Source organism: Mobula birostris, unplaced genomic scaffold, assembly GCF_030028105.1.
Source record: "Mobula birostris isolate sMobBir1 unplaced genomic scaffold, sMobBir1.hap1 scaffold_2384, whole genome shotgun sequence".
In the NCBI taxonomy this organism is placed as follows: domain Eukaryota; kingdom Metazoa; phylum Chordata; class Chondrichthyes; order Myliobatiformes; family Myliobatidae; genus Mobula; species Mobula birostris.
The window spans coordinates 1-59,046 of NW_027275433.1; the positions used below are offsets into that span (position 1 = coordinate 1).

The window sequence follows — 59,046 nt, forward strand, 5'->3', positions numbered from 1 at the left end:
GACGACGCGCGGGTAATGACCTCACGTGTGTAATGGCTCAACAGTGGCCGTGACAGGGAATGAGGAAAGGTGCAGCTGATTCCTATCGCTTCCTCGCGGCCCGGTGGTTGGGGACCGCCGCTGTACCACTGCCATGCAAATCACTTTCAAACGTCAATCATCCCCCAGCACACGCAGTACGTTTTACCAAGTACACTTTACAGATATTACTAAGTCTGTGAAATTAATATAAGTTCAATACAGAAAAAGGGAATGGAAAAGGCGCCAGACTTCTATCACATATAGGATTAATTTAAGAATAATAACAAGATAGTTTATGTTTGGACATACGAGCCCTGTGCACTACTTTAAACTGTATCAACATATGTGATAGATGTCAGTGCGAGATAGCCGCGTTAACTCACATGTTTTGGTCATGTCCTTTGTTGGAAAAATACTGGAAAGATATTTTTGATATTATTTCAACGGTTTTGAATACAGACTTACAACCTCCTCCAATTACTTTTTAGATTACCAATGATAGACTCAAATCGTTTAACCTCTTCAGCACACCGGACGATTGCATTTCTTACTTTAATGGCTAGAAGATCTATTTTGCTGAATTGGAGAGAGATTAACCCTCCTCCTGTATTTCACTGGTTTACACAAACTATCGTTATGTACCCCGTAACTGGGTTGCCAAACCAGCAGAAACGGACCACTTAGTTGGAGACTGTTTTAACAGAAACTAATGAAGTTTTATTGAAGGAATAAGCAACACAGTACTCTAATCATAAGGATATAAATGCAACAGGTTAGCAATGATAAAACACACGTACACCGAACTAGGGTAATAGGAATCAAACAAGCTCTGTTGCAGTCTAGGGGTAAAATGATCCGTCTCAAGTGACGCAGAGTTCAGTTTAGTACAGTTCGCAGTAATCGCTGTTGTGCCATTGGAGAGAGAGAGAGAGATAGATATGCAAACCTGATTCAGACAGACCTTCGATGTTCTTCGCCGTTAGCTTTCAGGCGAACCCTTTTAATGTCTTCTGTGGTCACCGACCGTGACCCCTCCATTCCGGATACGACCGTTCTTCCGCAGTGAACCCGGCACCCAGGCAAGGGTGGACACACACACCAGGTTCCCGCCGATCGTACCCTTTTCACCCTGTGCATCTATGGCCGGTTCCCGCGATCATCCCTCCAAAACTCCCACCAATTCGTGGGGGCACACCGCTCTTCCAGGGTCTCATTATCTTGTGATGTCTGTCGTGCCTTAGCGAACCTGTTCCTTTTATCCCCCTGCTGGGGTATCGCCTGTCCATCAAACTTCAAACAGTGCAGGTTCAAAGCAACCGGTCTGTCAATACTCTTAATAGTGTTTCTTTTCCGTTATCTCTCTCTCCTCTCTCATTAACATTTTGAACGCTTCTCCATTGTCTCCCTTATCTCTCTCATCAGTATCAATCTTCTGATAACTTGGTTTGTCGTCACACTATGTTGTGTTTGAATTTGGAAAAAATTAGAAGAGCGGTTTATGACCCTTCCATTAAATTTGAAAAAAACTTGGAGGCCGTTCATTCAGCATTTTCATATGATGTAATTTGACCATTTCCAAACTTATTTTACTTCTCTGTACTGTTGGTTGAGAGGAATGGAGTCACCAACACTAAGGTTTTCTTCTTTTCCATTTTTACGTTGTTAGAATTGCCCAAGTCTTTTTAGTTTAGTTGACTAATTCTGTTCAGTTTAGTTTTTTTTCGGGATGGGGTTTGTTTTTTTTTTCCATTTTTTTTCTTTTTCATGATTTTTCTTCAGTTTTGTTTTTGTCCTGTATTATTCATTGTTATCCTACACAATTGGGAATTTTGTCGATTTATACTATTTGGTTTTATAATTACTCACTTTAAGTATAACAATGAATCATAGAAACTACAGCACAGGAACAGGCCTTTCGGCCCTTCTTGGCTGTGCCGAACTGTTTTCTGCCTCGTCCCACTGACCTGCACACGGACCATATCCCTCCATACACCTCCCATCAATGTATCTGTCCAATTTATTCTTAAATGTTAAAAAAGAACCCGCACTTACCACCTCGTCTGGCAGCTCATTCCATACTCCCACCACTCTCTGTGTGAAGAAGCCCCCCACCAATGTTCCCTTTAAACTTTTCCCCCCTCACCCTTAACCCATGTCCTCTGGTTTTTTTCTCCCCTTGCCTCAGTGGAAAAAGCCTGCTTGCATTCACTCTCTCTATACCCATCATAATTTTATATACCTCTATCAAATCTCCCCTCATTCTTCTACGCTCCAGGGAATAAAGTCCCAACCTATTCAACCTTTCTCTGTAACTGAGTTTCTCAAGTCCCGGCAACATCCTTGTAAACCTTCTCTGCACTCTTTCAACCTTATTTAAATCCTTCTTGTAATTTGGTGACCAAAACTGAACACAATACTCCAGATTCGGCCTCACCAATGCCTTATACAACCTCATCATAACATTCCAGCTCTTGTACTCAATACTTTGATTAATAAAGGCCAATGTACCAAAAGCTCTGTTTACGACCCTATCTACCTGTGACGCCACTTTTAGGGAATTTTGTATCTGTATTCCCAGATCCCTCTGTTCCACTGCACTCCTCAGTGCCTTACCATTAACCCTGTATGTTCTACCTTGGTATCGCTAACATGATCCAAACAAACTGCTAGCGGGAGGACTTTCTCAGCAGCTAACATAACAAAGAAGCCATTTTAATTAGACTACGCAGTAATATGAAAGAAGAAACCCCTTACACCCCTTTCAGGGTTCTTTCGAAGACTCTGACCTGGAGTTACACACTGACTTCGGTTCTCTGCGGGAACGGGGCCTCATAACCGGCCGCTTTTCGACGTGCCGAGGGCGTGGCCTGGGAAGACCTGGGGCGCCGGATTCTCGTGGCTTGGCAGGCGGGCCGGACCCGAGGCCGACACGTCGCGGGAGTACACGGGGAAGATCGACAGCCGCGAGCTGGCTGCTGGGCCGTGCACCCAGAGACCTGAGTTCTTTGGGCGCAGAGCCCGGGGAAAAAAAGCGACGCCGCGTAATTCTAACACCATAAATCGGCGGGCTCTTTTGTTGCGTCTCCACTCTCGCTGTGAAACGAGGGGCACCTCTCTCTCCCTTATGAGCGACAGAGAGCCTGTGGTATGTCGAATTACCGGCTGAACGGGTACTCCTTGTGGTACTGCGCGTCTGTGACTTTATTGACGCTTCGCTGCACGCCTGAGTGCCCGCTGGGAATGAATATCGCCAGTGGCTTTTTTTGCTGAGGGGGGTGGTCGTCTCTTTGGTGTTGCCTGACCGTGGGAGGGGGGAGCTGGGTGGGGCGGGGCTTTGGGGGTCCTAGCATTTAACCAGCATCCATTCTTTGGGGCACTCCCCCGTTTCCGTGGATGTTTGCGAAGGAAAAGAGGTACGGGATGTATGTTGAATCAGAATCAGGTTTATTGTCACTGGTGTGTGACGTGAAATTTGTTAACTTAGCAGCAACAGTTCAACGCGATACATAATTTAGCAGAGAGAGAAAAAAATAATAACAACAACAAATAAACCACAAATGGCCAAGGGGTATAGTCAGAGGGACAGAGGGAGAAAAAGGAAAAGGAGAGAACAAATGTGTGTATACAAATAAGTAACGGATGGGATACAAGGGGGAGGTGGGGCATTAACGGAAGTTAGAGAAGTCGATGTTCATGCCATCGGGTTGGAGGCTACCCAGACGGAATATAAGGTGTTGTTCCTCCAACCTGAGTGTGGCTTCATCTTTACAGTAGAGGAGGCCGTGGATAGACATGTCAGAATGGGAATGGGCCGTGAAATTAAAATGTGTGGCCACTGGGAGATCCTGCTTTCTCTCCCTTTTCTCCCTCTGTCCCTCTGACTATACCCCTTGCCCATCCTCTGGGTTTTCTTTCCCCCCCTCCCCCTTTTCCTTCTCCCCGGGCCTCCTGTCCCATGATCCTCTCATATCCCCTTTGCCAATCACCTGTCCAGCTCTTGGCTCCATCCCTTCCCCTCCTGTCTCCTCCTATCATTTCGGATCTCCCCCTCCCTCTCCCACTTCCAAATCTCTTACCAGCTCTTCCTTCCGTCAGTCCTGACGAAGGGTCTCGGTCCCGAAACGTCGACTGTACCTCTTCCTAGAGATGCTGCCTGGCCTGCTGCGTTCACCAGCAACTTTGATGAAATCGATTATGTATATTGAATAGATTATTAAAAAATGTGCAAAAACAAAAGAGTACTGTATATTAAAAAAAACGTGAGGCAGTATCCAAAGCTTCAAGGACCATTTAGGAATCGGATGGCAGATCCGATATGAGGATTGGTTGGTGTTCCTTCATCTTACCCACCCTGAAGTCCACAATCAGCTCTTTCGTCTTACTGACGTTGAGTGCCAGGTTGTTGCTGTGACTCCACTCCGCTGGTTGGCATATCTCACTCCTGTACGCCCTCTCATCACCATCTGAGGTTCCACGAAGAATGGTTGTACCGTCAGCAAATTTATAGATGGTGTTTGAGCTCTGCCCAGACACACAGTCATGTGTATACAGAGAGCAGAGCAGTGGGCTAAGCACACACCCCTGAGGTGCGCCAGTGTCGATCGCCAGCGATGGGGGAGACGTTATCACCAATCCACACAGACTGTGGTCTACCGGTTAGGAGGTCGAGCGTCCAATCGCAGAGGGAGGTACAGAGGCCCGGGTTCGGCAACTTGCATGCGTTTCTCTGATGTTAAGTGTGCCGACCGGCACCCATCGAAGAGGGCAAGTGGTGCAAGTGAGCATCGCGACAACCGGATGAAGGGTCGGGGGTTCAACTCCCGGTGAAAGGCTGCATGCACAATACAACTCTGAGATCTGCCTTCTCCAGTTAGTCACTGAAAAAACTCGCAGACCGCCAAAAGTCCCCCCCCAAATACTTCCCCTCCCCAGAGAATCTACCCTTCCAACATCTCTCTCCTGCCATCTCCTGTGTTTATCATATTGCGTGTGGGTGTGTGTATCGCTCAAGATTTCTGCAGAGCAACTATTGCCAATATCTCTTTAAAACTTCGCAACTACGTCAGGGGAGCGGCGGTGGGGCGGGACCTGTGTAGGGGGGCGTGGTCTCACCGCGGACGGGGTTGCGTGACAGGCGCACCGTCCAATTACAGAGCGGGAGCTGACAATGGAGGGCGGGGCGCTGCCCGGCGAAAACGTGGGGGGCGGGGGCGGCCCCGTCACGTGACGTCCATCTCCCGGTTTCATCTGTCCCCCGCCGACCTTCTTTAATCTAATCCCGATAGAGCCAGCTTCCGCTGAGAGGTAAAATTAAAGGAAAATAAAATTAAATCGCCAAAAGGCCGCAAAACAGCGATGACGTAGGCACGCCGGCACCGCCCCTCCTGCTGGCGCTGGACAACGGACTTGCCCCGCAATGACGTCATACGCGCAGGCGCGTAAGCCTGCCCCTCTATGACAGCGGGCGGCCGGGGACACCACTGCCCCGCAATGACGTTGGGCGGGCTGCCAGCAGCCATTTTAAGAGGAGGATTGAGGCCCCCTCGGGATGGGTGCTGTGTGGCATTCATTCGGCGATACTCCGCGATCCCCGGCGTCGGAGCCCGTAGATTCGGGCGGGGGCTGATGCAGCCCGGTGGGTTGCTGGACAGTGGTGGGCCAGTCGTAGCCACCGGCATTCAGGGCTTCATGGACGGCGAATTTGTTGGGAGATGGCGCCGGTGACGGGGTGGGGCCTGATTGGCTGGCGTGTGGGTTGATGCGGGCTCTCATTGGAGGGTGCGAACTGACTGCCGGCGTCACTGATTGGCCGTCGTGCGATGAGCCTGACAGTGATTGGGATAGCTGGCTGTCGGTATCTGTGATTGGCTAAAGTGGTGGAGTGATGGGGTGGGGCTCAGTGATGATTGGCAGCTGTCACTCAGCCCCAGAATGACGTTTTGCCTAATTAAATTTATAATTAAGATGCTAATTTAACTAAACCGCTTTCCAGTACATTTCTTGTGTTTATAATTTGCGTCCACATGACATTCAAGACCAAGGAGCTGAGTATCGATTTCAGGAAGAGGCAACCAGATTCAAAGTGCATTTATTATCAAAGCACTGTACAACCCTGAGATTTGCCTTCTCACGATAGCCGTGGTCAAAGCTCATGGAACTCGCTATGAGAAGACGTCAAACCTCCCCCTCCAGTCAACAACAAATCATGCAAACAGGACCGAATATCAAGTATCAAACCACAGCGTCACTGAAGCAGTCGAGGACAGCTCAGTTCACATCAAGCTAACGCTAGGTCGTAGCCTCAGTGCTCCCCGATCAAAATCGCTATTTAACAATTAAAAAATGACTGACCAGAAACAGGAAGCGCAGATACAATCTGCAAACGGCGTCAGTTAAACCTTGTCCAAGGCCTCGACAGCCCTAGGAGATAGAGATAGACACAGATAGAGTGGATGTGGAGAGGATGTTTCCTGTAGTGGGGGAGTCTGGGACCAGAGGACACAGCGACAGCGTAGGGGGATGTCCTTTTAGAACAGAGATGAGGAATTTCTTTCGCCAGAGAACGGTGAATCGGTGGAATTCATCGCCACAGACGGCTGTGGAGGCCGAGGCATTGGGTATGTTGAAGGCAGATATTGATAGATTCTTGATTGATCAGGGCACGAAGCGATATGTCAGGAGATTGGGGCCAAGGGGTTATTGGAGCACTGATGCCAGATGGACAATCTCTGAAGAGTATTGATAGTGGCTGGGGTCACCCGTCTTGTAAAGACACTGCCCAGAAGAAGGCAATAGCAAGCCACTTCTGCAGAAAAATTTGCCAAGAACGATGAGCGAACAATAAACTGTGCAAAAATGAAAAGAAAAATAATAGTAATTAATAAATACGCAGTAAATATCCAGAACACGAGGTGACAAGTCCTTGAAAGTGAGTCCATAGGTTGTGGGAACATTTCAGTGATGGGGTGTCTGATGGTTGAGGGGTGATAACTGTTCCTGAACCTGGTGGTGTGGGTCCTGAGGCTCCTGTACCTCCTTCCTGATGGTTGAGGGGTAATAACTGTTCCTGAACCTGGTGGTGTGGGTCCTGAGGCTCCTGTACCTCCTTCCTGATGGTTGAAAGGTGATAACTGTCCCTGAACGTGGTGGTGTGGGTCCTGAGGCTCCTGTACCTCCTTCCTGATGGTTGAAAGGCGATAAGTGTCCCTGAACCTGGTGGTGTGGGTCCTGAGGCTCCTGTACCTCCTTCCTGATGGTCGAGAGGTAATAACTATCCCTGAACCTGGTGGTGTGGGTCCTGAGGCTCCTGTACCTCCTTCCTGATGGTCGAGGGGTAATTACTGTCCCTGAACCTGGTGGTGTGGGTCCTGAGGCTCCTGTACCTCCTTCCTGATTGTTGAAGGGGTAATAACTGTTCCTGAACCTGGTGGTGTGGGTCCTGAGGCTCCTGTACCTTTTTTCTGATGGTCGAGGGGTAATAACTGTCCCTGAACCTGGTGGTGTGGGTCCTGAGGCTCTTGTCCCTCCTTCCTGATGGTTGAAAGGTGATAACTGTTCCTGAACCTGGTGGTGTGGGTCCTGAGGCTCCTGTACCTCCTTCCTGATGGTTGAGGGGTGATAATTGTCCCTGAACCTGGTGGTGTGGGTCCTGAGGCTCCTGTACCTCTTTCCTGATGGTTGAGGGGTGATAACTGTCCCTGAACCTGGTGGTGTGGGTCCTGAGGCTCCTGTCTCTGCTTCCTGACGGTTGAGGGGTAATAACTGTCCCTGAACCTGGTGGTGTGGGTCCTGAGGTTCCTGTACCTTCCTGATGGTTGAGAGGTTAATAACTGTCCCTGAACCTGGTGGTGTGGGTCCTGAGGTTCCTGTACCTTCCTGATGGTTGAGGGGTAATAACTGTCCCTGAACCCGGTGGTGTGGGTCCTGAGGCTCCTGTACCTCCTTCCTGATGGTTGAGGAGTGATAACTGTCCCTGAACCCGGTGGTGTGGGTCCTGAGGTTCCTGTACCTTCCTGATGGTCGAGGGGTGATAACTGTCCCTACTCCTGCGCCTGTTGTCTGTCCCGCTGTGTGGTGAAAAGAGCACAACAGCACCTCTTTCACCTCAGACGGTTGACGAAGTTTGGGATGCGGCCCCAAATCCTAAGAACTTTCCACAGGGACACAATTGAGAGCATCCTGACTGGCTGCATCACTGCCTGGTATGGGAACTGTACTTCCCTTAATCGCAGGAACCTGCAGAGAGTGGTGCAGACAGCCCAGCACATCTGTAGATGTGAACTTCCCACTATTCGAGACATTTACAAGGACAGGTGTGTAACAAGGGCCCGAAACGTAAAAGCCAGGACCAACAGGCTCTGGGACAGCTTCTTCCACCAGGCTCATCAGACTGATTAACTCGCACTGGTACAATTATATTTCTACGTTATATTGAGGGTCCCGTTGTACGTACTATTTGTTACAAGTGACTGTAAATCACACATTGCACATTTAGACAGGTACACGAAGATCTTTGCTCCTCAGGTACGTGAAGGATGCAGGAAAGTCAATTCAAATTCCGCCTTGTGGAGGGAAGTTGAAGACCAAGATAACGTTGGATGTCAGGAGAGAACTGGTGAGTTCAGTCAAGAAGGAAAAGGAAGAGGTTGGTGAGGTCTAATTTGGAGTGCTGTGTGGTCACCTACCCACAGGAAAGATGTAAACAAGGTTGAAAGAGTACAGAGAAAATTTACAAGGATGTTACAAGAACAGAAGGACCTGAGTTATCAGGAAAGATTGAATCAGTTAGGACTGCATTCCTTGGAACATAGAAACATAGAAAATAGGTGCAGGAGTAGGCCATTCGGCCCTTCGAGCCTGCACCACCATTCAGTATGATCATGGCTGATCGTCCAACTCAGAACCCCGCCCCAGCCTTCCCTCCATACCCCCGATCCCTTTAGCCACAAGGGCCATATCTAACTCCCTCCTAAATATAGCCAATGAACTGGCCTCAACTGTTTCCTGTGGCAGAGAATTCCACAGATTCACCACTCTCTGTGTGAAGAAGTTTTTCCTCATCTTGGTCCTAAAAGACTTCCCCTTTATCCTCAAACTGTGACCCCTCGTTCTGAACTTCCTCAACATTGGGAACACTCTTCCTGCATCTAACCTGTCCAATCCCTTTAGGATTTTATACGTTTCAATCAGATCCACCCTCAATCTTCTAAATTCCAATGAGTACAAGCCCAGTTCATCCAGTCTTTCCTCATATGAAAGTCCTGCCATCCCAGGAATCAATCTGGTGAACCTTCTTTGTACTCCCTCTATGGCAAGGATTTCTTTCCTCAGATTAGGGGACCAAAACTGCATGCAATACCCCAGGTGTGGTCTCACCAAGGCCTTGTACAACTGCAGTAGTACCTCCCTGCTCCTGTACTCGAATCCTCTCGCTATAAATGCCAGCATACCATTCGCCTTTTTCACCGCCTGCTGTACCTGCATGCCCACTTTCAATGACTGGTGTATAATGACACCCAGGTCTCGTCGCACCTCCCCTTTTCCTAATCGGCCACCATTCAGATAATAATCTGTTTTCCTGTTCTTGCCACCAAAGTGGATAACCTCACATTTATCCACATTAAATTGCATCTGCCATTAACTTGCCCACTCACCCAACCTATCCAAGGCACCCTGCATCCTCTTAGCATCCTCCTCACAGCTAACACTGCCGCCCAGCTTTGTGTCATCCGCAAACTTGGAGATGCTGCATTTAATTCCCTCATCCAAGTCATTAATATATATTGTAAACAACTGGGGTCCCAGCACAGCCTTGCGGTACCCCACTAGTCACTGCACTAGGAACGTAGAAGATTGAGGGGAGATTTTTCTTTTGTAATTTATTTTTTATTGAAGTTCATCATCAAACAAACATTTCCGTAAGATGTATTTCAGATACTGTACATATATATCATATAGTCATACTCCTCACAAATCTCCACGTAATATCTATCGGAGGTATACACTTATAGAAAGGAGAGGAAAGAAAGAACAATTGAAGGAAGAAAACTATGTACAGAGAAGGGAGTGATCTTTTTTTTTAACAACATATTCATTGACTTGTGAAAATAAAATCAGGCCTACGAGGTGTTATGTAGTTAAACCATTTTTCCCCAGTATGAATCAAATTGTTCCAACCTATGATTAACAGATGCAAACAACAGGAATTCTGCAGATGCTGGAAATTCAAGCAACACACATCAAAGTCGCTGGTGAACGCAGCAGGCCAGGCAGCATCTCTAGGTAGAGGTGCAGTCGACGTTAACAGATGCTGTTATCTTCTCCATTTTGTAAATGTCCCTTGTAATTTCCATCCATGCGTTTAAAGTTGGGCTCTCCTGTGATAATCATTTCTTGGTAAGGGTCTTTTTACCAGCCACCAGCAGTATATTCATTAAATATTTATCTCTTTTCAACCATTCCTGGGGTATATACCCAACAGACACCAACAGGATCAACAAACTCATCCGTAAGGCCAGTGATGTTGTGGAGACGGAACTGGACTCTCTCACGGTGGTGTCTGAAAAGAGGATGCTGTCCAAGTTGCATGCTATCTTGGACAATGTCTCCCATCCACTGCATAATGTACTGGTCGGGCACAGGAGTACATTCAGACAGAGACTCATTCCTCCGAGATGCAGCACAGAGCGTCATAGGAAGTCATTCCTGCCTGTGGCCATCAAACTTTACAACTCCTCCCTTGGAGGGTCAGACACCCTGAGCCAATAGGCTGGTCCTGGACTTATTTCCTGGCATAATTTACATATTACTATTTATTATTTATGGTGCAACTGTAACGAAAACCAATTTCCCCGGGATCAATAAAGTATGACTATGAATATGGCTATGACTAATATATGGTCTTACTTTCTAAGGGTATTTCACATTTAAAGATGTCTTGTAGGGCATTATGTATCCCACTCCAATAGTCTTTGATAATGGGGCATTCCCACAAAATACGACAATGGTTTGCATTTTGATTTCCACAATTTCTCCAGCAAACAGGGAGGTTACTGTCATAATGGGATTTCTGAGAGGGTGTAATAAAATATCTTACCAAGTTTTTCCACCCAAACTCCCTCCATTTCTGTGAACTGGTACACTTCCATTGATAACTCCATATTATTGTCCAGTCTTCCTCAGATATTATTATCCCTCCTTCCTTCTCCCATTTTGTTTTAATGTGTGAAGTCGAATGTGTTTTAAGATTTGACAAACCCTTATACACTCTTGAAATTATTCTACTGTCTTGTCTGAGTTATATGCTTTTCTAAATAGCTCCATCAGACATGTATTTGCCTTGGTTACATTTTTAACCATCCTATTAACATACTGTCGCATCTGTAAATACTGATAAAAGTCTTGTTTTCCTAATAAGTGTTTCTCTTTGAGCATTTCAAAACTGAACAGTGTTCCTTCTTTCATTATATTGCAAAAATAGCTGTTATTCCTTTCGCTGTCCAGTCCTTAGATCTAGCATCCAGTTTATTCGGCGTAAAATCCATGTCGTATGCACACCATTTAAGAATTGCAATGTCTCCCTCCAGTTTATATTCTTTTATAATAGTTTTCCATATTTTAAGAGTCCTTTTCACCCACGGGTTGTCAATATTATTTATGTAACTTTGTAGCTTGTTATCAGCCAAAATTGCCTGTATGGGGATGGAAAGTATTCTCTTTGAGGGGAGATTTGACCGAGGTATACAAAATTATGAGGGGTGTCGATCGGGTGAATTCAAGCAGGCTTTTTCCCACTGAGGCTGGGTGGGACGACAACCAGAGGTCAGGAGTTAAGGGTGAAAGGTGAGAGGTTTGAGGGGAACGTGAGGGGGGGGGTTTAAGGGTGAAACGTGAGAGGTTCAAGGGGAACGTGGAGGGGAAACTTCTTCACTCAGAGGGAGGTGAGAGTGTGGGACGAGCTGCCAGTGGAAATGGTGCGCGCGAGCGCGATTCCAACGCTTCTGCGAAGGTCGGACGGGACGGGGGACGGTTGTCGTGAGGGGGCAGTTTAAACGGTCGCCACGTGCACTGGATTGGCCCGAGGGGGCCCAGTTCTGACTGAGCCAGTCTCAACGTCCTCAGGAGTGACAAATTTGACATCGCAGAACGGACATTCGATCGGTTTCAATGAGGTCAGCCCCCGCCACCTGCCCCCCCCCACCGCATTCTTCTGAATTCCAGTGACGGGCCTAGATCCATCAGACGCTCCTCATACGAGAAGTTGTTCAATCCCGGAATCGTTCTCGTGAACCTGCTGTGGACCCTCTTCAATATCAGCACACCCCTTCTATGATGAGGGGCCCGAAACTGCTCACAACACTCCAAGTGAGGCCTGGCAAGTGCTTTATAAAGCCTCGGCTTTATACCCTCCCTTTTATACTCTAGTAAAAAGTCTTAACATTCATTTACTTGCTGTTTGCAATAATGGATCAGAATTTACACAATCCTATCCCTCAACGTCAGCAAGACGAAGGAATTGGTTGTTGACTTCAGAAGGAGTAGCGGACCGCACGACCCAATTTACATCGATGGTGTGCAAGTGGACCAGGTCAAAAGCTTTAAGTTCCTCGGGGTCAATATCACAAATGACCTGACTTGGTCCAACCAAACAGAGTCACTGCCAAGAAGGCCCACCAGCGCCTTTACTTCCTGAGAAAACTAAAGAAATTTGGCCTGTCCCCTAAAACCCTCATTAATTTTTATAGATGCACTATAGAAAGCATTCTTCTAGGGTGCATCACAACCTGGTATGGAAGCTGTCCTGTCCAAGATCAGAAGAAGCTGCAGAAGATCGTGAACACATCACACAAACCAATCTTCCGTCCGTGGACTCACTTTACACCGCACGCTGTCGGAGCAGTGCTGCCAGGATAATCAAGGACCCGACCCACCCGGCCAACACACTTTTCGTCCCTCTCCCCTCCGGGAGAAGGCTCAGAAGCTTGAAGACTCATATGGCCAGATTTGGGAACAGCTTCTTTCCAACTGTGATAAGACTGCTGAACGGATCCCGACCCGGATCTGGGCCGTACCCTCCAAATATCCGGACCTGCCTCTCGCTTTTTTTGCACTACCTTACTTTCCAGTTTTCTATTTTCTATTTATGATTTATTATTTAAATATTTAATATTTACTAATTTTAACTATTTTAAATATTTTAATATTCAATATTTGTAATCCAGGGAGTGGGAAGTGCAGAACGAAATATCGCTGTGATGACTGTACGTTCTCGTACTGATTGTTTGGCGACAATAAAGTATAAAATATATGTTATAATTATACTGCGTCCGGTGCTCCCGATGTGGCCTTCTCTATATTGGTGCGACCCGACGCAGACTGGGAAATGCTCTGTCCGCCAGAGAAAGCAGGATCTCCCAGTGGCCACCCATTTTAATTCCATGTCCCATTCCCATTCTGATACGTCTATCCACGGCCTCCTCTACTGTAAAGATGAGGCCACACTCAGGTTGCAGGAACAGCACCTGATATTCCGTCTGGGTAGCCTCCAACCTGATGGCATGAACATTGACTTCTCTAACTTCCGCTAATGCCCCACCTCCCCCTCGTACCCCATCCGTTATTTATTTTTATGCACACATTCTTTCTCTCTCTCTCCTTTTTCTCCCTCTGTCCCTCCGACTATACCCCTTGCCCATCCTCTGGGTTCCCCCGCCCCCTTGTCTTCCTCCCCGGACCTCCTGTCCCATGATCTTCTCATATCCCTTTTGCCTATCACCTGTCTAGCTCTTGGCTCCATCCCTCCCCCTCCTGTCTTCTCCTATCATTTTGGATCTCCCCCTCTCCCTCCCACTTTCAAATCTCTTACTCGCTCTTCCTTCAGTTAGTCCTGACGAAGGGTCTCGGCCCGAAATGTCGACTGTACCTCTTCCTAGAGATGCTGCCTGGCCTGCTGCGCTCACCAGCAACTTTGATGTGTGTTGCATGTTATAATTATGTGGTTTTTGTCAGTTTTAGTCTTGGTTTGCCCTGTGTTTCTTGTGGTATCATTCTGGAGGAACATTGTATCATTTTTTTTAATGCATGCATTTCTAAATGACAATAAAACGAGGACTGAGTGCCCTCATAATCTAATAATCTGATTAATTATTGTCACACATCTCATGACATACGCTGGTGATATTAAACCCCGTTCTGATTCTGATTTCATCCCCCTCACCAACTCTCCCCACCGCAGTGTCCTCCCCATCGCCCCCAAATCCACCCTCCTTCCCTTCTGCCCCTCTCCCTGGACCTATCCCTTTCCTCCCGCCCCCTCCCCTCCCCCCCCGTGCGCGGTGACGTCAGCCGGCGAGGCGACGCAAAGACGCCGTGACGCAGGCGCGGCGGGAGCAGGCGGGAGCGCGGACGGCGCCATGTCGCTGCTGTGTTGGAGTGAGTCCGGGGTTAACCCGCTGGTTATCGCTAGTTACCGCCGGTTACCGGGTTACCGGGTTACCGGGGACGGGGGAGGGGGGCGGGGTGGTTGCGAGGGGGTGAGGGGGGGGCGGGGTGGGCCGCTGGTTAACGACGGGTTCGGGCCCTCACCCCCGCCGCTGGTTAATCGTGGTTAATCGCTGATTTACCGGATCACCCTGCTAGTTAATGGCTGGGGCTGCTGGTTAACCGGGGATTTAGGCCTCCTGTGCTCTGTATTAGTGGTTAGCCCTGCCTAGCCATGCATTTTGGGGGGGGGGAGGGGTTCCTGCTAGTTAACGGTGGATTTTGCTAGTTTGTGCTGCTTAACCAGATGTCTGGGCCCCTTCCACTAGTTACCGGTTACTAGTTCTCCACCGTTGACCTGGGCCCGGTGTGACCCGGGCACTGTTGGTCGGCAGCACCAGTTAGTAGTGCTTAACCGGGCATTTGGGGGCCTCCTCTGCTAGTTACCGATGGGCACTGCTAGTCAGCAGGGGCTGACCCTGTGTTGGAGTTCCCTCTGCTGACTACCGGTGGGAACGGCTAGTCGGTGCTACCCAACAGGGGGCTTGGGTGTCCCCTGCTAGTTATGGGTGGGTATGACGAGTTTCAGACCCTGCCGCTGCTAGTTACCGATGCCCATGGCGGTTTCCTGCTGGCTACGCCGGTCCACTGCTCGTTAAGTGCCGGTTACCTGCGGATCCGTAAGTGCTGTGATGAGAGGTTCAGCAGTGTCACAGCTAGACTCCCCCACTATAGGAAACATCCTCTCCACAGCCACTCTATCTGTGTCCTCTGGTCCTTCACTCCCCCACTACAGGAAACATCCTCTCCACATCCACTCTATCTGTGTCCTCTGGTCCTAGACTCCCCCACTACAGGAAACATCCTCTCCACATCCACTCTATCTGTGTCCTCTGGTCCTAGACTCCCCCACTACAGGAAACATCCTCTCCACATCCACTCTATCTGTGTCCTCTGGTCCTAGACTCCCCCACTATAGGAAACATCCTCTCCACATCCACTCTATCTGTGTCCTCTGGTCCGAGACTCCCCCACTACAGGAAACATCCTCTCCACATCCACTCTATCTGTGTCCTGTGGTCCTAGACTCCCCCACTACAGACAACATCCTCTCCACATCCACTCTATCTGTGTCCTCTGGTCCTAGACTCCCCCACTATAGGAAACATCCTCTCCACAGCCACTCTATCTGTGTCCTCTGGTCCCAGACTCCCCCCACTATAGGAAACATCCTCTCCACATCCACTCTATCTGTGTCCTCTGGTCCTAGACTCCCCCACTACAGGAAACATCCTCTCCACATCCACTCTATCTGTGTCCTCTGGTCCGAGACTCCCCCACTACAGGAAACATCCTCTCCACATCCACTCTATCTGTGCCCTCTGGTCCGAGACTCCCCCACTACAGGAAACATCCTCTCCACATCCACTCTATCTGTGTCCTCTGGTCCTAGACTCCCCCACTACAGGAAACATCCTCTCCACATCCACTCTATCTGTGTCCTCTGGTCCGAGACTCCACCACTATAGGAAACATCCTCTCCACATCCACTCTATCTGTGTCCTCTGGTCTGAGACTCCCCCACTACAGGAAACACCCTCTCCACATCCACTCTATCTGTGTCCTCTGGTCCTAGACTCCCCCACTATAGGAAACATCCTCTCCACAGCCACTCTATCTGTGTCCTCTGGTCCTAGACTCCCCCACTACAGGAAACATCCTCTCCACATCCACTCTATCTGTGTCCTCTGGTCCTAGACTCCCCCACAACAGGAAACATCCACTCCACATCCACTCTATCTGTGTCCTCTGGTCCTATACTCCCTCACTACAGGAAACATCCTCTCCACATCCACTCTATCTGTGTCCTCTGGTCCTAGACTCCCCCACTACAGGAAACATCCTCTCCACATCCACTCTATCTGTGTCCTCTGGTCCGAGACTCCCCCACTACAGGAAACATCCTCTCCACATCCACTCTATCTGTGTCCTCTGGTCCTAGACTCCCCAACTACAGGAAACATCCTCCCCACATCCACTCTATCTGTGTCCTCTGGTCCCAGACTCGCCCACTACAGGAAACATCCTCTCCACATCCACTCTATCTGTGTCCTCTGGTCCTAGACTCCCCCACTACAGGAAACATCCTCTCCACATCCACTCTATCTGTGTCCTCTGGTCCTAGACTCCCCCACTACAGGAAACATCCTCTCCACATCCACTCTGTCTGTGTCCTCTGGTCCCAGACTCCCCCACTACAGGAAACATCCTCTCCACATCCACTCTATCTGTGTCCTCTGGTCCGAGACTCCCCCACTACAGAAAACATACTCTCCACATCCACTCTATCTTTGTCCTCTGGTCCTAGACTCCCCCACCACAGGAAACATCCTCTCCACATCCACTTTATCTGTGTCCTCTGGTCCTAGACTCCCCCACTATAGGAAACATCCTCTCCACATCCACTCTGTCTGTGTCCTCTGGTCCCAGACTCGCCCACTACAGGAAACATCCTCTCCACATCCACTCTATCTGTGTCCTCTGGTCCCAGACTCCCCCACTACAGGAAACATCCTCTCCACATCCACTCTATCTGTGTCCTCTGGCCCTAGACTCCCCCACTGTAGGAAACATCCTCTCCACATCCACTCTATCTGTGTCCTCTGGTCCTAGACTCCCCTACTACAGGAAACATCCTCTCCACATCCACTCTATCTGTGTCCTCTGGTCCTAGACTCCCCCACTACAGGAAACATCCTCTCCACATCCACTCTATCTGTGTCCTCTGGTCCTAGACTCCCCTACTACAGGAAACATCCTCTCCACATCCACTCTATCTGTGTCCTCTGGTCCTAGACTCCCACACTACAGGAAACATCCTCTCCGCATCCACTCTATCTGTGTCCTCTGGTCCCAGACTCCCCCACTACAGGAAACATCCTCTCCACATCCACTCTATCTGTGTCCTCTGGTCCCAGACTCCCCCACTATAGGAAACATCCTCTCCACATCCACTCTATCTGTGTCCTCTGGTCCCAGACTCCCCCACTACAGGAAACATCCTCTCCCCATCCACTCTATCTGTGTTCTCTGGTCCTAGACTCCCCCACTACAGGAAACATCCTCTCCACATCCACTCTATCTGTGTCCTCTGGTCCTAGACTCCCCCACTACAGGAAACATCCTCTCCACATCCACTCTATCTGTGTCCTCTGGTCCCAGACTCCCCCACTATAGGAAACATCCTCTCCACATCCACTCTATCTGTGTCCTCTGGTCCCAGACTCCCCCACTACAGGAAACATCCTCTCCCCATCCACTCTATCTGAGTCCTCTGGTCCCAGACTCCCCCACTACAGGAAACATCCTCTCCACATCCACTCTATCTGTGTCCTCTGGTCCTAGACTCCCCCACTACAGGAAACATCCTCTCCACATCCACTCTATCTCAGTCCTCTGGTCCTAGACTCCCCCACTACAGGAAACATCCTCTCCACATCCACTCTATCTGTGTCCTCTGGTCCTAGACTCCCCCACTACAGGAAACATCCTCTCCACATCCACTCTATCTGTGTCCTCTGGTCCGAGACTCCCCCACTACAGGAAACATCCTCTCCACATCCACTCTATCTGTGTCCTCTGGTCCTCGACTCCTCCACTATAGGAAACATCCTCTCCACATCCACTCTATCTGTGTCCTCTGGTCCCAGACTCCCCCACTACAGGAAACATCCTCTCCACATCCACTCTATCTGTGTCCTCTGGTCCGAGACTCCCCCACTATAGGAAACATCCTCTCCACATCCACTCTATCTGTGTCCTCTGGTCCTAGACTCCCCCACTACAGGAAACATCCTCTCCACATCCACTCTATCTGTGTCCTCTGGTCCGAGGCTCCCCCACTATAGGAAACATCCTCTCCACATCCACTCTATCTGTGTCCTCTGGTCCTAGACTCCCCCACTACAGGAAACATCCTCTCCACATCCACTCTATCTGTGTCCTCTGGTCCGAGACTCCCCCACTACAGGAAACATCCTCTCCACATCCACTCTATCTGTGTCCTCTGGTCCTCGACTCCTCCACTATAGGAAACATCCTCTCCACATCCACTCTATCTGTGTCCTCTGGTCCTAGACTCCCCCACTACAGGAAACATCCTCTCCACATCCACTCTATCTGTGTCCTCTGGTCCGAGACTCCCCCACTACAGGAAACATCCTCTCCACATCCACTCTATCTGTGTCCTCTGGTTCTAGACTCTCCCACTACAGGAAACATCCTCTCTACATCCACTCTATCTGTATCCTCTGGTCCTAGACTCCCCCACTACAGGAAACATCCTCTCCACATCCACTCTATCTGTGCCCTCTGGTCCCAGACTCCCCCACTACAGGAAACATCCTCTCCATATCCACTCCATCTGTGTCCTCTGGTCCTAGACTCCCCCACTACAGGAAACATCCTCTCCACATCCACTCTATCTGTGCCCTCTGGTCCCAGACTCCCCCACTACAGGAAACATCCTCTCCACATCCACTCCATCTGTGTCCTCTGGTCCGAGACTCCCCCACTCTAGGAAACATCCTCTCCACATCCACTCTATCTGTGTCCTCTGGTCCCAGACTCCCCCACTACAGGAAACATCCTCTCCACATCCACTCTATCTGTGTCCTCTGGTCCCAGACTCCCCCACTATAGGAAACATCCTCTCCACATCCACTCTATCTGTGTCCTCTGGTCCCAGACTCCCCCACTACAGGAAACATCCTCTCCACATCCACTCCATCTGTGTCCTCTGGTCCGAGACTCCCCCACTACAGGAAACATCCTCTCCACATCCACTCTATCTGTGTCCTCTGGTTCTAGACTCTCCCACTACAGGAAACATCCTCTCTACATCCACTCTATCTGTATCCTCTGGTCCTAGACTCCCCCACTACAGGAAACATCCTCTCCACATCCACTCTATCTGTGCCCTCTGGTCCCAGACTCCCCCACTACAGGAAACATCCTCTCCACATCCACTCCATCTGTGTCCTCTGGTCCTAGACTCCCCCACTACAGGAAACATCCTCTCCACATCCACTCTATCTGTGCCCTCTGGTCCCAGACTCCCCCACTACAGGAAACATCCTCTCCACATCCACTCCATCTGTGTCCTCTGGTCCGAGACTCCCCCACTCTAGGAAACATCCTCTCCACATCCACTCTATCTGTGTCCTCTGGTCCCAGACTCCCCCACTACAGGAAACATCCTCTCCACATCCACTCTATCTGTGTCCTCTGGTCCCAGACTCCCCCACTATAGGAAACATCCTCTCCACATCCACTCTATCTGTGTCCTCTGGTCCCAGACTCCCCCACTACAGGAAACATCCTCTCCACATCCACTCCATCTGTGTCCTCTGGTCCGAGACTCCCCCCACTACAGGAAACATCCTCTCCACATCCACTCTGTCTGTGTCCTCCGGTCCGAGACTCCCCCACTACAGGAAACATCCTCTCCACGTCCACTCTATCTGTGTCCTCTGGTCCTAGACTCCCACACTACAGGAAACATCCTCTCCACATCCACTCTATCTGTGTCCTCTGGTCCCAGACTCCCCCACTACAGGAAACATCCTCTCCACATCCACTCCATCTGTGTCCTCTGGTCCGAGACTCCCCCACTCTAGGAAACATCCTCTCCACATCCACTCTATCTGTGTCCTCTGGTCCCAGACTCCCCCACTATAGGAAACATCCTCCCCACATCCACTCTGTGTCCTCTGGTCCTAGACTCCCCCACTCTAGGAAACATCCTCTCCACATCCACTCTCTCGAGGCCTTTCACCATTTGATAGGTTTCAATGAGGTCAGCCCTCATTCTTCTGAATTGCGGTGAATACAGGCCCAGAGACGTCAAACTCTTCTCGTGTGCCAAGCCTTTCAATCCTGGAATCATTTTCATAGCCCTCTTTGGAACCCTCTCCAGTTTCAGCACATCCTTTCTAAGATAAGGGGCCCAAAACTGCTCACATTGTTCCAAGCGAGGCATTACCAGTGTTTTGTAAATTCTCAGCGTTCTATCCTTTTTTTTGTCGTCCTCTTGAAATGAATGCTAACGTTGCATTTGCCTTCCTCACCACAGACTCGACCTGCGAGCTAACTTGTAGAGAATCCTGCACAAGGGCTCCCAAGTCCCTTTGTGCCTCAGGTTTTTTTCCCAATATACTTTCTCTTCATTCAGAAAACAGTCTTTTCGTTCCTGCTACCACTTCCCGACACTGTATTCCATCTGCCACTTCTTTGCCCTTTCAGGCTGACTGGCCTTTCGTTTCATAGAAACATAGAAAATAGGTGCAGGAGTAGGCCATTCGGCCCTTCGAGCCTGCACTGCCATTTATTACGATCATGGCTGATCATCCAACTCAGAACACCGCCCCAGCCTTCCCTCCATACCCCCTGATCCCCGTAGCCACAAGGGCCATATCTAACTCCCTCTTAAATATAGCCAATGAACTGGCCTCAACTGTTTCCTGTGGCAGAGAATTCCACAGATTCACCACTCCCTGTGTGAAGAAGTTTTTCCTAATCTCGGTCCTAAAAGGCTTCCCCTCTATCCTCAAACTGTGACCCCTCGTTCTGGACTTCCCCAACATCGGGAACAATCTTCCTGCATCTAGCCTGTCCAATCCCTTTAGGATTTTATACGTTTCAATCAGATCCCCGATGTCATTATCCGAGTTACCATGATCTTCTGCAGTAGAGAATTTCAAAAATTCCCCACTATCAGCATGGATGATTTCTCCTCATCTCAGTGCTATCCCTATTTTGAGTCTGTGACCCCAGTTTTTTTGTTGGATCTTCTCTGCATCTAACCTGTTCAGCCCTGTAAGAATTTTGTAGGCTTCAGTGAGGGCTCTTCTCATTCTCTCTCCGAGGACTCAGACTCAGTCTCTTTATATATGGTAAATCTGCCAACCCAAGTTTCCTTTCTCTTGCCTCCCTCCCTTCTGGAGCGGTGGAGTGGCGTTTGCAATTTTCCAGTCTCCTGGTACCGTTCCAGGATCTGGTGATTCTTGAAAGATCGTTACTGATGCCTCCGCAATCTCCTCGGCCTCCTCGTTCAGAACTCCAGGGTGTACACCATCTGGTCCATGGTCCATAGTCATACTTTATTGATCCAGAGGGAAATTGGTTTTCGTTACAGTTGCACCAACCAAGAATAGAGTAGAAATATAGCGATATAAAACCATCAATAATTAAATAGTAATATGTAAATTACGCCAGGAAATAAGTCCAGGACCAGCCTATTGGCTCAGGGTGTCTGACCCTCCAAGGGAGGAGTTGTAAAGTTTGATGGTCACAGGCAGGAATGACTTCCTATGACGCTCTGTGTTGCATCTCGGTGGAATGAGTCTCTGGCTGAATGTACTCCTGTGCCCACCCAGTACATTATGTAGTGGATGGGAGACATTGTCCAAGATGGCATGCAACTTGGACAGCATCCTCTTTTCAGACACCACCGTCAGAGAGACCAGTTCCATCCCCACGACATCACTGGCCTTACGAATGAGTTTGTTGATTCTGTTGGTGTCTGCTACCCTCAGCCTGCTGCCCCAGCACACAACGGCAAACATGATCGCACTGGCCACCACAGACTCGTAGAACATCCTCAGCATGATGTTAAAGGACCTCAGTCTCCTCAGGAAATAGAGGCGGCTCTGACCCTTCTTGTAGTTGGCCTCGGTGCTCTTTGACCAGTCCAGGTGACTTACCTATCTTCAGGCCTTCCAGTTTCCCAAGACTCTTCTCCCTAGTAATGGTAACGTCACGCACTTCGTGACCCCTGACGCCTGGGACCGTTAGTGTCCTCCACCGTGAAGACTGACGCAAAATACTTACTCAGTTCATCTGCTGTTCCCTTGGGCCCCATTCCTACCTCTCCAGCATCATTTTCCAGTGATTCAATATCCGCTTTCGCCTCTCTTACACTTCATCTGAAGAAACTTTTGGTATAGTTTTTAAGTGGCTAGTTTACCTTTGTATTCCACTTTCACTTTTTAAATGACTTTTTTCAGTTGCCTTCTGTTGGTTTTTAAAAGCTTCCCATGAATGTTTGCTCTATTAGGTGCCCTCTCTTTGGCTGTTATGTTGGCTTTGACTTCTCTTGTTAGCCATGGTTGTGTCACCTTTCCTTTAGAATACTTCTTCCTTTCTGGGATGCATGTATACTGCACCTTCCGAATTGTGCATCCGGAAATCCCAGCCCCTGCCCCTCTGCCGTCACCCCTGCCAGTGTTCTTTTCCTGATCAATTCTGGCCAGCTCCTGTGTCTCGTGCCTCTGTCATTCCCTTTACTCCACCGTAATACCTGGTACTTGGTAGTGTGGAGGAGCAGAAAATTATAAACGTAACAATAATAAAAATAAACAGAGGATGGTATTACATTATCGATAATCAACACTTGCAGATATAAAATTGCTAATAATGCAAGTATGTTAGATCCCCCCAACTCTGAATATAATTGAACATGGTAAAGGATAAGTGGGGTGGGGGGGGGGGAACTTTAAAAAAAAAGAAGACCGTAAGACAAAGGAGCAGAAGTCGGCCATTCGGCCCATCGAGTCTGCTCCGCCATTTTATCATGAGGTGATCCATCCTCCCGTTTAGTCCCACTCCCCCGCCTTCTCACCATAACCTTTGACGCCCTGACTACTCAGATACCTATCAATCTCTGCCTTAAATACACCCAATGATTTGGCCTCCACTGCCGCCCGTGGCAACAAATTCCATAGATTCACCACACTCTGACTTAAAAAAAATTTCTTCACATCTCCGTTCTGAACGTGCGCCCTTCAATCCTTAAGTCATGCCCTGTCGTACTAGACTCCCCCACCATGGGAAACAACTTTGCCACATCCACTCTGTCCATGCCTTTCAACATTCGAAATGTTTCTACGAGGTCCCTCCTCATTCATCTAAACTCCAAGGAATACAGTCCAAGAGCGGACAAGCGTTCCTCATATGTTAACCCTCTCATTCCCGGAATCATTCTAGTGGATCTTCTCTATACCTTCTCCAACGTCAGCACATCCTTTCTTAAATAAGGAGACCAAAACTGTCCACAGTAATGCGAGTGAGGTCTCACCAGCGCCTTATGGAGCCTCAACATCACATCCCTGCTCCTATACTCTATTCCTCTAGAAATGAATGCCAACATTGCATTCGCCTTCTTCACCACCGACTCAACCTGGAACAGACCCCCAAACTAGTAAAGAAAAAAACACTAAATAAAGCAAAGTAAAACTAAACAAAACTAAAACAAAGTTGGGCTAACATATTACATGGGATACAATCATTAATGTCGTTAACTCTACTCCTCTATCCGTGTATCTTTAGTTTTAAAAAAAGGATTCAAGAAAGGTCAAACTACATCATATGAAAATGTTGAATAAGTGGTCTCCAAGTTTCTTCAAATTTAACCAAGGGAACAGAGGTGCCACTTCTAATTTTCTCTAAATTTAAGCAAGATATAGTTTGAGAAAACCATTGAAATGTAGTATATTTTATACTTTATTGTCGCCAAACAATTGGTACTAGAACGTACAATCATCACAGCGATATCTGATTTTGCGCTTTCCGCTCCCTGGATTACAAATATTAATTATTAAAAATAGTAAAAATTAGTAAATATTAAAAATTTAAATTGTAAATCATAAATAGAAAATGGGAAGTAAGGTAGTGCAAAAGAACCGAGAGGCAGGTCCGGATATTTGGAGAGTACGGCCCAGATCCGGGTCAGGATCCATTCAGCAGTCTTATCACAGTTGGAAAGAAGCTGTTCCCAAATCTGGCTGTACGAGTCTTCAAGCTCCTGAGCCTTCTCCCGGAGGGAAGGGGGACGGAAAGTGTGTTGGCCGGGTGGGTCGTGTCCTTGATTATCCTGGCAGCACTGCTCCGACAGCGTGCGGTGTGAAGTGAGCCCAGGGACGGAAGATTGGTTTGTGTGATGTGCTGCACCGTGTTCACGATCTTCTGCAGCTTCTTCCGGTCTTGGACAGGACAACTTCCATACCAGGTTATGGTGCACCCTAGGAGAATGCTTTCTACGGTGCATCTATAAAAATTAGTGAGGGTTTTAGGGGACAGGTCAAATTTCTTTGGTTTTCTTTAGTAGGAGGATTTGCCTCTGTCCAATTCAATAAGGTAGATCTTCTAGCCACTAATGTAAGCAATGCAATCATCCGGCAGGCTGAAGGGAATAGGTAACTATTTTCTATCATTGGTAACCCAAACATTGCTGTAATGGGGTGAGGTTGTAATACGACCTGCTCTAAAAAGCCATCTCGCAGGCACTCCAGAAATTTTCCCTTCTGGAATCTAGCACCGAGCTGATTTTCCCAAGCTGCCTGCAAATTGCAACGTCGCCCTTTTGGCATGCGTCTTCTATCTCCCGTCGCAACTTGTAGACCACATCCTTGCCGATGTTTGGGGGTCTGTGTACGACTGCCATCGGGGGCTTTTTAGCTGGGCGGTTCCTCAGCTCTATCCACAACGATTCGACGTTTTCTGACCCCAACGATTCGACGTTTTCTGATGATTTACTTTTAACCAACAGAGCAAATGCCACCCCCTCTGCCTTCCTCCTTGTCCTTTCGATACGATATGTACACAGCTACAATCTCTTTTTTCAGCCACGATTTGGTGACGCCCACAGCATCCTACCTGCCAATCTGTAACTGCGGTGCAAGTTCATCTCCACCCACCTGCCTTTCCCCCCCCCCGTCAACCCTTAATGCCCCTACTCTGCCAAAACCTGTCCAACCCTGGCGTATTTACGGTCTCCTCCCGTCAGTCCTGACGAGGGGTCTCGGCCCGAAACGTCGACTGCACCTCTTCCTAGAGATGCTGCCTGGCCTGCTGCGTTCACCGGCAACTTCTATGCTTGTGTTGCTGTCTTGGATGTTCTCTGCTCCGTGGGCAGAGAATTCCACAGGTGTACCTCTCGCTGGCGAAAGCAGATCCTCCCCGTCTCCGTCTGAAATCTACTCCTCCGAATCCTGAGGCTACGTCCCCAAAGGAGGAATTTTTTTTTTAGCTGCTGGTGGGGAATCTTTTGAAATCGTTGCCACAGGCGGCTGTGGAGGCCGAGTCATTGGGTATAGTTAGGGTTAGGTTGATAGTTCCTCGATTGGTCAGGGGGTGAAGGGATACGGGGAGAAGGCAGGAGATTGGGGCTGAGAGGGACAATGTGGTGAAAACACAGCAGGCTCGATGGGCTGAATGGCCTGATTCTGCTGTACCTTACCGCCGACAATGAAGCGACCAGAATTGAACACGTGCGGTCTAACCAATTTAGAAATGGGTTTCTTATTGCCCTTGCAATCGCGGGGGCCTCCCGTGGGAGATTGCTAACGTGAGATGCCGCGGACCCGTTTCCCTTGTTCGGTGGTGATACGGGCGGCGTGGGAGCTGCGTGGCCTCGGCTGTGGCGAGGACGTGGGCCTCAAGCCGCGGGCTCGCCTGCTGCTGCAGTGCAGGGGGAGGAGTCGCGGGAGGCGGTGTAGCGTGGCGTCCGCGCCAGGTTTGGGGGGAGGGCCGCCCTCCCGTGTTCGATTGGTGGGACGGCGGGCTAGGTTGCCGGGGACTGTACTGTCAATTTGCGGGGCGTGATGGTCTTGGAGTGAGTGTGTGTGTGTGTGTGTTCTGTTTTTTTTTCTGGCTATTTTGAGCGCTCCCGTGTGACATTTTGCACCTTGGCCGCAGAGCAAGGTTGCATGAAAATCAGATCTGATTCGATTTGACTGATTGTCACTGGAGAGAGTGTGTTGAAAACTTTGCTGTAAGTCACCGTGCCAGTCCCTAGATACTCCCAGCGTTGAGGCTGTCTCCGCAATGCACTGCCGCAAAACTACAAGTTTTGCCACGCATGCCGGTGATGACGGCCCTGATTCTGAAGGAGACGGGTTTGAAGTCACCGGCGTGCGCGGCGAAGTTTGCCGTCCTCGTGGTGCACGCTAACAGAAAGGGAAAAACAGCCCCGCGAGCGACCGTAAGTTAAATGCGGCTGTCGAGTCGTGGAGAAGCGCGGCCACAGAAAGCGGGTCCTTTGGTCGCCTGGCCGTTGATTTATACCGGGACCATAGCCCCCTGCTGTCCTGAGTACCCGTCCAAACTTCCCTTCGGCGTTGGAAGCGCGCTGGCGCTCCCGAGTGAAGAAGTTTCCCCTCACAATCTCGCCCTTCACCCTTAACCCCTGACCTCTGGTTGTCGTCCCACCCAGCCTCGGTGGGAAAAGCCTGCTTGCATTTACCCCAGCGATACCCCTCATAATTTTCTATACCTCAATCAAACTTGCTCTCAATCTTCTACGTCCCGGGGAATTAAGTCCCAACCTATTCAATCTTTCCTGATAACTCAGGTCCCCCAGACCCGGCAACATCCTTGTGAATTTTCTCTGAACTCTTTCAACCTCTTTTACATCTTTCCTGCAGGTAGGTGACCAAAACTGCACGCAATACTCCAAATTGGTCCTCACCAACGTCTGATACAACTTCAACATAACATCCCATCTCCTATACTCAGTACTTTGATTTGTGAAGGTTAATGTGCAGAAAGCTTTCTTTATGGCCCCATCTAACTGTGACTTCCAATCTGTGCCTTGTAAGGCATGAAAATGCCGGACGCAGGCCTGTAATGGTCTGAGTCGACGTTCCCTCCCCTCCCTCCCTAACTGTGACGCCATTTTCAATGAATTACAGACTTGAGTTCCCAGATCCCTCTGTCCTACCACACTCCTCAATGCCCTCCAGTTCACTCTGTAAGACCTGCCCTCAGACAGCCCACCTCTCCTGGAAGTTCCGGGAGTCTCCTGCATATTGATAGCGGCTCCCTGATGCCTGCAAATCATATACCATATCCCGGACATCGATTTTTTTTTTGAGAGCGAGAGAGCAAGAGAGAGTGAGAGAGAGAGAGTGCCATGGCAGAGTGTTCCAAAAAAAAGAAACTATAAAACGTGTGTCACCCCAGACTACCCTAAAGTGTACTCCTGCCTAATAGGGGTCAAAAATAATGACAGTGTTTGCAACAGTGACTTTTCTATTGCCCGCAGTGGGTTAAATGACCGTAAAAGACATGTTGAGGTGAGTTTAACAGGTGTCGTTCGTTCATTAGCAATAGCTAACATTATTTAAACTAGCTGCTAAGGAGCTACTGTCTTGCAGACATTCAACCTCTTCCGGGAGTCTCCCGCAAATTGACGGTGCTACCTCCCTGAAATGAGTTTTTGCAGGGTGGGATGTCTGTATCCTGGTCGGTCCTATCAAAGTCCAACACCTCGCACTCGCCTGCCTCAGATTCCACGGGGCATTTCTCAGCCCGTTCAAGTTACATCACCCAACGGACGGCAAACTTGCCACTTCTGTAGTGGTTTGTCCGTCTTCAGGAGTTGCCCAGCACGCCCGACCCTTCACGGACGGAAAACGTGGAAGGAGCCGGCCAGATTCGAACCCAGGACCGCGCGGCTCGGAAGTCCGGCGCTGATGCCCCTACCACATGCGCCGGCCTGGTTTTTGGTGCCTGCGCCGTCTCGTTTGAGTGTCCCATCAATAATCAGCCGGCGTCGAAGGATCACGGTTGCCCTTGATACCGCCTCTCCGAGCTCGTACTGTCCCGGTGAAACCTTTCACCGCACTCGTCTCCGACAGAGCCAAGATCGGCAGGGGAGAAGTCCAAGTGGGAATGCGGAAAGTGAATCTTTAGTGACGTGTTACAGCCGATAGCTTGTACGTTTGGAGCAGGTTGCCAATCAGCGGCATGTAGTTTGACGCCAAGAAAAATTTCAGCAACGTCCTTGAATACCTTCCATGCGATTTTCTCCGGTCCCACTAGAAGTTGTTGGAATCGCCTGTCATTGATGACCTGGTTGGTTTGTGCGCCGACAAAAATGCCTTCCTTAATCTTGGCCTCGCTTATTCTGACTAGAATAATGAGTTGAGATAACAAATATAGGCGATTTTTAAAAATGGTGCATCGTTGGGAAATTCCATGTTGATTTTCGTGATCAGCAGACCGAAATCCAGAAAGTCCACCCAAAAATATTCAGGAAGCAAAGTCTTTCTTGTTCAGTGTGAAACCTCGTAGCAGGTTAAAAATTGAGACTAATCGATCCCTGTTTTCCATCGGGAACAGACCATGAGTTATTTCAAGCAACACACAAAACAGTTGCTGGTGAACGCAGCAGGCCAGGCAGCATCTCTAGGAAGAGGTACAGTCGACGTTTCGGGCTGAGACCGTCTCGGCCCGAAACGTCGACTTGTACCTCTTCCTAGAGATGCCAACACAACTTTTTGGCGTGTTGGTTGAAATTCCAGCATCTGCAGATTTCCTCGTGTGTGAGTTATTTCTAACACGGTCACAGCCCTGGGGCCGGTTACCGGGCACGCTACTGACGGTAATCAAAGATATTGGTAGTTAGGGGCGGGCAGAGGAGATGGAGAGGTTCCTGGAAAAGGTGAGGAAGGGAGGGGGTAACGGAGACAGGGATGGGTGACGAAGAAGTGGAGGGGCGTAGGGGAGGGACGGGATGATGGAGATGGGGAGGTACTGGGAGGGGAGGGAGCGGTTGATGGAAATGGGGTGGGAAGGGAGGGGGTGATGGATGGGGAGGGAGTGGCTGACGGAGATGGGGAGGTATGTTGGGGAGGGAGGGAGTGATGGAGACGAGTGGTGAAGGGGAGGGAGGGGGTGACGGGGAGGGGTGTAGGGGGAGGGAGGGGTGACGGAGACGGGGAGGGGTGTAGGGGAGGGAGGGGGTGACGGAGACAGGGAGGGGTGTAGGGGAGGGGGGGGTGACGGAGACGGGAAGGGGTGTAGGGGAGGGAGGGGGTGACGGAGATGGGGAGGGGTGCAGGGGAGGGTGGGGGTGATGGAGTCAGGGAGGGAGTGACTGAGACGGGGAGGGAGGGAGTGATGGAGACGGGGAGGGGTGTAGGGGGGGAGGGGCGTAGGGGACGGAGGGTGTGACGAACATGGGGAGGGGCGTAGGGGACGGAGGGTGTGACGGACACGGGGAGGGAGTGGGGTGACAGAGATGGGGAGGGGTATAGGGGAGGGAGGGGGTGACGGAGTCGGGGAGGGGTGACGGAGACGGGGAGGGGTGTAGGGGAGGGAGGGGGTGACGGAGACGGGGAGGGGTGTAGGGGAGGGAGGGGGTGACGGAGATGGGGAGGGGTGTAGGGGAGGGTGGGGGTGATGGAGTCGGGGAGGGAGTGACTGAGACGGGGAGGGAGGGAGTGATGGAGACGGGAAGGGGTGTAGGGGAGGGAGGGTGTGACGGACACGGGGAGGGGTGTAGGGGAGGGAGGGGGTGACGGAGATGGGGAGGGGTGTAGGGGAGGGTGGGGGTGACGGAGTCAGGGAGGGAGTGACTGAGACGGGGAGGGAGGGAGTGATGGAGACGGGAAGGGGTGTAGGGGAGGGAGGGTGTGACGGACACGGGGAGGGGTGTAGGGGAGGGAGGGGGTGACGGAGATGGGGAGGGGTGTAGGGGAGGGTGGGGGTGACGGAGTCGGGGAGGGGTGACGGAGACGGGGAGGGGTGTAGGGGAGGGAGGGGGTGACGGAGACGGGGAGGGGTGTAGGGGAGGGAGGGGGTGACGGAGATGGGGAGGGGTGTAGGGGAGGGTGGGGGTGATGGAGTCGGGGAGGGAGTGACTGAGACGGGGAGGGAGGGAGTGATGGAGACGGGAAGGGGTGTAGGGGAGGGAGGGTGTGACGGACACGGGGAGGGGTGTAGGGGAGGGAGGGGGTGACGGAGATGGGGAGGGGTGTAGGGGAGGGTGGGGGTGACGGAGTCGGGGAGGGAGTGACTGAGACGGGGAGGGAGGGAGTGATGGAGACGGGAAGGGGTGTAGGGGAGGGAGGGTGTGATGGAGATGGGGAGGGGCGTAGGGGACGGAGGGTGTGATGGACACGGGGACGGAGGGTGTGACGGACACGGGGAGGGGTGTAGGGGACGGAGGGTGTGACGGACACGGGGAGGGAGGGGGTGACGGAGAGAGACGGGGAGGGGTATAGGGGAGAGAGGGGGTGAAGTCAGTCACTAACCTGGTCCTTGCTCCCTCCCCAGTCTCAAACGAGGTGCCCGAGCACCCTTGCGTGTCGCCCGTGTCCAACCACGTGTTCGAGCGCCGGCTGATCGAGAAGTACATCGCTGAGAATGGGACCGACCCTATCAACGGGCAGCCCCTGTCCGAGGACCAGCTCATCGACATCAAGGGTGGGAGCCGAGACCCTCCCCCTCCCTCCTGCCCACTTTCCCCACCCTCCCGGCTCTCCCCTCCCCATCCCCAGCGTCAGCCGTCCCCAATCTTGGCTCCCCATCTCCGGTCTCGCACCCGCTTTCGCCCACCGCTCTCCCGAACCCCTTAAAAACCCCTCCCACCCTCACCACCCCCTCCACCGTGCCACAGGTCCCTACCCTCGCACATCCACCTGCTCCCCTTCGTCCTCCCGCTCCCCTTCCCCTCATCCGTACCGTCCCCACGGTCTTCTCGTCAACGGACTCTCATACCGTTCCATCTCTCTCTCTCTCTCTCTCTCCCCCACACAGCCAGCCACCCAATTCGTCCAAAGCCTCCGTCTGCCACCAGTATCCCAGCCATCTTGAAAGCACTGCAGGACGAGTGGGTAGGTCGGGGTCTAATCCAGGGGTTCGGGGGCTTTGTATGCAGAATTCCAGATCCCCGGGAGCGGGTTACAGGCTGGGATCTAATCCGGCGGTTCCGGGGGTTTATATATAGAATAACAGATGCCCGGGAGTGGATTATAGGATGGGTTTTAATCCAGGGGTTCGGGACGGTGTTTATATATTGAATAACAGATCCCTGGGACTGGGGTTACAGGCTGGGATCTAATCCAGGGTTCATGGGGGTTTAATATATAGAATACCAGATCCCCGGGAGTGGGTTACAAGCTGTAATCTAATCTAGGGGTTCGGTTTGGGGGGGGGTTATATATAGAATAACAGATCCCCGGGAGAGGATTATAGGCTGGGTTCTAAACCAGGGGTTCGGGGGGGTTTATATACAAAATAACCGATCCCCAGGAGTGGGTTACAGGCTGGGATCTAATCCGGTGGTTCGGTGGGTTTATATATAAAATAACAGATCCCTGGGAGTGGGTTGCAGACTGGAATCTAATCCAGGGGTTTTGGGGGTTTATATATAGAATAACAGATCTCTGGGAGTGGGTTACAGGCTGGGATCTAATCCAGGGGTTCGGGGGTATTATATATAGAATAACAGATCCCCGGGAGTGGGTTACAGGCTGGGATCTAATCCAGGTGTTCGGGAGGGTGTTTATATAATAACAGATCCCCGGGAGTGGATTATAGGGTGGGTTCTAATCCAGGGGTTCAGGGAGTTTATATAGAATAACAGATCCCTGGGAGTGGGTTACAGGCTGGGATCTAATCCAGGGGTTTGGGGGGGGTTATATATAGAATAACAGATCTCCGGGAGTGGGTTACAGACTGGGATCTAATCCAGGAGTTCGGGGGTTTATATATAGAATAACAGATCCCCGGGAGTGGGTTGCAGACTGGAATCTAATCCAGGAGTTTTGGGGGTTTATATATAGAATAACAGATCTCCGGGAGTGGGTTACAGGCTGGGATCTAATCCAGGGGTTCGGGGGTTTTATATATAGAATAACAGATCCCCGGGAGTGGGTTACAGGCTGGGATCTAATCCAGGTGTTCGGGAGGGTGTTTATATAATAACAGATCCCCGGGAGTGGATTATAGGGTGGGTTCTAATCCAGGGGTTCAGGGAGTTTATATAGAATAACAGATCCCTGGGAGTGGGTTACAGGCTGGGATCTAATCCAGGGGTTTGGGGGGGGTTATATATAGAATAACAGATCTCCGGGAGTGGGTTACAGACTGGGATCTAATCCAGGAGTTCGGGGGTTTATATATAGAATAACAGATCCCCGGGAGTGGGTTGCAGACTGGAATCTAATCCAGGAGTTTTGGGGGTTTATATATAGAATAACAGATCTCCGGGAGTGGGTTACAGGCTGGGATCTAATCCAGGGGTTCGGGGGTTTTATATATAGAATAACAGATCCCCGGGAGTGGGTTACAGGCTGGGATCTAATCCAGGTGTTCGGGAGGGTGTTTATATAATAACAGATCCCCGGGAGTGGATTATAGGGTGGGTTCTAATCCAGGGGTTCAGGGAGTTTATATAGAATAACAGATCCCTGGGAGTGGGTTACAGGCTGGGATCTAATCCAGGGGTTTGGGGGGGGTTATATATAGAATAACAGATCTCCGGGAGTGGGTTACAGACTGGGATCTAATCCAGGGGTTCGGGGGTTTTATATATAGAATAACAGATCACCGGGAGTGGGTTACAGGCTGGGATCTAATCCAGGGGTTCGGGGGGTGTTTATATATAGAATAACAGATCCCTGGGAGTGGGTTACAGGCTGGGATCTAATCCAGGGGTTTTGGGGGTTTATATATAGAATTCCAGATCCCTGGGAGTGTGTTACAGGCTGGGATCTAATCCAGGGGTTTTGGGGGTTTATATATAGAATAACAGATCACCAGGAGTGGGTTACAGGCTGGGATCTAATCCGGGGGTTCAGGGGGTTTATAGTCATAGTCATACTTTATTGATCCCGGGGGAAATTGGTTTTCGTTACAGTTGCACCATAAATAATAAATAGCAATAGAACCATAAATAGTTAAATAGTAATACGTAAATTATGCCAGTAAATTATGAAATAAGTCCAGGACCACCCTATTGGCTCAGGGTGTCTGACCCTCCAAGGGAGGAGTTGTAAAGTTTGATGGCCACAGGCAGGAATGACTTCCTATGACGCTCTGTGTTGCATCTCGGTGGAATGAGTCTCTGGCTGAATGTACTCCTGTGCCCAACCAGTACATTATGTAGTGGACGGGAGACATTGTCCAAGATGGCATGCAAATTGGACAGCATCCTCTTTTCAGACACCACCATCAGAGAGTCCAGTTCCATCCCCACAACATCACTGGCCTTACGAATGAGTTTGTTGATTCTGTTGGTGTCTGCTACCCTCAGCCTGCTGCCCCAGCACACAACAGCAAACATGATCGCACTGGCCACCACAGACTCGTAGAACATCCTCAGCATCGCCCGGCAGATGTTAAAGGACCTCAGTCTCCTCAGGAAATAGAGACGGCTCTGACCCTTCCTGTAGACAGCCTCAGTGTTCTTTGACCAGTCCAGTTTATTGTCAATTCAATCCCCAGGTATCTGTAATCCTCCACCATGTCCACACTGACCCCCTGCATGGAAACAGGGGTCACCGGTACCTTAGCTCTCCTCAGGTCTACCACCAGCTCCTTAGTCTTTTTCACATTACGCTGCAGATAATTCTGCTCACACCCTGTGACAAAGTTTCCTACCGTAGCCCTGTAGTCAGCCTCATCTCCCTTGCTGATGCATCTAACTATGGCAGAGTCATCAGAAAACTTCTGAAGATGACAAGACTCTGTGCAGTGGTTGAAGTCCGAGGTGTAAATGGTGAAGAGAAAGGGAGACAAGACAGTCCCCTGTGGAGCTCCAGTGCTGCTGATCACTCTGTATATATAGGATAACAGATCCCCAGGAGTGGGTTACAGGTTGGGATCTAATCCGGGGTTTCGGGGGGTGGGGGGAGTTATATATAGAATAACAGATCCCCGGGAGTGGGTTACAGGTTGAGATCTAATCCACGGTTTTGGGGGGGTGGGGGGAGTTGTATATAGAATAACAGATCCCTGGGAGTGGGTTACAGACTGGGATCTAATCCAGGGGTTTTGGGGGTTTATATACAGAATAATAGATCACTGGGAGTGGGTTACAGACTGGGATCTAATCCAGGGGTTTTGGGGGTTTATATATAGAATTATAGATCACTGGGAGTGGGTTACAGACTGGGATCTAATCCAGGGGTTGGGGGAGTGTTGGTGATGTTATATTGGACATTACGGATCTTGGGGAGTGGGTTAGAGACTGGGATCTAATCCAGGGGTTTGGGGGTGGGTTATATTGGAAATGACAGGCCCCTGGGAGTGGGTTACAAGTCTGGGGTCTAATCCAGGGGTTCGGGGGGGAGGTGATGTTATATCAGACATGATGGACCCCCGGGAGTGGGTTACAGGTCTGGGGTTTAACCCAGGGGTTTGGTGGGGGAGGTGATGTTATATTGGAGATGACAGACCCCCGGGTGGGGGTTACAGGTCTGGGGTTTAATCCGGGACTTTGGTGGGGGTGATGATGAATTGGAGATGATAGAACCCCGGGTGGGGGTTACAGGTCTGGGGTTTAACCCAGGGGTTCGGGGGGAAGGTGATGTTATATTGGAAATGATAGACCCCCGGGAGTGGGTTACAGGTCTGGGGTTTAATCTGGGGGGGAGGTGATGTTATATTGGAGATGACAGACCCCCCGGCGGGGGTTACAGGTCTGGGGTTTAATCTGGGGGGGAGGTGATGTTATATTGGAGATGACAGACCCCCTTGTGGGGGTTACAGGTCTGGGTTTTAACCCAGGGGGGGAGGTGATGTTATATTGGAGATGACAGACCCCTGAGCGGGGGTTACAGGTCTAGGGTCTAATCCAGGGGTTCGGTGGGGGAGGTGATGTTATATTGGAGATGACAGACCCCGGGAGGGGGTTAGAGGTCTGGGGTTTAACCCAGGGAGGGAGGTGATGTTATATTGATGACAGACCCCTGAGCGGGGGTTACAGGTCTGGGGTCTAATCCAGGGGTTTGGTGGGGGAGGTGATGTTATATTGGAGATGACAGACTCCTGGGAGTAGGTTACAGGTCTGGGGTTTAATCTGGGGGGGAGGTGATGTTATATTGGAGATGACAGACCCCCCGGCGGGGGTTACAGGTCTGGGGTTTAATCTGGGGGGGAGGTGATGTTATATTGGAGATGACAGACCCTCTTGTGGGGGTTACAGGTCTGGGTTTTAACCCAGGGGGGGAGGTGATGTTATATTGGAGATGACAGACCCCTGAGCGGGGGTTACAGGTCTAGGGTCTAATCCAGGGGTTCGGTGGGGGAGGTGATGTTATATTGGAGATGACAGACTCCTGGGAGTAGGTTACAGGTCTGGGGTTTAATCCGGGGAGGAGGTGATGTTATATTGGAGATGACAGACCCCCGGGTGGGAGTTACAGGTCTGGGGTTTAACCCAGGGGTTCGGGGGGGAGGTGATGTTATATTGGAGATGACAGACCCCCGGGTGGGGGTTACAGGTCTGGGGTTTAACTCAGGGGTTCGGTGGGGGTGACGATGAATTGGAGATGACAGACCCCGGGAGTGGGTTACAGGTCTGGGGTTTAACCCAGGGGTTTGGTGGGGGAGGTGAGGTTATATTGGATATGACAGACCCCCGGGTGGGGGTTACAGGTCTGAGGTTTAACCCAGTGGGGGAGGTGATGTTATATTGGAGATGATAGACCCCCGGGTGGGGGTTACAGGTCTGGGGTTTAACCCAGGGGTTTGGGGGGAAGGTGATGTTATATTGAAGATGACAGACCCCCGGGTGGGGGTTACAGGTCTGGGGTTTAACCCAGGGGTTCGGTGGGGGTGACGATGAATTGGAGATGACAGACCCCCGGGAGTGGGTTACAGGTCTGGGGTTTAATCCGGGGGGGGAGGTGATGTTATATTGGAGATGACAGACCCCCGGGAGTAGGTTACAGGTCTGGGGTTTAATCCGGGGGTTTGGTGGGGGAGGTGATGTTATATTGGAGATGACAGACCCCTGGGAGTGGGTTACAGGTCTGGGGTTTAACCCAGGGGTTCAGTGGTGGAGGTGATGTTATATTGGAGATGACAGACCCCCGGGTGGGGGTTACAGGTCTGGGGTTTAATCCAGGGGGGGAGGTGATGTTATATTGGAGATGACAGACCCCCGGGAGTAGGTTACAGGTCTGGGGTTTAATCCGGGGGTTTGGTGGGGGAGGTGATGTTATATTGGAGATGACAGACCCCCGGGAGTGGGTTACAGGTCTGGGGTTTAACCTGGGGGGGAGGTGATGTTATATTGGAGATGACAGCCCCTGGGTGGGGGTTACAGGTCTGGGGTTTAACCCAGGGGTTCAGTGGTGGAGGTGATGTTATATTGGAGATGACAGACCCCCGGGTGGGGGTTACAGGTCTGGGGTTTAATCCAGGGGGGGAGGTGATGTTATATTGGAGATGACAGACCCCCGGGAGTAGGTTACAGGTCTGGGGTTTAATCCGGGGGTTTGGTGGGGGAGGTGATGTTATATTGGAGATGACAGACCCCTGGGAGTGGGTTACAGGTTTGGGGTTTAACCTGGGGGGGAGGTGATGTTATATTGGAGATGACAGCCCCTGGGTGGGGGTTACAGGTCTGGGGTTTAATCCAGGGGTTCGGTGGGGGTGACGATGAATTGGAGATGACAGACCCCCGGGAGAGGGTTACAGGTCTGGGGTTTAATCCAGGGGGGGAGGTGATGTTATATTGGGGATGACAGACCCCCGGGTGGGGGTTACAGGTTTGGGGTTTAACCTGCGGGGGAGGTGATGTTATATTGGAGATGACAGCCCCTGGGTGGGGGTTACAGGTCTGGGGTTTAATCCAGCGGGGGAGGTGATGTTATATTGGAGATGACAGACCCCCGGGTGGGTGTTACAGGTCTGGGGTTTAACTCAGGGGTTCGGTGGGGGTGACGATGAATTGGAGATGACAGACCCCCGGGAGTGGGTTGCAGGTCTGGGGTTTAATCCAGGGGGGGAGGTGATGTTATATTGGAGATGACAGACCCCAGGGTGGGCGTTACAGGTCTGGGGTTTAACCCAGGGGTTCGGTGGGGGTGACGATGAATTGGAGATGACAGACCCCCGGGAGTGGGTTGCAGGTCTGGGGTTTAATCCAGCGGGGGAGGTGATGTTATATTGGAGATGACAGACCCCTGGGTGGGGGTTACAGGTCTGGGGTTTAACTCAGGGGTTCTGTGGGGGTGACGATGAATTGGAGATGACAGACCCCCGGGTGGGGGTTACAGGTTTGGGGTTTAATCCAGGGGTTCGGTGGGGGTGACGATGAATTGGAGATGACAGACCCCCGGGAGTGGGTTGCAGGTCTGGGGTTTAATCCAGGGGGGGAGGTGATGTTATATTGGAGATGACAGACCCCCGGGTGGGGGTTACAGGTCTGGGGTTTAACTCAGGGGTTCGGTGGGGGTGACGATGAATTGGAGATGACAGACCCCTGGGAGTGGGTTACACGGGCATGGCGTCTCTCTGTGCCGGACCTGACCCTGATCTGCCTTACCGCCCCGGCCCGCAGGACGCGGTGATGCTGCACAGCTTCACGCTGAGACAGCAGCTGCAGACGACCCGCCAGGAGCTCTCGCACGCCCTGTACCAGCACGACGCAGCCTGTCGAGTCATCGCCCGGCTCACCAAGGAGGTTACCGCCGCCCGGGAAGGTGGGTGTCGCGGGGCGGGGCGGAGGGATGGGGCCGGCGTGGGGGGGTCACCAGGGTGAGGGGTTGGGATGGTGACTGGTGTCCCGCTGACAACTGCGGTTTCTCTCCCCAGCTCTGGCCACGCTCAAGCCCCAGGCCGGCCTGACTGTGCCTCAGGCTGCACCTGTCGCCCCCGCCAGTGCGCCGGTGAGTACCTCGCCCTCCCGACCCTCCTTCCCCAGCACTATCCCCTCCTTCCCCAGCACTATCCCCTCCTTCCCCATCCCTGCCCTCCTTCCCCGTCCCTAACCCTCCTTCCCCATCCCGACCCTCCTTCCCCAGCACTATCCCCTCCTTCCCCATCCCTGCCCTCCTTCCCCATCGCTACCCTCCTTCCCCATCGCTGCCCTCCTTCCCCATCCCTGCCCTCCTTCCCCATCGCTACCTCCTCCTTCCCCATCCCGACCCTCCTTCCCCATCCTGACCCTCCTTCCCCATCCCTAACCCTCCTTCCCCAGCACTATCCCCTCCTTCCCCATCCCGACCCTCCTTCCCCATCCCGACCCTCCTTCCCCATCCTTGCCCTCCTTCCCCATCCCTGCCCTCCTTCCCCGTCCCTAACCCTCCTTCCCCGTCCCTAACCCTCCTTCCCCAGCACTATCCCCTCCTTCCCCATCCCTGCCCTCCTTCCCCATCGCTACCCTCCTTCCCCATCGCTGCCCTCCTTCCCCATCCCTGCCCTCCTTCCCCATCCCTGCCCTCCTTCCCCATCGCTACCTCCTCCTTCCCCATCCCGACCCTCCTTCCCCATCCCGACCCTCCTTCCCCATCCCGACCCTCCTTCCCCATCCCTAACCCTCCTTCCCCAGCACTATCCCCTCCTTCCCCAGCACTATCCCCTCCTTCCCCATCCTGACCCTCCTTCCCCATTCCTCTCCCTCCGTCCCCATCCTCACCCCCTCCTTCCCCATTCCTATCCCTCCTTCCCCATCCCTATCCCCTCCTTCCCCATCTCTCCTCCCCATCCCTATCCCTCCTTCCCCGTCTCTCCTTCCCCATCCCTAACCCTCCTTCCCCAGCACTATCCCCTCCTTCCCCAGCACTATCCCCTCCTTCCCCAGCACTATCCCCTCCTTCCCCAGCACTATCTCCTCCTTCCCCAGCACTATCTCCTCCTTCCCCAGCACTATCCCCTCCTTCCCCATCCCTAACCCTCCTTCCCCAGCACTATCCCCTCCTTCCCCAGCACTATCTCCTCCTTCCCCAGCACTATCCCCTCCTTCCCCATCCCTGCCCTCCTTCCCCATCGCTACCTCCTCCTCCCCCATCCCGACCCTCCTTCCCCATTCCTCTCCCTCCGTCCCCATCCTCACCCCCTCCTTCCCCATTCCTATCCTTCCTCATCCCTATCCCCTCCTTCCCCATCTCTCCTTCCCCATCTCTATCCCTCCTTCCCCATCCCTATCCCTCCTTCCCCATCCCCATTCCTCCTTCCCTATCCCTACCACTCCTTCCCCATCCCTACCCCTCCTTCCCCATCCCTACCCCTCCTTCCCCATCCCTACCCCCTCCTTCCCCATCCCTATCCCCTCCTTCCCCATCCCTATCCCCTCCTTCCCCATCCCTATCCCCTCCTTCCCCATCCCTATCCACTCCTCAACACTCCCCCAGGGGTCCTCGCAACCTCCGCTGGGAGAGTTCAAACTGTGTCTCTGTCTCTGTCTCTCTCCCTCATCCTTCCCCTTTTCCTCTCCCCCCTCTCTCCTCTTTCGCGCTCTCCCTCTCTCCTCTTTCGCGCTCTCTCTCTCTCCTCTTTCGCGCTCTCTCTCTCTCTCCCCCCCCCCGAGCGCCATCCGCCTGCCCATCTTGCGATGCCGTATCCCAGTGGGGACATGGGGCCCCGGGCTGTGTTGGTGCCTGCAGGTGGTGTTGGCTGCCGGGTTTTGATGAGGGTGCTGGCCGGGATCCACATTTCCGAACGTTGAAGCCTCTCGGAGCTGCTTTGTCACCGTGTGCCGCTCGCTGAAAGTTTGGGCTCAGCCACCCACCCCCCCGCCCCGTCGATCACGAACCCTGATTCTGTCCTCATCATGTTTCTCTGTCCTTGTTTCCGGCATCTGTGCAGGGAGCTGGGGAGCCCATGGACGTCAACGAGCAAGTGGCTATGACCCCAGAGATCATTCAGAAGGTGAGTGACCTCTCGATACTGTGTACTCCTGAACCCGGGAGTGTGTGATGGGACGGTGTGGAGGGAGATTCACTCTGTGTCTGACCCCGGGAGTGTGTGATGGGACAGTGCGGAGGGAGATTCACTCTGTGTCTGACTCCGGGAGTGTGGGATGGGACGGTGAGGAGAGAGCTTCACTCTGTGTCTGACCCCGGGAGTGTGTGATGGGACGGTGAGGAGAGAGCTTCACTCTGTGTCTGACCCCTTTTTTTTTTTTTTTTTTTTTTTTTTAACAAAATTCTTTATTACAAATGTCGGTGCTATACAATATTTACAAACCCAGTGAATAACACATTTACTACACTACAAACAGACAATACATGTTAAACCAATATATTGCCATCCTCGTCAATGATGGCATTTACACCCCGCGGAGCCCAACGGTCCCGGAACATCTCGACGGTCGCCGTGGACTGCGCGTATTCCTTTTCAATGTTCACCCGGGCTCGAACATACCCCCTAAACATAGCCAGGCAGTCCGCCCGGGGAGAACCTCCTGCCACCCTTTTCCAGGAGCCACGGATGGCAATTTTCGCCAGCCCCAGGAGCAAGTTGACAAGGACATCCTCATCCCTCTGTGCCCCCCTCCTTACTGGATGACCATATATGAATAGGGTGGGACTGAAATGCAACCAGAAGGCGAGAAGCAGCCCACGCAAATACGCGAAAAGGGGCTGCAGCCTCACACACTCCACGTACATATGGTACACGGTCTCCTCCAGCCCGCAGAAGTGACACGCGGCTGGGAGATCCGTGTACAAACTAAAGAACTTATTGCAGGGCACCGCTTTATGCAGCACCCTCCAGCCGAGATCCCCAAGGTGCATGGGAAGGACTCCCTTGTAGAGGGACTTCCACTGGGGACCCCCCTCACCTCCAGGTGGAAAGACCGACCGCCATGGCGTGTCGGGACGGTGGACAAATGCTAGGAAGTGGAGGGTGTGGAGCAGCAGCCCATAAAGGTACCTCCTGCCTGCATCCCTAAATGGGATTGTGGGTGTTGATGAAAGACGGCTCAAGTTGTGTGGATTCGTCTCTCGGGTAAGGCTGCGGGGCCTGGGCCCGACGAGCAGCTCAGCCCGAGTCGTTCCACACACCTGAGCCGCACTGACATCCGTTGAGACAGGGCAAGGGTCGGCCAGGACCCCGCCCTCTGCCAGAGGAGGGGATTCCCGGCCTGAGGCAACCATGTTCCAGACTCTCAGTAGGTCCTGATAGAAGCCGGGCAGCCTCTGCAAAGCAGCACGGCTGACGCCCGCCGGTGGTAGCTGCATATCTTCGGCAAGACAGCAGCCCCTCCGGAGGAAGAAAGTCGCCAACACGTGCCACCTGGGAGGGTGCTCGGCGTACAGGAATCTCTGCAGCGTCCTGAGGCGGAGAGCCGCCAGTCGTGTGCGTACACACACCAGCGACTGTCCGCCCTCTCCTTCTGGGAGACTCAGAACCGCTGCAGAGACCCAGTGCTTCCTGTTTCCCCAGAAGAAGTCCACTAGCTTCCTCTGCATTCTTGCGACAAAAGGGGCAGGGGGGGCCAAGGTGACCATCCGGTACCACAACATGGAGGCCACCAGCTGGTTTATGACCACCACCCTGCCTCGATAGGAAAGCACCCTGAGAAGGCCTGACCAGCGCCCTAGCCGGGCCATGACCTTTGTCTCCAGGTCCTGCCAGTTCGCCAGCCAGGTCTCCCCAGAAGGACTCAGGTAGACTCCCAGATAGAGAAGACGTCTGGTGCTCCACTCAAAAGCTCTCATCTCCTCCGGCAGGGAGTCCACCTGCCACTGGCCTACTAAGAGTCCGGAACATTTCGCCCAGTTGATCCTGGCGGAGGATGCCGCCGAGAAAACATCTTGGCACTCGCGCATCCTCCGCAGGTCACAGGGGTCTGTCATCATGAGGAGTACGTCATCGGCGTAGGCCGAGAGGACGACCCCCATGTCCGGTTCGCGCAGAACCAGACCTGTCAGCCTTCGCCGAAGAAGGCCGAGGAATGGCTCGACACAGATCGCATACAGTTGACCGGACATGGGGCACCCTTGACGCACTCCTCTTCGGGAGTGGATAGGTCCTGTCAATGATCCATTAATTTTAACTAGGCACTCTGCGGCAGAGTACAGGAGCCGAACTCGGGCCACAAAGTGTGGTCCGAGCCCAAAAGCCTGCAGGGTGCCCACCAGGAAACTGTGGTCCACCCGGTCAAAAGCCTTCTCCTGGTCAAGAGAAAGAAACGCTGCCGGGGTCCCAGTCTCCTGGAGTAGGTGGATCAGGTCCCGTACTAGGTGGACATTGTCCTGGATGGAGCGGCCCGGGACTGTATAAGATTGGTCAGGATGGACCACCTGTCCAATTACCGAACCCAGACGGTTGGCCATTGCCCGGGCGAAGATCTTGTAGTCCACGCACAAGAGGGAGACCGGCCGCCAGTTCTTTAGCAGGCGGAGGTCTCCCTTCTTGGGCAGTAGGACCACAACAGCTCTCCGCCATGAGAGGGGCATTTCTCCAGTGGCTAGGCTCTCCCCTAGGACAAGGCTGTAATCATCCCCCAGGACATCCCAAAAAGCCTGATAAAACTCAACACTCAGTCCATCCAAACCAGGGGACTTGCCCCTCCGGAGTTGCCGAAGGGCAGTGGACAGCTCCTCCCGAGTCAGGGGGGCATCCAGACGCACTGCGTCCTCTGGGCTGACCTTCGGCAAATCCTCCCAGACCTCATTACACGCCTCCGCATTTGACGGATCAGGCGAGAATAAGGACCGATAGAATGAACGGACCTCGTTGTTAATTCCATCAGGGTCCGTGATGGAGGAGCCATCGGCAGCCAGCAGCTCCACTAGCTGCTTTTGAACTCCCCGCCACCTTTCCAACGAGTAGAAGAAGGGTGAGCCACGGTCCAAATCCTGCAGCATTTGGATCCGTGACCTCACGTACGCACCTCGGGACTGCTGAAGCTGCAGGTTCCTTAGTGCGTCCTTCTTCTCCTGGTATTCCTGCCACAGCTGTTGGTCTCCAGCGGTCGGACCGAGGTGGGACTCCAGGTCAAGCAACGCTCTCTCAAGCCGCTCAACCTCAGGGAGTGTGTGATGGGACGGTACGGAGGGAGATTCACTCGGGAGTGTGTGACGGGACGGTGCGGAGGGAGATTCACTCTGTGTCTGACCCCGGGAGTGTGTGATGGGACGGTGGGGAGGGAGATTCACTCTGTGTCTGACCCCGGGAGTGTGTGATGGGACGGTGCGGAGGGAGATTCACTCTGTGTCTGACCCCGGGAGTGTGTGATGGGACGGTGCGGTGGGAGATTCACTCTGTGTCTGACCCCGGGAGTCTGTGATGGGACGGTGTGGAGGGAGATTCACTCTGTGTCTGACCCCGGGAGTGTGTGATGGGATGGTGCGGAGGGAGATTCACTCTGTGTCTGACCCCGGGAGTGTGTGATGGCACGGTGGGGAGGGAGATTCACTCTGTGTCTGACCCCGGGAGTGTGTGATGGGACGGTGCGGAGGGAGATTCACTCTGTGTGTCTGACCCCGGGAGTGTGTGATGGGACGGTGTGGAGGGAGCTTCACTCTGTGTCTGACCCCGGGAGTGTGTGATGGGACGGTGTGGAGGGAGATTCACTCTGTCTCTGACCCCGGGAGTGTGTGATGGGACGGTGCGGAGGGAGATTCACTCTGTGTCTGACCCCGGGAGTGTGTCATGGGACGGTGCGGAGGGAGATTCACTCTGTGTCTGACCCCGGGAGTGTGTGATGGGATGGTGCGGAGGGAGATTCACTCTGTGTCTGACCCCCGGGAGTGTGTGATGGGACGGTGTGGAGGGAGATTCACTCTGTGTCTGACCCCGGGAGTGTGTGACGGGACGGTGCGGAGGGAGATTCACTCTGTGTCTGACCCCGGGAGTGTGTGATGGGATGGCGCGGAGGGAGATTTAGTTTGACGATAGGGGTGAAGCTGTTGACAGAGACGGCGAGGAGCGAATGGGGGACGATATAGCGAGGGCCTTGGGATGGGAGGCGGTGATGTAAATGGGCTGTAGTGTAGCATCGGGAGGTGTTGACTGATGGTGAAGGGGCTTGGGGAATGAGGGGGTAACGGGGACATGAAAATCGTCCTTTGTATCTCACTTCATTCTCTCTGTCCCTCTGTAGCTTCAAGACAAGGCGACAGTCTTGACCACCGAACGCAAGAAGGTATGGCCAGGATCGTGGGATTCACCCTATCTGTGCCCCTCGTGGGTCTTACACACCTCTGTCAGGTCACCCCTGCGCTCCAGTCCCAACCTGCCCCACATCTGTCCGTAACTCAGGCTCTCGAGTCCCGGCGACATCCTCTCAGATCTCCCTCTGCGCTCTTCCCAGCTCGATGGCATCTTTCCCACAGCAGGACGACGCAGGCGGAACACAGGACCCCAAGTGTCATTATACACCAGTCATTGAAAGTGGGCATGCAGGTACAGCAGGCGGTGAAAAAGGCGAATGGTATGCTGGCATTCATAGCAAGAGGATTCGAGTACAGGAGCAGGGAGGTACTACTGCAGTTGTACAAGGCCTTGGTGAGACCACACCTGGAGTATTGTGTGCAGTTTTGGTCCCCTAATCTGAGGAAAGACATCCTTGCCATAGAGGGAGTACAAAGAAGGTTCACCAGATTGATTCCTGGGATGGCAGGACTTTCATATGGTGAAAGACTGGATAAACTGGGCTTATACTCATTGGAATTTAGAAGATTGAGGGGGGATCTTATTGAAACGTATAAAATCCTACAGGGATTGGACAGGCTAGATGCAGGAAGATTGTTCCCGATGTTGGGGAAGTCCAGAACGAGGGGTCACAGCTTGAGGATAAAGGGGAAGCCTTTTAGGACCGAGATGAGGAAAAACTTCTTCACACAGAGAGTGGTGAATCTGTGGAATTCTCTGCCACAGGAAACAGTTGAGGCCAGTTCATTGGCTATATTTAAGAGGGAGTTAGATACGGCCCTTGTGGCTAAAGGGATCAGGGGGTATGGAGGGAAGGCTGGTACAGGGTTCTGAGTTGGATGATCAGCCACGATCATAATAAATGGTGGTGCAGGCTCTGAATGGCCGAATGGCCTACTCCTGCACCTATTTTCTATGTTTCTGTAAGTGAGGCCTCACTGACATCTTGTACAACTGCGACGCGATCTCCTGTCTCCCGCACTCGGTGCCCTGACTGACGAAGGCTGGCGTGACAGACGCCTCCTCCTCCCCCAGCTGACCTGTATCGGCGATCCCAGTCCCTGTATCATGATGTCCCTCTGTTTCCCCACTCTGCACGGGGGCCCCGCCGTACGCTGTGAAGTCCTGCCCTGAGTTATCTACCGGGACTCCCTCACGGCCCCGTCTCCCTGTGACTTCCCTTTCAGGGAACCACGCCCCTGCCCCCCCCCCCCCCCGAGGTCCTTCTGTCCCCCATCGTTCACTGTGAAAGTATTTCTTCAACCAGACGCCCCCAAGACGCGGCGCCTCACGCCTATCCGAATTAAACTGCGTTTGCCCCACCCGGGCCCCGCTTGCCCGGACGATCGAAAAATACCAGGGCCCGGGGCAGTGACTGGCGCGATGCCGTTACGGCGGCGGGGTTGGGGGGGGGCGGTCGTCGGCGTTCTGAGTTGGATCCCGCAGTCCCCTGGGAGGAATTTGTACGCGCTCTCCCCGTGACCGCGTGGGTTTCCTCCAGGTGCCTCGGTCCCGCGACGTACCGGTCGGTCATTGTAAATCGTCCCGCGATTGGGGTGGGATCAAACTGGGGGTTGCCCGCTGTGTCGTGCCGGACCGATTAAATTAGTTATCAGGATAGCCAGCGAATCTAATCCCCTCTGCTGAACAATGTCCATGTCCTCGTGTTTCCTCACATCTATCTAAACATCTCTAATGTTTCTGCCTCTCCCACTGCCCCAGGCAGCGCGTTTTCAGCGACCCGCCATTCTCTGTGTGGGGGGGGGGGGAGAAAAAACACACACTTGCCCCTCACATCGGCTTTGAACCTACCCCCTCTCACCTTAAATGCCTGCCCTCTGGTATTAGACATTTCAGCCCTTGTGGGGTGAGGGGGGGGGGAGATATTGTCCGCCTATCTGTGTCTCTCGTAATCTTATAAACCTCCGTCGGATCACCAGAGGAAACAACCCAGGTTTGTCCAGCCTCTGGCGAGAGCGCGCGCCCTCCAAACCGGGCCGCCTCGCGGGGACCTCTTCTGCCCCCCCCTCTCCGAAGCCTCAACGTCCTTCCTGTAGTGGGGCGACCGGAACTGTCTGTAATACCCCAGGTGCAGCCGAGCTGCAGTTCTATACACCTGAGACGTGACTTCCGGGCGCCGGCCTGAATTGAACTGTGTCTGCCGCTCCTCGGCCCATTCGCCAGGCTGAGCGGCACCCCTCTGTAAGTCCTGGTCACCGTCTTCGCTGTGTTCGAAACCAAAAGGGACGCGCCAACTCCTGTACTCGGTTCCCTGGCTGATGAAGGCCAGCGTGCCCTGCTGCCCTGCCTTCTCTACTTGATTCGGGGAGCCTGCACGCCCACGCCTGGATCCATCTGTCCTTCGACCACTCCCCCAGGGCTAATCCCCTCCCCCCCCTTCCTTCTCGCCTCCCCACTTCCTCCGGCAGCTCGTTCCATAGACGGACCGCCCGTATCCCTCTAAACCTTTCCTATCCGTGTCCCTGTCCGAGTGTCGTCAATGTACCTGCCCCGACCACTTCCTCTGGCAGCTCGTTCCACAGAGGGACCACCCGTATCCCTCTAAACCTTTCCTACCCGTGTCCCTGTCCGAGTATCATTAACGTACCTGCCTCGACCACTTCCCCTGGCAGCTCATTCCACAGATGGACCACCCTCTGGGTGAAAAAGGTTCCCCTTTTAAATCTCTTTACCCCCTCTCACCTGTGCCCTCTGGTTCTTGACTCCCCGATCCTGGGGGAAAAGTCTGCGCACATTCACCCTATCTGTGCCCCCTGGTGGTTTAACACGCCCCTGTAAGGTCACCCTGACCCTCCAGGGAATAAAATCCCAACCTGCCCGACCTCTCTCCTTAACCCAGTCCCGGCGACACCCTCGTCAATCTCCCTCTGCGCTCGACGGCGTCTTTCCCACAGCAGGGCGACCAAAGCCGAACGCGGTGCTGCAAACGCGACCTCCCGTCGTCTGCTGTGCCCGGCGCCCAGACTGAAAGAGGCCGGCGTCCCTTCACCGCCCCGTCTGCCTGTCGTCAGGTGTTGTACCTGCACCCCTGGGTCTCCTTCCTGCTCAGGCGGACGCGGGTGGGAGGCGAGAGGGTGGTGGGCTGCGGGTGTCCCTCCCGGGGCTGACTCGGGTGTTTGCTCGCCGGCAGAGAGGGAAGACCGTCCCCGAAGAGCTCGTCAGGCCTGAGGACCTCAGCAAATATCGGCAGGTGGCTTCTCATGTGGTGAGTGACTGGAGGGAGGGAGGATTTGAATCGACTTCATCTCTTACATCCTTCGCGTACGTGAGCGGTAAAAAAATCTTTACGTCACGTCTGCGTCTGAATGTGCAATGTGCAATTTAGATTAGATTATGAGGACACGCAGTCCACCTTTATTGTCATTTCATAATGCATGGATTAAGGAATGGTACAATGTTCCTCCAGTGTGATATCACAGAAGCACAGGACAGACCGAGACTGAAAAGCTAACAAAACCACATAATTGTAACATATAGTTACAACAGTGCAACAATACCATAACTTGATGAAGAACAGACCATGGGCACACTAAACGAGAGGAATTCTGCAGATGCTGGAAATTCAAGCAACACGCATCAAAGTTGCTGGTGAACGCAGCAGGCCAGGCAGCATCTCTAGGAAGAGGTACAGTTGACGTTTCAGGCCGAGACCCTTCGTCAGGACTAACTGAAGGAAGAGTTAGTAAGAGATTTGAAAACAAAAGAGATTTTCAAATCTCTCACTAACTCTTCCTTCAGTTAGTCCTGACGAAGGGTCTCAACCTGAAACGTCGGCTGTACCTCTTCCTAGAGATGCTGCCTGGCCTGCTGCGTTCACCAGCAACTTTGATGGGCACAGTAAAAATGGTTCAAAGTCTCTCGAAAGTCCCAACATCTCATGCAGACGGGAGAAGGAAGAAAACTCTCCCTGCCACGCCCGACCACAGTCCGACTCTGAATCGTTGGAAGACTTCGGGCTCCGGTCAGCCCTCGGACACCGAGTACCCAGCACCATCTCCGCCCAATGTTTCGACCTCAGCCCCAGTCGCCAGCAGCAGGCAAAGCCGGGGATTTTGGGGCCTTCTCTCCGGAAGATTCCCGATCGTGCAGTAGCAGCGGCAGTGAACGGGGCACTTCAGAAGTTTCTCCAGATGTTCCTCTGTGCTTCTCACGTCCATCTCCAATTTATCGTAATTTAGAGTAATTTGTAAGAAATAGTATGTTGCATCTGGTCAATCTTGCTGTACGCTTCCGAAACATGGACTGTAACACGGGAACTCCAAAACAAAACTTGTTCGTCCGTCATCGACGTCCACGAGGACCTCGACGCCATTTGACGATGTCGAGACGAGCGCGTGGTTTGGATTTAAGTGAGGGAGAGTTGCGCAGCGTCAGCCTCACTCTCTCTTCCCAATTCCCATCCGGATCCGGCGGCAAGACAAGGGTCGAGACGGCTGGAGGTGGGACCAGGCGCGGTGGGTGACCAGGACGTCTTCTGTGTCTCGTCCTGCTCTACGCGTCCCACGACGCCTGCAGGGACCGCCTTCCTGACCGTTGGACCTGCCATAGGTCTCGTCCGCTCAATCCGCTGGAGTCTGTCTTCACATGTTGGGATAGACAACTCCCTATCTCACCGAGGGTTTGAGACCCGCCGGCTACCCTCACCTGGCTTAGCCGGCTTGTCGAAGCCCGGGGCGTGGCCGCTGCCGCGTGCAAACAGCCACGGGGAGCCGCAGGTGTGAGCTGAGTGCCAGGTGGGGACCAAAGGTGGACAAACCGCCTTGAGAAGGACGCGACATGTTCCCCACCAGAGGTGCTACCCCTCCCTGACACCCCATACACCCTAAAAAAAAACAGAAATGTTTCACGAACCCCGTGACGGGTTGAAGAACCAGCAGAGATGGAAAACAGTTTAGAGTCCAGCATTGCTATTAACTAATAATATTTATTATTATTAGTTAATGGCAGTATTGTTTATATGCAATACAGTAGTATAAATGTAAATAAATCAAACAGGTTAGCAATGATTATATATGTAAGTAAGTATATCTGTAAATGTGGAAGTATATGTATGAAAAACAAGCTTCTTAAAGTCTAGGGGTAAAAAGATTCAGTCTTACGATGATGAGTGAAGTTCAGTTCGGTTCGTGGTATTTAGTTGAGTAGTGATGGAGAGAGAGGGAGAGATTTGAATCTTCAGGTGAGCTGATGCCGTTGATCTTCTCGTTGTCCTTTGAAATCCTTTAAAAGTCACCGACTGTGACTTTAACCAGGGGGACCGGTTTTCTGTGGTGGAGCTGTCCCCCAGGCAAGGGTGGACACATGGACAACTCCCCCACCAGTCAACCCCTTTTCCTTTCCACTACAAGAGCGACTGATCGATCCTCCAAGACCCACTTTTCCTGCAGGCACAGCAATGCTCATTCAGTGTCCAAACATGTGTCTGAGGTCTATCATCTGACCTATTTTATCTTCCCGTGCTGAGCAGCAACTGTCACTCAAATAACTCCTCCTTCCTCTCCCTGTGAAAGAAATGCAAGCAGGCAAAAGTCCTTCAGGAAGTATCAACAACCTGCTGAAAACCATAACATCAATTGCCTATTTAATAACGCCCCCGGTCACCACAGCAACTTAGGAGCTGCTCGGTGTTCTCCCCACTTCAGCAGAAATCCAAAAGTTAACTCGTTCCTCAAAGTGGCAGTCCAACAGTTAGTCTCCGTCTCTCTCTCTCTCTCTCTCTTTTCAAAGCAAGATATCGGTGGTAAGTAACACTCTCTCTTCTCAAAAGCACAGTTAATAGGGGTAAACGAGCACAGTTCATAGGGGTAATTCAGGGTCCCGTCACAGTGATTTCTTAGAAGAATGAGGCATTACTCCAACGTGCCCAGACAGAAAGATCCTTAATGAGAACGTTAAACGAGAGGAAACTTAAATTCCTGGGCCATGTCATCAGACAGGGAGAAACAGAATGCCTTGTATTTACAAGGCCGTATGCCTGGGAAATGCGGAAGAGGAAGGCAAAGAATGAGATATATGGACACTGTGAAAGAACTAACAGATCTAGGTGCGCGAGATACCACTGACGCTGCGTGGGATCGTTCGAGGTGGAGACCCGTGATCGCCCAAGCGTGTAACGCGCAAGGCGCACGAAGAATAAATAGTACGTACAACAGGACCGTCAATATCGCATAGAAATACAATTGTACCAGTGCGAGTTAATCAGTCTGATGAGCCTGGTGGAAGAAGCTGCCCCGGAGCCTGTTGGTCCTGGCTTTTATGCTGCGGTACCGTTTCCCGGATGGCAGCAGCTGGAACAGGTTGTGTTTGGGGTGACTCAGGTCCCCAATGATCCTTCGGGCCCGTTTTACACACCTATCTCTGTAAATGTCTCGAATAGTGGGAAGTTCACATCTACAGATGTGCTGGGCTGTCCGCACCACTCTCTGCAGGTTCCTGCGATTAAGGGAAGTACAGTTCCCATACCAGGCAGTGATGCAGCCAGTCAGGATGCTCTCAGTTGTGCCCCCGTAGAAAGTTCATAGGATTTGGGGGGCCCATACCAAACTTCAAACCGTGTGAGGTGAAAGACACGTAGTTGTGTGTGTTTCTTTTCCACCGCTCAGGTCCTCGGTGATGAGTGTACCGAGGAACTTGAGGAGAGGGAGAGGGTGGTGAGGAGAAGGGCGGAGTTGGGGGGGGTGTGTAGAGAGCGGGGCGAGGATAAGGGAGGAGGGGAGAGGGGTTGTGTCGCTGGATCTGTGCCCCTGCCTGTTCTCACCGCCTCCCCTCTCCCCTCTCTCGTGGCCCCCAGGGTCTGCACAGCGCCAGTGTCCCAGGAATCCTGGCCTTGGACCTGTGTCCTACTGACACCGGCAAGGTGTTGACAGGTGAGAAAAGCAGCATTCACCCCGTCTCTCCATCCCTCCCTCCAACCCTCCATCCCTCCCTCTGTCTCTCCATCCCTCCCTCCCTCCATCCAGCCCTCCATCCCTTCATCCAACCCTCCCTCCCTCCCTCCCTCCCCTCCATCCCTTCATCCCTCCCCTCCATCCCTTCATCCCTCCCTCCCCTCCCTCCCGCCCCTCCATCCCTTCATCCCTCCCTCCCTCCATCCCTCCCTCCATCCCTCAGCCCTCCCTCCCTCCATCAGCCCTCCCTCCCTCCATCCCTCCCTCCCCCATTCCCACCATCCCTCCCTCATTCCCCTCCATCTCTCATCCCTCCCTCCATCTCTTATCCCTCCCTCCGTCTCTCATCCCTCTATCCCTCCCTCCATCTCTCATCCCTCCCCTCCATCCCTCCTTCCCTCCCTCATCCCTCCCTCCCACCATCCAACCCTCCATTCCACCCTCCCTCCCTCCACCCAACCCTCCATCCCTCCCTCCCTCCATCCCTCCCTCCCTCCATCATCCCTCCCTCCCTCCATCATCCCTCCCTCCCTCCATCATCCCTCCCTCCCTCTCTCATCCCTCCCTCCCTCATCCCTCCATCCCTCCCTCATCCCTCCCTCCATCCCTCCCTCATCCCGCCATCCCTCATCCCTCCATCCCTCATCCCTCCATCCTCCACTCCCTCCATCCTCCACTCCCTCATCCCTTCCTCCCTCCAACTCTTCATCCCTCCATCCCTCCATCCCTCCCTCACTCCCTACCTCCCTCCATCCCTCCATCCCTCCATCCCTCCCTCCCTCCCTCCTCCCCCTCCCTCATCCCTCCCTCATCCCCCTCCCTCATCCCTCCCTCCTCCCACCCCCTCATCCCTCCTCCCTCCTCCCTCATCCCTCCCTCCTCCCTCATCCCTCCCTCATCCCTCCCTCATCCCTCCCTCATCCCTCCCTCCCTTCCCCTCCCTCATCCCTCCCTCCCTCCCCCTCCCTCATCCCTCCCTCCCCCTCCCTCATCCCTCCCTCCATCCCCCTCCCTCATCCCTCCCTCCACCCCCCTCCCTCATCCCTCCCTCCTCCCACCCCCCTCATCCCTCCCTCCACCCCCCTCCCTCCCTCCACCCCCCTCCCTCATCCCTCCCTTCTCCCACCCCCCTCATCCCTCCCCCCTCCCCCCTCATCCCTCCCTCCTCCCTCCCTCCTCCCTCATCCCTCCCTCCTCCCTCATCCCTCCCTCATCCCTCCCCCATACGTCCCTCATCCCTCCCTCCCACCCCCTCCCTCATCCCTCCCTCCTCCCACCCCCCTCATCCCTCCCTCCACCCCCTCCCTCATCCCTCCCTCCCCCCTCCCCCTCATCCCTCCCCCCTCCCCCTCATCCCTCCCTCCTCCCTCATCCATCCCTCCTCCCTCATCCCTCCCTCCTCCCTCATCCCTCCCTCATCCCTCCCTCCCACCTCCTCCCTCATCCCTCCCTCCATCCCCTCCCTCATCCCTCCCTCCATCCCCTCCCTCATCCCTCCCTCCATCCCCCGCATCCCTCCCTCCTCCCTCATCCCTCCCTCCTCCCTCCTCCCTCCCTCCTCCCTCATCCCTCCCTCCCTCCATCCCTCCCTCATCCCTCTATCCCTCCAATCAACTCTCCATCCCTCCCTCCCTCCCTCCCTCCATCTCTCACCATCCCCTCCCACTTTTTCCTTCTCTCCCTCTCTCCCTTCCTCCATCCTTTTCTCCATCCCACCCCCTCTGTCCGTCCGCTCTGTTTCTCAATTCATCCAGCTGTGGCTCCCTCCCTCTCTCTTTCCCTCCATGCATCCCTCCCTACATCTCTCCTCCATCTTTCTTCCCCTCTTTCCCTCCCTCCCTCTCTCTTTCCCTCCCTCCCCCTCTCTTTCCCTCCCTCCCCCTCTCTTTCCCTCCCTCCCCCTCTCTTTCCCTCCATCACTCTCTCCCTTCCTCCAACTGTCCTGTCCCCCTCCACCTCTCCATTCCTCCTTTCCCTCTCTTCCTCCGTCCAACCCTCTCTCTCGCTCTCTCTCTCTCCCTCCCTCTCCTCTCTCAATCCCACTTTCCCTCTGTCACTCCCATCCTCCCTCCAGCCCTCCCTTCCACCTTACCTCCTTGCGCCCCTCATTCGCCCTGCTCATTTCCTCTCGTCCCTCCCTAACTGATTGGCCCCCTCCCCTGCCCACGTTCCCCAATCTCCCTCCCCTTTCCACTCTTCCTCCCCTGCCCGTTCCCCAATCCCCTTCCCCTTTCCCCTCTTCCTCCCCTGCCCACGTTCCCCAATCCCCCTCCCCTTTCCACTCTTCCTCCCCTGCCCGTTCCCCAGTCCCCCTCCCCTTTCCCCTCTTCCTCCCCTGCCCACTTTCTCCAATCCCCTCCCCTTGCCCCTCTTCCTCCCCTGCCCACTTTCTCCAATCCCCTCCCCTTGCCCATCTTCCTCCCCTGCCCACCTCCCCAATCCCCCTCCCCTTTCCCCCTCTTCCTCCGCTGCCCATTCCCCAATCCCCTCCCCTTGCCCCTCTTCCTCCCCTGCCCACTTTCTCCAATCCCCTCCCCTTGCCCCTCTTCCTCCCCTGCCCACCTCCCCAATCCCCCTCCCCTTTCCCCTCTTCCTCCCCTGCCCGTTCCCCAAACCCCTCTCCTTTCCTCTCTTCCTCCCCTGTCCGTTCGCCAATCCCCCTCCCCTTTCCCCTCTTCCTCCCCTGTCCGTTCCCCAATCCCCCTCCCCTTTCCCCTCTTCCTCCCCTGCCCGTTCCCCAATCCCCCTCCCCTTTCCCCTCTTCCTCCCCTGCCTGTTCCCCAATCCCCCTCCCCTTTCCCCTCTTCCTCCCCCGCCTGTTCCCCAATCCCCCTCCCCTTTCCCCTCTTCCTCCCCTGCCTGTTCCCCAATCCCCCTCCCCTTTCCCCTCTTCCTCCCCTGCCCACCTCCCCAATCCCCCTCCCCTTTCCCCTCTTCCTCCCCTGCCCACCTCCCCAATCCCCCTCCCCTTTCCCCTCTTCCTCCCCTGCCCACTTTCCCCAATCCCCCTCCCCTACCCCTCTTCCTCCCCTGCCCGTTCCCCAATCCCCCTCCCCTTTCCCCTCTTCCTCCCCTGCCCACTTTCCCCAATCCCCCTCCCCTTTCCCCTCTTCCTCCCCTGCGCACTTTCCCCAATCCCCCTCCCCTTTCCCCTCTTCCTCACCTGCCCACCTCCCCAATCCCCCTCCCCTTTCCACTCTTCCTCCCCTGCCCACTTTCCCCAATCCCCCTCCCCTTTCCCCTCTTCCTCCCCTGCCCACCACCCCAATCCTCCTCCCCTTTCCCCTCTTCCTCCCCTGCCCGTTCCCCAATCCCCCTCCCCTTTCCCCTCTTCCTCCCCTGCCCACGTTCCCCAATCCCCCTCCCCTTTCCTCTCTTCCTCCCCCGCCTGTTCCCCAATCCCCCTCCCCTTTCCCCTCTTCCTCCCCTGCCTGTTCCCCAATCCCCCTCCCCTTTCCCCTCTTCCTCCCCTGCCCACCTCCCCAATCCCCCTCCCCTTTCCCCTCTTCCTCCCCTGCCCACCTCCCCAATCCCCCTCCCCTTTCCCCTCTTCCTCCCCTGCCCACTTTCCCCAATCCCCCTCCCCTACCCCTCTTCCTCCCCTGCCCGTTCCCCAATCCCCCTCCCCTTTCCCCTCTTCCTCCCCTGCCCACTTTCCCCAATCCCCCTCCCCTTTCCCCTCTTCCTCCCCTGCGCACTTTCCCCAATCCCCCTCCCCTTTCCCCTCTTCCTCACCTGCCCACCTCCCCAATCCCCCTCCCCTTTCCACTCTTCCTCCCCTGCCCACTTTCCCCAATCCCCCTCCCCTTTCCCCTCTTCCTCCCCTGCCCACCACCCCAATCCTCCTCCCCTTTCCCCTCTTCCTCCCCTGCCCGTTCCCCAATCCCCCTCCCCTTTCCCCTCTTCCTCCCCTGCCCACGTTCCCCAATCCCCCTCCCCTTTCCCCTCTTCCTCCCCTGCCCACTTTCCCCAATCCCCTCCCCTTTCCCCTCTTCCTCCCCTGCCCGTTCCCCAATCCCCCTTCCCTTTCCCCTCTTCCTCCCCTGCCCACTTTCCCCAATCCCCCTCCCCTTTCCCCTCTTCCTCCCCTGCACACTTTCCCCAATCCCCCTCCCCTTTCCCCTCTTCCTCCCCTGTCCACCTCCCCAATCCCCCTCCCCTTTCCCCTCTTCCTCCCCTGCCCACTTTCCCCAATCCCCCTCCCCTTTCCCCTCTTCCTCCCCTGCACACTTTCCCCAATCCCCTCCCCTTTCCCCTCTTCCTCACCTGCCCACCTCCCCAATCCCCCTCCCCTTTTCACTCTTCCTCCCCTGCCCACTTTCCCCAATCCCCCTCCCCTTTCCCCTCTTCCTCCCCTGCCCACCACCCCAATCCCCCTCCCCTTTCCCCTCTTCCTCCCCTGCCCACCTCCCCAATCCCCCTCCCCTTTCCCCTCTTCCTCCCCTGCACACTTTCCCCAATCCCCCTCCCCTTTCCCCTCTTCCTCCCCTGCACACTTTCCCCAATCCCCCTCCCCTTTCCCCTCTTCCTCCCCTGCCCACCACCCCAATCCTCCTCCCCTTTCCCCTCTTCCTCCCCTGCCCGTTCCCCAATCCCCCTCCCCTTTCCCCTCTTCCTCCCCTGCCCACGTTCCCCAATCCCCCTCCCCTTTCCCCTCTTCCTCCCCTGCCCGTTCCCCAATCCCCCTCCCCTTTCCCCTCTTCCTCCCCTGCCCACTTTCCCCAATCCCCCTCCCCTTTCCCCTCTTCCTCCCCTGCACACTTTCCCCAATCCCCCTCCCCTTTCCCCTCTTCCTCCCCTGTCCACCTCCCCAATCCCCCTCCCCTTTCCCCTCTTCCTCCCCTGCCCACCCCCCAATCCCCCTCCCCTTTCCCCTCTTCCTCCCCTGCCCCCCTCCCCTTTCCCCTCTTCCTCCCCTGCCCACTTCCCCCAATCCTCCTCTCCTTTCCCCTCTTCCTCCCCTGCCCACCACCCCAATCCCCCTCCCCTTTCCCCTCTTCCTCCCCTGCCCGTTCCCCAATCCCCCTCCCCTTTCCCCTCTTCCTCCCCTGCCCACTTTCCCCAACCCCCTCCCCTTTCCCCTCTTCCTCCCCTGCCCGTTCCCCAATCCCCCTCCCCTTTCCCCTCTTCCTCCCCTGCTCACTTTCCCCAATCCCCCTCCCCTTTCCCCTCTTCCTCCCCTGCCCACGTTCCCCAATCCCCCTCCCCTTTCCCCTCTTCCTCCCCTGCCCGTTCCCCAATCCCCCTCCCCTTTCCCCTCTTCCTCCCCTGCTCACTTTCCCCAATCCCCCTCCCCTTTCCCCTCTTCCTCCCCTGCCCACGTTCCCCAATCCCCCTCCCCTTTCCCCTCTTCCTCCCCTGCCTGTTCCCCAATCCCCCTCCCCTTTCCCCTCTTCCTCCCCTGCTCACTTTCCCCAATCCCCCTCCCCTTTCCCCTCTTCCTCCCCTGCCCACCTCCCCAATCCCCCTCCCCTTTCCCCTCTTCCTCCCCTGCCCGTTCCCCAATCCCCCTCCCCTTTCCCCTCTTCCTCCCCTGCTCACTTTCCCCAATCCCCCTCCCTTTCCCCTCTTCCTCCCCTGCACACTTTCCCCAATCCCCCTCCCCTTTCCCCTCTTCCTCCCCTGTCCACCTCCCCAATCCCCCTCCCCTTTCCCCTCTTCCTCCCCTGCCCACCGCCCCATTCCCCCTCCCCTTTCCCTCTTCCTCCCCGCCCACCGCCCCAATCCGCTTCCCCTTTCCCCTCTTCCTCCCCTGCCCCCCTCCCCTTTCCCCTCTTCCTCCCCTGCCCACTTCCCCAATCCCCCTCCCCTTTCCCCTCTTCCTCCCCTGCCCACCACCCCAATCCCCCTCCCCTTTCCCCTCTTCCTCCCCTGCCCGTTCCCCAATCCCCCTCCCCTTTCCCCTCTTCCTCCCCTGCCCACTTTCCCCAATCCCCCTCCCCTTTCCCCTCTTCCTCCCCTGCCCACCTCCCCAACCCCCTCCCCTTTCCCCTCTTCCTCCCCTGCCCGTTCCCCAATCCCCCTCCCCTTTCCCCTCTTCCTCCCCTGCTCACTTTCCCCAATCCCCCTCCCCTTCCCCTCTTCCTCCCCTGCCCACGTTCCCCAATCCCCCTCCCCTTTCCCCTCTTCCTCCCCTGCCCGTTCCCCAATCCCCCTCCCCTTTCCCCTCTTCCTCCCCTGCTCACTTTCCCCAATCCCCCTCCCCTTTCCCCTCTTCCTCCCCTGTCCACCTCCCCAATCCCCCTCCCCTTTCCCCTCTTCCTCCCCTGCCCACCGCCCCAATCCACCTCCCCTTTCCCCTCTTCCTCCCTGCCCACCGCCCCAATCCCCCTCCCCTTTCCCCTCTTCCTCCCCTGCCCCCCTCCCCTTTCCCCTCTTCCTCCCCTGCCCACTTCCCCCAATCCCCCTCCCCTTTCCCCTCTTCCTCCCCTGCCCACCACCCCAATCCCCCTCCCCTTTCCCCTCTTCCTCCCCTGCCCGTTCCCCAATCTCCCTCCCCTTTCCCCTCTTCCTCCCCTGCCCACTTTCCCCAATCCCCCTCCCCTTTCCCCTCTTCCTCCCCTGCCCACCTCCCCAATCCCCCTCCCCTTTCCCCTCTTCCTCCCCTGCCCGTTCCCCAATCCCCCTCCCCTTTCCCCTCTTCCTCCCCTGCCCACTTTCCCCAATCCCCCTACTCTTTCCCCTCTTCCTCCCCTGCGCACCACCCCAATCCCCCTCCCCTATCCCCTCTTCCTCCCCTGCCTGTTCCCCAATCCCCCTCCCCTTTCCCCTCTTCCTCCCCTGCCCGTTCCCCAATCCCCCTCCCCTTTCCCCTCTTCCTCCCCTGCCCCCCTCCCCTTTCCCCTCTTCCTCCCCTGCCCACTTCCCCAATCCCCCTCCCCTTTCCCCTCTTCCTCCCCTGCCCGTTCCCCAATCCCCCTCCCCTTTCCCCTCTTCCTCCCCTGCCCCCTCCCCTTTCCCCTCTTCCTCCCCTGCCCACTTCCCCCAATCCCCCTCCCCTTTCCCCTCTTCCTCCCCTGCCCACCTCCCCAATCCCCCTCCCCTTTCCCCTCTTCCTCCTCTGCCCACCACCCCAATCCCCCCTCCCCTTTCCCCTCTTCCTCCCCTGCCCGTTCCCCAATCCCCCTCCCCTTTCCCCTCTTCCTCCCCTGCCCACTTTCCCCAATCCCCCTCCCCTTTCCCCTCTTCCTCCCCTGCCCCCCTCCCCTTTCCCCTCTTCCTCCCCTGCCCACTTCCCCCAATCCCCCTCCCCTTTCCCCTCTTCCTCCCCTGCCCACCACCCCAATCCCCCTCCCCTTTCCCCTCTTCCTCCCCTGCCCGTTCCCCAATCTCCCTCCCCTTTCCCCTCTTCCTCCCCTGCCCACTTTCCCCAATCCCCCTCCCTTTTCCCCCTCTTCCTCCCCTGCCCACCTCCCCAATCCCCCTCCCCTTTCCCCTCTTCCTCCCTGCCCGTTCCCCAATCCCCCTCCCCTTTCCCCTCTTCCTCCCCTGCCCACTTTCCCCAATCCCCCTACTCTTTCCCCTCTTCCTCCCCTGCGCGCCACCCCAATCCCCCTCCCCTATCCCCTCTTCCTCCCCTGCCTGTTCCCCAATCCCCCTCCCCTTTCCCCTCTTCCTCCCCTGCCCGTTCCCCAATCCCCCTCTCCTTTCCCCTCTTCCTCCCCTGCCCCCCTCCCCTTTCCCCTCTTCCTCCCCTGCCCACTTCCCCAATCCCCCTCCCCTTTCCCCTCTTCCTCCC

At 54.0% G+C, this 59,046-nt stretch overlaps 1 protein-coding gene across 1 annotated transcript; it reads left to right on the forward strand.

Annotated features, from left to right (window-relative positions):
- Positions 1-14,384: 14,384 nt before the first annotated feature.
- On the forward strand, positions 14,385-51,287 carry LOC140192736 (pre-mRNA-processing factor 19; the record flags this gene model as incomplete). The annotated part of the gene is made up of 9 exons (XM_072250242.1): positions 14,385-14,451; positions 30,619-30,768; positions 31,102-31,178; positions 37,859-38,000; positions 38,113-38,186; positions 40,105-40,167; positions 44,351-44,392; positions 47,552-47,626; positions 51,212-51,287. Coding segments are annotated over exons 1-9 (718 nt in total), but the record flags the coding sequence as incomplete, so codon positions are not given.
- Positions 51,288-59,046: the final 7,759 nt, after the last annotated feature.